The following is a 72,089-nucleotide window of genomic DNA, read 5'->3' as shown; positions in this document are numbered from 1 at the left end:
CAGCATTAACACAAATGTTTGTTGTGTAGGGATAAATATTCTAGATCAGAGAGATTAGGTCCATCTGCTGTGTAATAGAAAATAAAACATGAGTATTCCATAATGTTCAAAATATTCTAATATTTCTATATTTTCTTTTAGTGATGGCATCACATTTGATAGCAGCTTCCACATGTTGCTTAGTGGTACTGTATATAAACATACATGTGTCTCAGTTTGTGTGTAGCATGTGCTGTGACCTTCACAATATAGGAGGAGGGGATCTTCTGCTCCAGGGCCAGTACTGTCACCGAAATGTCTGTCAGTCTCAATCATTTTAGGCTTGGTGACAGTGGACAGAGAATTGTACTGGAAAGGGATGCACTGGAGAAAAAAATTATCTGTCACAAGAAATCTGTTTCAAGTCTGCACTTTGGTGCCCGCACTGGTTTATCTCTACCACCTGATACCCATTATCCTACAGCCAGAGCTAGCCACATACAGAGTAGCCGCAAATCTCATGGCTTACATTGCAATACACAGATTTCAGTGAAGCTGATTGTGGAGGACTTTTGGAACACTAGTGGCTCTACAGTATTTAGTAAAAATTGCTCCAAACAGTAGAAAAATATTGGAGCTATTCATCATCTGTACAGTATATCACTGTATTCATATAAAAAGCCATGCTGGGACAGACCAAGTTAAAAGGACATTTTTATAAATAACATTCCTGTGAAGCCCCCATTATTACCTACAGGAATCTGATAGTAGAAATATCTCCACACTTTTCTCTATACTAAAATAACATTATTTTAGGCTTTATCCAGCTAAAATCCTATGAGATCAAGGGGCCTATTCATGATGAAATAAATGTGTGTGGTGATAATTATGGATTTAACTATCATGCCTCCTTTACTTAATTATCACTTTTGAAAAGCTGCTCTTTCTGCAGAGACAGCTTTTCGGAAGTGTGAGATACTTCTGTTTCTCCGGAGTTCCCTCCCCGCCAGGGCCGTCGCTTCCACTAGGCATGCTTATGCAGCTTCCTAGGGATGCTGGCCACTAGAGGGCACTTCTCAGTCCGCCTACAGAGGGTGCAGGAGCTGCGATTGCTATGGGACCCAGCGATCGCACCCCTTGCTCCCTCCATTTGCCGGGCGCCCGCTGAGATTGTGTTACCAGCGGGCGCCCGGCTCCTCTCTTCCTCCCACCACCCACCCCCGGCGCCAGTGGCAGTCGGAAGACGGAACTCACTCCTGAGCTCCGGGTTTCGGGTCCCGCAGAGCACTATGGGAGTGACGTAATGACGTCACTCCCATAGTTCTGAAGAGTGGGCGCCGGGGACGGACGGCTGCAGGCTCTGGAGCGGGGTTTAAGGTAAGTATTTTTTATTTTATTTTATTTTTTGTGCAAGTGTGTGTGTGGGGGGGTGGGGGCTTACTACAGGGGGTACTACTAGGGGCATCATATGGGGGCACTACAGGGCTGCACTACAGGGGCATCATATGGGGGCACTATTTGGAGCACTACTACAGGGGCCCTTAGTACTGGGGGCACTTCAAGGGGCATCATATGGGGGCATTATAGGGAGCACTACTACCGGGGCCCTTACTACTGGGGGCACGTCAAGGGGCATTACTACTGGGGCATTACAATTAGGGGCACTACAAGGGCCTGCAGGGAGCATTATTACTGAGGGCACTGTAAGGGCATTACTACTGGGGGCACTGCAGGGAACATTACTACTGGGGGCATTACAACTAGGGGCACTACAGGGGCCCTTACTACTGGGGGCACTGCAGGGGGGATCATCCCTTTAATTTGGGTCATGTGAATATTACTAGGGCGCTGTGTATGTGTATGTGTCTGTGAGCTGGGTGGAGGGTTTGGGGGAAAACAGGGGCGGCATTGTGAACCTAGTGCCTAGGGCGCCCTAAACCTTGTACCGGCCCTGCTTCTCGCATCCTCTGCCCAGTGTGCCCACTTCCTTCCTGCATCCTCTGCCCAGTGTGCTTGCTCCCTCCCTGCATCCTCTGCTGATTGTGCTCGCTCCCTCCCTGCATCCTCTGCCCAGTGTGCTCGCTCCCTCCTCGCATCCTCTGCCCAGTGTGCTGGCTCCCTCCCTGTATCCTCTGCCCAGTGTGCTCACTCCCTCCCTGTATGCTCTGCCCAGTGTGCTCGCTCCCTCCCTGCATCCTTTGCCCAGTGTGCTCGCTCCCTCCTCGCATCCTCTGCCCACTGTGCTGGCTCCCTCCCTGTATCCTCTGCCCAGTGTGCTCACTCCCTCCCTGTATGCTCTGCCCAGTGTGCTCGCTCCCTCCCTGCACCCTCTGCCCAGTGTGCTGACTTCCTCCCTGCATCCTCTGCCCAGTGTGCCCACTCCCTCCTCGCATCCTCTGCCCAGTGTGCTCGCTCCCTTCCTGCATCCTCTGCCCAGTTTGCTCGCTCCCTCCCTGCATCCTCTGCCCAGTGTGCTCGCTCCCTCCCTGTATCCTCTGCCCAATGTGCTCGCTCCCTCCTCGCATCCTCTGCCCAGTGTGCTGGCTTCCTTCCTGCAACCTCTGCCCAGTGTGCCCACTCCCTCCTCGCATCCTCTGCCCAGTGTGCTCGCTCCCTTCCTGCATCCTCTACCCAGTGTGCTCGCTCCTTCCCTGCATCCTCTGCCCAGTGTGCTCGCTCCTCCCTGCATCCTCTGCCCAGTGTGCTTGCTCCCTCCTCTCATCCTCTGCCCAGTGTGCTCGATCCCTCCCTGTATCCACTGTCCAGTGTACTCGCTCCTTCCCTGTATGCTCTGCCCAGTGTGCTTGCTTCCTCCTTGCACCCTCTGCCCAGTGTGCTGACTTCCTCCCTGCATCCTCTGCCCAGTGTGCCCACTCCCTCCTCGCATCCTCTGCCCAGTGTGCTCGCTCCCTTCCTGCATCCTCTGCCCAGTTTGCTCGCTCCCTCCCTGCATCCTCTGCCCAGTGTGCTCGCTCCCTCTCTGTATCCTCTGCCCAGTGTGCTCGCTCCCTTCTCTCATCCTCTGCCCAGTGTGCTCGATCCCTCCCTGTATCCACTGTCCAGTGTGCTCGCTCCCTCCCTGTATGCTCTGCCCAGTGTGCTTTCTTCCTCCTTGCACCCTCTGCCCAGTGTGCTGACTTCCTCCCTGCATCCTCTGCCCAGTGTGCCCACTCCTCCTCGCATCCTCTGCCCAGTGTGCTCACTCCCTTCCTGCATCCTCTGCCTAGTTTGCTCGTTCCCTCCCTGCATCCTCTGTCCAGTGTGCTCGCTCCCTCCCTGTATCCTCTGCCCAATGTGCTCGCTCCCTCCTCGCATCCTCTGCCCAGTGTGCTGGCTTCCTTCCTGCAACCTCTGCCCAGTGTGCCCACTCCCTCCTCGCATCCTCTGCCCAGTGTGCTCACTCCTCCCTGCATCCTCTGCCCAGTGTCCTTGCTCCCTCCTCTCATCCTCTGCCCAGTGTGCTCGATCCCTCCCTGTATCCACTGTCCAGTGTGCTCGCTCCCTCCCTCCCTGTATGCTCTGCCCAGTGTGCTTGCTTCCTCCTTGCATCCTCTGCCCAGTGTGCTCGCTCCCTCCCTGCATCCTGTGCCCAGTGTGCTCGCTCCCTTCCTTCATCCTTTGCCCAGTGTACTCGCTCCCTCCAGGGCCAGATTAAGACCCACATGGGCCTGGAGCTGAACATGTTCAAGGGCCTATACTGAGAAGGGGAAGAGTTGTGCTCGGTGCTGTGTGGGTGTAGTCAGAGCAACCCTGGTTTATACACCCCCTAAACTATGAACCCAATGTCTCCGTAACTACATAGAAATAGAAAAATTGCATAATTCATTTTTTTTGGAGGGGGGGGGGGGGGGACTAGAAAAGTTATTTAAATGCTTAAAATGTATGTCCAGTTAAGCAGCTGGTAATCATGCTGTCGTGTTGATGGGCCTATTTTTGGGTGAAGGCCTGGAGCTGTAGCTCCATCCGCCCCATTGTTAATCTGGCCCTGGCTCCCTCCCTGCATCCTCTGCCTAGTGTGCTCGCTCCCTCCTCGTATCCTCTGCTCAGTGTGCTGGCTTCCTCCCTGCATCCTCTGTCCAGTGTGCCCGCTCCTTCCTCGCATCCTCTGTCCAGTGTGCTCACCATCCTCTGCCCAGTGTGTTCGCTCCCTCCATGCATCCTCTGGGGATGTGTCAGTGTCAGGGACTGCATTGCAAGACGCAGTTCCACTGGCACCAATGGCCATGTACTATCATACAATCTGAGCAACCATAGGGATGCTCTAATGTCCAATGGCGCGGCCGATGTCCGATTGATGGTGCGACTATTCTTGCACAGGATTATAGAGGGTGTCTCAGCAGGAAGCCTATCGGTTGCAGCATTAACATAAATTTGCAGTAGCGGCTGCAACAAAAGTTGCAACATTAGCGCACAACTCTGAACCAGGCCCAGAGTAAAGAAGATGCATCCTTTTTGCATTTAGTGTGGAGTCATTTTGAAAATGATACCCGCTTCCATATTGGGGTAGCAGAACAAATTTATAATCATGGGGTGCTTTTATTTATTTTTTTCAATTAAAATTTTTATTAAGCATAAAAACTTAATTATAAATCATACATGCCTACCCTCCCGGTTTTTGCGGGAGGCTCCCGATTTTTCGGGTAACCCCCCGCACCCCAGGAAGGGTAGGCATTTCTCCCGCACTCTGCCCACTTCCTAGTGAAGTGGGCAGAATGGGGAGAATTTCTGTGGAGATCGCAGATCCCCATGTAGGGGGCGGGGCTTAATGATGCGATTATCCATAAAATGCGTAATTTAGCCCGCCCACTATTTAAATTTAAGCCGATTGCATCAATTTGTCATGGAGGGGGCGGGGCTTAATGGTGTGAACTGTCAGGCCCGGCACCCATCACAGCCCATCTGCTTGTCCTCCCCAGGTTTCTCCTGGGGAGGACAAGCAAAAGGTAGGCAACTATGATTATAATCCAACAACAATCATCTGGAAATCAACATGCAATTGTATTAGCTCAAGCTTCTACTTTATATCAAGCATCTTGCATGGAACTCTGGGCCTGATTCAGACCCGCTCGTGAGTGGACAGCGCTCGCAAGTGGGTCGATGTTCCCCCACTGCGCATGCGCCGCCTCCGGCGTGCGCATGCGCGAGCCCTAGCGAGCGACGGCAGCTTTGTCGCTCTGGGGCTCACTACAAGACGGGGCGGCTGTCGATGTTGATTGACAACTCGCCCCATTTTGTAGGCGGGGAGGGGGGTGGCTGCACAAATGCAGGCATTCACTTAGGAACGCCTGCCATTTGTGGGCGGCCCTCTATTAGAGCAGGAAGTCCACTCGGGCTTGCGGGAGCCGGGACCCTCCCGCAGGGTCTCGACGCAAGCCCGATGGTCGCGATAATCGCGACCATCGCCAGGCCGCTCGCACTAGCTGTGGGTGGTCACCCACAGCTTTGCGAGCGGCCTGGAGGCCGAAACAAAAAAAATGCCCTGATTCAGAGCGAGCGCTCTCAAACAGCGAGCACCTCTGAATCAGGTCCTCTGCTTTTAGCAGGTACCACCAGATTTCTAATAATGTCCTGGTTCCATTCATCCTTTACCAGAACTTCATCCTTAAACATGTAGCAGCCTTGCATAGAGGTTTGCAAATAACTCTGTAAAGTCTTGCCTGACTCAGGGTCCAAAGATGTTCCCTGTCACTGTCTATGGGCCTGATTCAGAGTTGGTAGTAGAGTAATAAAAACGAAGTAACTGTGCATCTTGGTAAAATGATGCTGCATCTACACTGCAGGTGGGGCAGATTTAAAATGTGCAGAGGTTTCGATTTGGGAGGGGTGTGTCCAAACTGACATCTAAGGGCCTGATTCAGCAAGGATCGCAACTGATAATACGCACGCAATCGGCAGATTGTTGCGTTCTGCGTATACATAGCAGTGCGCAAACCGGCCACTGTGATTGGGACTGCGATCGCAGTGACTACGCAGACCCATTGCAGAGTGATTGACAGGAAGTTCCGTTTGTGGACGGTGACAGGGGGTGGTCGTCAAAACGCAGGCGGGCCAGTGCGTTTGAATGCCATTACATGGGCGTGCAGGAATTATCCACTTTGATGCCTTATGCAGCTTGAGTACTCATAGCGTGCGACAAGGTTAGCAATTCCTGAGTAAGGTCAGAGCTTGTTCAAGTGTGCGTGAGGCTACAATTGTACTCAATGTTACTGACGGTTTCGCAGTCTTGCTAAGGATTACGGATGTGTGTAAGGTAAAGTGGGCGTCCTTATGTTGTGCATAGCAATCGCAATGAATTAGCATACTATCGCAGTGAAACTGCATGCGTAATCGCTATTGCAAATCGCAGTTGCTATCCGTATCAGGCCCTAAAGTGCAGTGTAAAAATAAAGCTGTCCAGCATTTGTGCGCTACATGCAAAAGCAACCAGTATTTACCAGACATGCAAAAATAAAAGTTATGTATTTGCATCCCTTGCTTTACAACATGGTTTGTCCAGGTACAGCGTTATCTTAGTCTATTCCCAAATCTGAATCAGGACCAATGTGTGGTCATATGAACCCATATGCACAACAAATATCTTTGATAATTGAGGAGTATTTTAATTTAAATTCCTCCAACATCTTTTGTTAATATTGTGTTGATGTCAGACCAGAAGTCAGCAGTAAATTCCCTCCTTGAGTAACACCATACTTAAAATAAAGTGATGATCTAGGAACGCAGGACAGGAGTGCTACAAATCGCGTAATCATGACCTGCCTCCTTTAAAGTAATGCACGATTTGCAGCACTGCCTCACAGAGAAAGGAGCAGCGATTATGGGATTCATAGCAAAGTAGGCAGGAAGTGGAAGTTTTGCCTGATCTCCCAGGACACAGGAGAACTAATCCAAATTCGAGTGTCTCCAAGACATTCTGGGACAGCAAGTAACGATTAGTAACACCCATGACAGGAAATTTTACCCCACATAACTGAACTATGCTTGCCATGTGTTTTGGCCGTAGGCCCCTAACCTTTTCTTCCACTAGTTTAGCTGTCTTAAAATGAGTGTTTTCGTCACTTTTTCAGTGTTGAAGGTCCGCTCAAGCAGTGCCCGATAGGAATCAGTACTGAAAACCTTTAAAAAGTCTTCCCAAAGGCTAGAAGTGCGTGAAGTTGCATGAACTCATATTGTCCTTACAACTGTTCCATTATTGAGGGGTGTGTAAGGAATACTATGCATGACTAGTTTCCCATTTATGTGACAAAAGTGGACATACAAGGATGTGATGTTAAGGATGTGAAGATGTAATGTATGATCGCTCTGATAGGTTTCTTACCAGTTTATAATACAACTATTTTGACACAATAAATTATCACCTTAGATAAATGATCAATATCCCACCTTCAGTATAATAAATAGGCATTTATGTGATATGCCACACAAAGGCAGCTGCAAACCTTACGTGTCTAACTGTGCTGAGGAAATTAGGTAATGTAGCCACCATGAATTTCAGGGAAAGGAAAATCAGTCTCCAAATAATTTATGAATCTTTTGTCAAAAGTGCAACCTCTTGATTAATGAGCGCAGCAGCTTGTTAATTTTAGCATGATGCCCTGAATCAGGGGCATAACGAGACCTAAGGGGACCCCATAGCAAAATTTTCACGAGCCCTCCTAAGGCCCCCTAGATAATAACCATCACAACACCAGCAAATCATTACCATTCGATGGCAGCAAACATCGGAATGTCGCCATTGAATAGTAAAAACACTACCATCACAAGAAAACCATTGATGGTCAGCAATGCAACCCCTACACCTACGATAGTTTAGCCAGTGCCCTGAATAATACCTCTGGTGTCAACTAAAACAGATGTGAAAAGAAGCTCATATAGACGGAATGGGTAAGAAATTACGATTCCCGTCAGCGGCAGGCCGACATCAGCAGAGTTCCGAGCAGCTGAAGCCCGACAGCGCTGGAAATCCCGATCGTGTATAGGTGAGTATCTACTAACCTAACAACCCTAACCCTCCTTAGGGGTGCCTAACCCTAACTTCCCCCCCAAGTGCCTAACCGTAATCCCCCCTCTAAGTGCCTAACTCTAACCACCTCCTTCCCCGCTGCCTAAACCTAAGTCCCCCGGGGGGGTGCCTAACCCTAACCCTCCCTCCCCCTAGCCTAACCCTAACCCTCCCGGGGGGTTGCCTAACCCTAAGTCCCCCCCCCCGGGAGCCCTAAACCTAACCCTGCCCCCCCCCCCCCCGCGGCTGTCCGCTCACGGCGCCCGTTATCACTACGATCGGGATGCCGGGCGCCAGTCTCCCGGCGTCTGGGAAATGCGGGCGTCTACATCTAGACGCCCGGCATTTCACCCTTGCCGGGATATGACAGTCGGGAAGCCGGCTGCCGGTATTTAGGCAGTCGGCTTCCCGTTTGCTTCCCATATAGACACGTTTAGGCTTAGGTAAAATTGTACTAGAGCATTAATAATGGGGGGGAGGAGCAGATATCTTCCCTGTCAATGTCCCATGTGTATTTTTTATATATGCCTCTGCTCATGAAGATGCTTGGCATTCTTATAATGTGGTACTCAAACTAGTTAGACATGAAGGTTCTAAAGTGCAAAGAATCACACATATGCCCCCATTTATCATCGAAGCATAACCCCTTTAGCGCTCGTTAAAGGGGTTATGCCAGATTTCTGTATTTCACAAACAGCGGTAATCTAAGATTACCGCTGTTTGTCAAGCATCGCTCTCGCCATCTTTTAGATGGCGAGAGCAAGGCGGGCCCCATTTCCGGCAAAGCCTTCCGTGCACTACCGGGTCCCCGTGTCACGCACATGTGCAGATGGATGATGATGTTATGGCTGGAATAATGCATTCAGTGGAATAAAATATGTCACAGTTTGACATATATCAGCAATATGCTAAAACGATATAAAAGCATGTGTTAACAGTTATTGGATCTCATTCTTAGCAATGCACATTATTTTCCCAAAATTAGAGAAATTGATGGTGTTAAAAGGAGAAGTGAAGTAGATCAATCTATATGGCAATTTTGGTATATATAGATCCTAACTAATTAGAAACATAATCTATCCACCAAAGTTATGAGAATAGTCCATCAAATGAAAACCATTGCTTAGAAGGTATACAATCGGGAAGCTGGCAGCCGGCTTCCCGACTGCTTTATCCCAGCGTGGGATAAATGACCGGCTAGACGCCTGTCATTTCCCCGATGCCGGGAGATCAGCGCCCGGCACCCCGATCGAAGAGATGCCGGGCGCCGCGAGCGGACAGCCGCGGGGAGAGGGTTAGGTTTAGGGCACCCGGGGGAACTTAGGGTTAGACACCCCTCCAGGAGGGTTAGGGTTAGGCACCCCCGGGGGGACTTAGGTTAGGCACCCCCCGGGGGACTTAGGTTTAGGCAGCGGGGAAGGGGGAGGTTAGGGTTAGGCACAGGGGGGGAGGTTAGGGTTAGGCACCCCTAAGGAGGGTTAGGGTTATGGAGGTTAGGTTAGATTAGTTGATACTTACCTTACCACGATCAGGATTTCCAGCGCTGTCGGGCTTCCGCTGCCGGGCTCTGCTGTTTTGCCGGGCTGCCGCTACCGGGATTCGAACTCCCGGCCATGCAGCAGCCGGGATATCATACCGATTCCGCTTAGAATGCTAGTCTCACCACACCTTAAGATAATTGTTAGGATTTGCGGTTCCGGTCCCGTCCCGGATTCTGTCTGTTCCGGTCCCGTCCCGGATTCTGCCTGTTCCGGCCCTGTCCCGGATTCTGCCTGTTCTGGTTCCGATTTCTCAGTCATCCAGACCTCAGGAGAGGACTTCAATATGCCAACCTCAGAAGTACCAACTCTAATCGGGGAGATTGATGTACCGACCTCAAGTGAGGAGTCTAATGTTCCAACTCCTGAAGCAATTCCCAATGTTCCAGTCATCCAGACCCCAGGAGGGGACTTCGATGTTTCAACCTCAAGTGAGGTGTCCTATGTACCTACTCCTGGAGGGGTTCCCGATGTTTCAGTCACCCAGACCCCAGGAGGGGAGTCCGATGTATCGACTTCAGAAAAGGTGCCTGATTTACCACTCTCAGAAGAGGTCTCCATAGTACTGCTCCCAGAAGAGGAGTTTGTTGTACCAACCTCAGAGAAGAGTTGTGAAGTACCAACACAAGCAGGGGAATCCGATGTATCGACCTCAGAAAAGGTGCCTGATGTACCGCCCTCAGAAAAGGTCTCCATAGTACCGCTCCCAGGAGAGTAGTTTGATGTACCAACCTCAGAGGAGTGGTGTTAAGTAGCGACACCAAGAGGGAAGTCTGATGTTCCATTACCAAGAGGAGAGCCCAATTAATCTATTCAAGCTGGGGATCCTCAATCGGTGAAGCTGGACCAGGACCCTGATTGCCTTATCTTAAATGGGGAATTGGAACAATTCCGAGACCTAATGCTTCAATTCCAGGTGCTTCCTCCAGATCTTTCACAATCTGAAAAAATACTGTTCTTGCTCTTGTCATTTAAAGGAGAAGCTAAGAGATGGGCTGAACCCTATATTAGATCAAATGACTCCATTCTCCATGATCTTGATTTATTTATCTGTGCTGTCCTTAGGAAGTTTGGGGGTCCAGACATTGTGATTGCTAAACCTTCTGGAAGTTCTACCTGTACCTCCAAAAGACTACCCAAATCAAGATCTGCTAAATCAGCCAGCAAATTTTGACCTCCTCAAGATTATAGTATCTCCTTGTCTCTACAGGACACTCAACCTACATAACTCCACTCTGGATGTTTGCTAACTTATCCAGGGATAGGATCTCCAATGAATTTGGAAATGAGGAAGTCATTAGCTTCTCTATCTGTGAAGCAAGCCATTTCTAATAAAAAGTGTATGGCTCAGCCTGTAGATGATGGCTCTAGTTCTGACTACGTTCCAGTAGCAGACGAAAGATTCTTAGAGGAACTTCCTGTGGACGATAGTAACATCTTTATGCTCCCCATTGTTAAGCCTAAACAAGTTGGGAAGAAAAAGAGACTTCGTAAAAGACATTAATCATTCTCTGTTACACCAAGATTCATGCTCCCCTTAATGACATTGTGGTGTCCGGGGTCCACCCTCAAGGGGGGGGGGGTACTGTTAGGATTTGCTGTTAGCAAATCATCTTGGTGGCAGTTCCCAGTCATAGTTGTTACTGGGATACTGCATCATGTCCTGTCCTTGTTCTGGCTTTTTGCAGGAAGCTGGAAATCCTGTCTTGTCTGTGTCAATTCATAGCCTGTCATTCAGGTCTGTCTGTGTTTGTGTTGTTTCATGTGTTCACTAATTAACTAGCTCTCTCCTTGCAGAGCAGGTACACACATGTCTTTTAATTATGAATCACTCTCCAGGAATGGTCTCTGATTGGATTCTGCATCTCATAAGTATACACCCAGCCCTGATCTCATTGCCGGTTATACTGTGTCACTACCAGTGTATGTTTGCTGTGTTCAGTTCCTAGTGCTTGCCGGTCTACTGAGTACTTTGGTTATTGTATCTGGATCCTGTCTCCATTCAGCCCTGCAGTATTATACCACAGTCCCGTCTGGCTGCATTCATCTAGTTACCTGCAGTGTTTCCACCTCACTGCCTCCATTATGTGTTACTGCAACATCTGAATCCACCTATCCTCTGTTTAGGACCCTGCCTAGACCATCTTAGCTGCTTGTGTCAACCGGGCGACACGGGCCGCATTACAGAGTGTCTGTGAGTTCCCTCGGCCTGGCTGCAGAGTCAGGTAGTTCCTGTTCTCCTGTTCACTGAACTCCCACACAGCTTCCTAGCAGCATCCAGCAGCCCCCGTGCTGCTGTCTGCTCAGCTATTGTCTAAACAGCTTCCTAGCCGCTCCAAGTAGATTCCATGCTACCACCAATCTCCAAACGGCCTCCTAGCCGCATCCAGCAGCTTCCGTGCTGCCAACGATCACCATACGGCTTCCTAGCTGCTCCAAGTAGCTTCCATGCTACCACCAATCTCCAAATGGCTTGCATCAAGCAGCTTCCGTGCTGCCAATGTTCACCATACGACTTCCTAGCTGCACCAAGTAGGTCCCGTGCTACCACCATTCCTCATTTGGCTTCTTATCCGCTCCAAGCAGTTCCATCATCGCAACATTGGCACCATCGCTGCAACATCGGCACACTTGCTGCACTATCAGCTCTCAAAGCCATTATCAAACCATAGACTGTTTATCTACGGCAATTGCCGCACCATCTGCACCATTGCCACACCATTGGCATAATTGCTACACCATCGGCATCATTGCCGCACCTTCGGCACCATTGCTGCACCATCGGCACAGCTGCCACACCATCGGCTCCCAAGCTATTGTCCAAAAAACCAAACTGTACTCTCACAACATCCGTACCATCGATATCCTTATCATCACCTACTGTGTCAGTCCTAACTGTACATTCTTTACCTATTGAATTCCCCTGTATCTCCATGTGAGCCGCTACTACCTCAAGTATAAGTCCAGGCGGCCGCCTAAGTACCGATGAATGTATCCTAGTTCTAAGGGAACATCGGGCGGTTGTTATTGGCGGAAGATGTCACTAGCTGGGTTCTTGTGGTGTCACATGGAGTAGGCATCAGAATTCATATCAATAATACGCAACCAATGCAACTCCAAAATCTAAATTTGCCACTATCACATGTATATATCCAGAGAACTTGAGCTAACTGGCACCTAGGCTAGGATTGAGTGGACACTAAAAAAAGGTAAAATTAGCTATTGCACTTATTGGTTATTAAGCAAATCAATGGCTGCAACAGTGATGCGCGGTGAGGTCAATGGCTGGCAAGGCAGACATGTATAAAAAAGGAGAGTTATGGTAAAACTTACCTTCATTAACTCTCTTTCTTTGAAGTCCTTAGGGTCTACAGGGAGAGATTGGAGTGTAGGTGGGACTTGGAGGACCAGACGCCAACAGCAAAGCTTTTCAATTCCAGGATGCTCCGGTCTTTCCCCCATACCCCTTCCACAGCCTGAGGGCACTTCAGTTTTGTTAACAAGCCCAAGGCAGGAGCAGGACAGGAGAGAAGGAAGACTGATACACTGAGGAATCACACTCTCACACAGATAAGGAAACAAGTGACCAAGAGAAGAAGCCAGGTGCGTCAGGACGGGTGAACTGTGGACCCTATGGACTTCGAAGAAAGTGAGTTAACAGCTAAGTTCAGCTGAGGCACCACACCGGGCTGCCCACGAGGGACCTACAGAGCAAGAAGAATGAGCAAAGGCTATAGTCGCACAGGAAGGCCCATCTGTATGTAAGCCTGTAAGGATACTGAATTTGAACCTCTATACGCTCCTGCCTATACCTTCTAAAATTGACGCTATTTGGGTACGCAGTCATACAGTAAAATAAAGACTTCAGACCTTGAACATGTGTTTCCAAAGCACAAAGTATTATTCAAGTAAAGTACAGATAGTTACACGCTGTGATCTATGTACAATTTAGCGCAAAGAAATTACACAGACCCAAGATACAGCTATACATACGCACGCGCTCTGGGACCAGATTCTGGCATCAACAAGAAACTTCCATCAACAGCATCAGCATGAAGACTGAAGACTGCGGTCAGAACACACATTTATACCCTTACAGAAATAGCCTATACAATAGAGAGGTTCGTTGCGATCCCATTGGTTCCCCATCACGGTGCTTCTGTTACAGGACATTTAACAGGTTGATTCAAATGGACACAGACCAGCCTCCGACAGCTGGTTATCTCCGTTTTCCCGCCTCATGCAAATCTAGGCTGTTGGTTTTACAAAGTACATTTTGGTGCTTTAACTTTCTACGGTCCAGAAGTTGAGAATGCATGTTGCGATCTTCACACCGATGATACCGGAAAGCTGTTGAGAAAGTGCAGATCAGTATAACACCAAACACGGCTTACTTATCATGTATTAAACCTTAGATACCAAATAGCCTTTTTTTCACAGTATTTGTAATAAATGAATAAAACTTGAATCTTACACTTTAAAGCTATGGAACCTTTTATGTGAGTGTGCATTGTATAAGTATTAGGGGTTTGGGAAAAGACACTAGTTAACTTGGGGCAGATGCGTATGCACAAAGCTAATAAACAGCGTTCGCATTCGGGGTATTATGCATTCGCTAATGTGCGACATGTTAACAGCGCAACTGTGTGTATTAATGTGTGTATGGGGTATGGTAAAGTATGCGATCACCTGATGCTAATAATAGTATCGCCATATGTACTTAAGTGTGAGTTAGCTAAAATGGCGCTGGGCGGCCATTCACAAACTGGCGTCGTTTCGATCTAATTTTAAGCTGATCTTGTCTCAGCCAATTATCCAGCTTCGACACCTGTGAGATAGTCATGTGAATCCATCTGGCCAGAGTCTGTTTGTTAGCTGGCCATCCCTTCTTGTGGAATCCATATAGGACAAAGAGGGAGTCTGATTTCCTGATGGAAGTAGTATGGTCCACGTAGATCTTTAGAGCGTGGACCACATCCAAAGAGGCCTCACCTGCCGAGAGGTCTGGTGAATTAAAGGCCAGAACCACAATTTCCTCATTCAGGTGGAAGCGAGAAACCACCTTGGGAATGAAGCCTGGGCGTGTTAGAAAAACAGCCCTGTCCTGATGAAATATAAAAAAGGGGAGCGACAAGAAAGCGTCCCTAAATACGATACCCTACGAGCAGATTCTATAGCCAGAAAAAACAGAGCCTTCGCAGTGAGACATTTGACATCCACCGATTCCTTGGGTTCGAATGGAGGTTCCTGAAGTGCTTTGAACACCACTAACAAATCCCATGGAGCCACAGGAGGGACAAAGGGTTGTATCCCTAGAACACCTTGCATGAAGGTGTGAATATCCAATATAAGTGTAATTCTGCACTGAAACCAGATAGACAAATCAGAAACCTGCACTTTGAGAGATGCTAGGCGGAGGCCTAGATCCAGTCCAGCCTGAACAAAGTCAAGAATTCAAGAAACTCTAAAGACTTGAGGGTCATAATTTCTTGGAGCACACCATTGGAAATACGTATGCCATATTCTGTGGTAAATCCTGGCTGAGGCCAGTTTATGTGCTCTGAGCATGGTCTGGACCACAGAACCAGAGAAACCCTTATGCTGTTAGGATGGATGTCTCAAGAGCCAAGCCGTTAAAGACAGAAGGGCTAGGTCCAGATGTAGACATGGACTCTGATACAACATTTCTATTCATAGAGGAAGTTGAAGAGGAACATCTATGGAAAGCCTTAGAAGATCCGAGTACCAATGACGTTTGAGCCAAGCCGGAGCTATCAACAGGACTGTGCCCCCCTCCTGTCTGAAAATCTGAAGTACTTGAGAAAGCAGGGATATTGGAGGAAAGAGATATGCCAAATGGAAGTTCCATTCTACGACAAGGCATCTATTAAGGCCGCATCGGGGTCCTTTGTTCTGGCTTCATAAATTGGAAGTTTGGTGTTCTGTCTTGAGATCCACTTCTGGAAGAACTCATATGTCTACCAGAAGCTGAAAGACTTCTGGATTTAGAGACCATTCTCCTGCATGGACGTCGTGATGGCTGAGGAAATCCGCTTCCCAATTGAGAATCCCCGGGATGAACACTGTGGAGATTGCTGGGAGATTGCGTTCAGCCCATGTGAAAATGCAGGACACTTCTGTCATTGCTGACTGACTTCGAGTGCCCCGTTGGTGATTGAGGTAGACCACAGCCGTGCTCTTGTCGGACTGTACTTGTACTGGCCTGGTTTTCAGAATATTCTGAGCCAGAGTGAGAGCTCTGTAGATGGCTCAAAGTTCCAGGATGCTGATTGGCAACACTGCCTTGTCTGGAGACCATCGGAAGTAGTGCTGGCTGGTTCCTGCACACCACCCTCGGAGGCTTGCGTCCATGGTGAGGAGAGCCCAGTCCAGGATCCAAAAGGGTTGACCCTGGTTCAAATGTGAAGTCTGTAGCCAGCAGGCTAGGGACAGGTGAACCTCTGGGGGGAGGCTCATTGGGATTCGAGCAGATGGGGTAGCCTGGAGAGAATCAGTTGTTGTAGGGGCCTGGAGTGAAACTGGGCGAACTCCACCATGTTGAAGGTGGACACCATTGATCCCTATGCCTGCATTGCAGAGTGAATTGACACTCTGCGATTGTGAAGCAGTCTGCGTAGTCTGTGCTGCAGTCCTGAAATCTTGTCCGCCGTTAGGAAGATTCTCTGAACTCGAGAGTCCAGGAGGGCTCCCAAATGTACCATCCTTTGAGAGGCTGTTAGGGAATACTTTTTCCAGTTGATCAGCCAGCCATGCATTTGTTGAAAGGGAATGGTTACCTGCAGATGGCGGTGAAGAGTCTCTGGGGAGCTGGCCAACAGCAAGAGATCATCCAAGTATGGGAGCAGTCTGATCCCTTGATGGCAAAGAGAGGCCGCCATAACTGCCATGATGTTTGTAAAGACCAGAGGGGCTGTTGAGAGGCCAAACAGCAGAAACTGAAACTGGTAATGTTGCTGCAGTGTAGCAAACCGAAGATATTGTTGCTGAGAAGGCGCTATAGGTACATGTAGGTAAGCATCCTGAATGTCTAGGGATACCATAAAATCTCCAGGCTCCATAGCTAGGATAATAGAATGGAGGGTTTCCATACAAAACCTGGGCACCTTGATACACTTGTTCAGAGATTTGAGGTTGAGGATAGGCCGATGAGACCCATTGGGTTTCTGAACTAAGAAAATGGTAGAATAATAGCCCTTGGCCCATTGTGAGGAGGGGACCCAAATTATTACTCCTGAATTCAGTAAAGACTGAATGGCTTTTTGGAGCAGCAGGGCCTTGGTTGGGTCCAATGGAGGTCCTATGCAAAACTACTGCTAGGGGGGTCACCTCAGGAATGAGAGAGCGTATCCATGGGTGACCACTTCCCTCATTAATGCATCTGACGTGGTTTGATGCCAAACCTGGGTGAATTGAAGAAGTCGGCCTGCCTCCCTGGGAGCCCCCAGGGAGGGGCCTGCACTGTCAGGCTACATGCTTGTCCTCAGACTTGGCAGGTGGACATCTAGTAGCCCAGGCTTCTTTGGCCCTAGGCATGGAGACCTTGGCTGATGTCTGTTGCCGTGGAAAGGACTGACCCTTGACTTTGCCTTGAGGGCGAAAGGACCAAAATGATGACAACCATGGCTTTGTATTATATGCAGATGTCAGGAACATCGTCTTGTTAGTCACCAAAGTAGTCATAATTTTATCCAATTCTAGACCAAATCTCTGGGGGGGTGGAGGGTGAGGGAGGAGCAGCCCAAAGATCACCAAGACCGCAGTGGAATGGCGACCTGGACTGGAGGAGGGGCTGCAGGGAGAGTGCCTTCTCCCCTTGCTGACATTAACCACAGGGTCCCCTGGCCTGCACCAGTATGTTAATGCCCCGGTGGTCTAGTGGAGTTATTGGTGTACTAGTGTCCACATCAGCACCTTCGGTCTATCTCCTGAGACCAGAGTCAAGACTACACAACATTGCAGGTCCCCACAAACGGGGTTCTGCCTTACCTGTCCCCTGAATTCCGGGCTGCAGTCTGGGGTCTGAGGAGTCTGCTAGCTAGTCCCCCTTGTGCCCTGTAGGGAGTACCTAGCACAGGCTTGGAGTCACGGCGCCACAGAGGGGTGATGGGGCAGCTTGCCCATTATAGTAAAAAATAGAGAATAAATTAAATCATAAAATAAAAGCTTGGGCTGCTAAATGCAGCCCGATATAATGGTGGTCCAGCTCCTGCCTCAAGGCTGTGGGCGGGGCATAGGGGGAAGGACCAGAGCATCCTGGGACTGAAAAGCTTTGCTGTTGGTGTCCGGTCCTCCAGGTCCTACCTACACCCCAGTGTCTCCCTGTATAGCCCTATGGACCCTGAAGAAACACAGTTTTTATATCAAACCTTTGGAGCATGACAGGGAGTATGATAGGGGAGGGAGTATGACAGGGGAGGCTCCGCCTACCCTGCCTACCCTGACTGCACATCCCTGGTGAGCAATTGTCATGGGAGACATAACCATAATGTGATTGTTATTCAATGAGAATGCTGCCTGCTAATGTCGGCTACTAGCTGGCCATCCTGATCCCTAGTGGAAACAAGGCAAAACTAGGTATGGGAATAGTAATACTGACCTCTAAGGCTGTGGCAATATGCTGATGGGGGCTGAAATGCTGACAACTGAATGCTTTATCATATGCTGTTCTTTGGGGTTATGCATGATGAAAAATTAGGGGTTGTAGTAAACATTGTTCAATGAGACTTTCATATTCTGGAAAAATGGAACATGTATTATACTCTATACAATGGGGCTGATTTATACGCAGGACAATTATATATATTTTATTATGTTTGTAATTTTTAAAGCAGCTCTTCCAGGATTAGCACAGCGGATGCATTATGAACATTAGTAACTTTTCCACCAGGCAAATCGGGTTGGGTATGAAATCCCGGCTGTCGGGATGCCGCTGGTCAGAATACAGACAGTGGCATTCCGACACCCATAGACAACAGCGGTAAGTATTTATCTAACCCCTACCCTAACTCCTCGGTGCCTAACTCTAACCTCCCCTCTAGTACCTAAACCTAACCTCCCTCTCTCCCCGCTACCCTAAACCTAACACCCCCTTCCCAGTGCCTAAACCTAACCTGCCCCCCTAGTGCCTAAACCTAACCTCCCCCCTCCCCGCACCCTAATCCTAACACTACCTCCCCAGTGCCTACCCCTAACCCTCCTCCTAATGCCTAACCCCCCTACTTAACCCTAACCTCCCCCTAACACCCCCATACTTACCTTCGGGATGCCGGCTGTCCGGATACTGGTGCCGGATCCCGACCTGATGGGATTTCGGCGTCGGTCTTCTGATCGTCTGCATCCCACACGCCAGGATGCCGACTACATCTTGGCAAATCATTACTCGCTGTGCTTTCCAGCACTTTCATAGCAAAATCCACACTTTTTTACAGACATATACTTTATAAAAAATGTCACTAGGGGTGCAAAGTTATCTTAAAACTTCTCTAGTTGGGGCATGGCGTAGGTCGCATTCAGCCAGCTCTCCTGTGGAAAATCCTGCTTTCCATCCTGTACCTTTGGAAGTTCCTCCCCGGGTGTGCCTGCTTCGGTGCTGTGATCCTCTCCTGTGTTCCTGGAGTCCAGCCCCAGGTCATTTGTGACATATCTCCTTGTTGAATGAAGATATATAATAACGTGTATAACCACTGTGTGGCGCTATGTCTGACAAATCCCAAAAAATAAAACACAAAATATTTGGCTACTTTCCTTTTCTGTCCTTCCCTTAAGCAGTGTGTCAGGAAGGTTCCCAATATGCGGAGAAAAGGAAATATATGCAATAGTGTGATATTGATAACAACAAATAGATTTATTAGTCAAAACACACAAAATTGAAGATTTATATTAAGAAAGGAGGGGAGCCCATAGGCCCTGCGTACCAGATCCCAGATGATAAATAGCGTTGTGGGTGCACTGCCGACAGTCCGGACCAAGTCAAAACAGTGACTAACAAACATATACTGGTACTTTGGGTCTCAGGTCCTTCTCCTTAATGTCTCCGCTCTGCTGTCCTTAACGCGTTTCAAGCCCACCTGGCTCTTCTTCAGAAGGATGCAGAGTCTGTGTCCATGTCGCTCTTATATACCCCTTTCACAGGAAGTCCTTTCCAACTCCGGAAATGACGAAACCGGAAGTGACGCATCCCGCAACTTCCGGTTTCGCGGCTCCAATCCTGAGGTAAAAAAACTTGAAGTTTCACTTAGATAGTCCTCCCAGTACTTCCTTCCTCTGTTCCCCTCTATAGGATGCCTCCAATGTTGTTCCTAGTTATACCATCTCCTCAGCGTCATTCATCAAGATAATGTATGTAAACATCCGTTTTTTTCTCCTCAACAACCGGAAGTTGTCATTCTGGTTGTCATGGTAACTGAAGTGACTGCTTAAGGAGTCCCTGGAAACAATCCCCTCCGTTCATATGGTCCATATAAATAAATAAAAAACAGAGGTTGTAAAATACATTTTAAAGGGAAATGTGGGCACAGTTGAAGGTGTAAAATTCATACATAGATAATAATATATATATAATAAAAATATGATAAAAATATATAATAAAAAATATTACACATAAAAATATATGAAAAATACATATATGATTTATAATGGATAATAAAATGCATAGTGAAAAATGTGAAGTAAACATTAAAAATACATATGTAAAAAAGGAGGAGAAAGACTATTGGATGAACCACTTAAGTTCGAAATCTTTATTCAATCCATCAGGAACTAGTGTTTTCAATTTAAAAATCCATCTCATCTCGCTCTTTTCCAGGTTAGTTTCGACATCTCTATCTTTCCATGTCGATTTAATATGTTGTATCCCCATAAAATTCACAATGTTCCTCGGTGAGCAATTATGGAACTTCTTAAAATGCTCTGAAAGGGCGTGCATTTCCATACCTTTCTTGATATTACGCACATGTTCCCCCATCCGAGTTTTCAAGGCCCTGGATGTTCGTCCCACATAATATAATTCACATACACATTCCACCAAATAAATAACATTGGTGGTATGACACGTGATAAAATCCATAATTTTAAAAGTTTGGCCTTTCACGGTGAACTCTGTGATTTTCGAACAGGATATGGGGACATTGATGCACATACTACAACTACCACAGCGGTGAAACCCCTTTATACGTACTGGATTATTGGTTGAGAAATCAAATGCACTTCGTACCAATTTACTCTTTAAATTGTCCGCTCTTCTATAAATAAAAAACGGTTTTTCTGGAAGTTTATCTTTTAAAACATGCCAATGACGTTTAAAAACTTGTTCAATTTCTTAATAATGGCTTCCATATTCAGTGATAAAGGACCATTCACTTGTCTTATTTTGGTGTGTATCATTTTTGGGTTTTAAAAAAAGGTTTCTGTCCATATTTTTCACAACCTGTTTCGTCTGTTCAAGTTGTCCTTTTTCATAGCCTCTTGCCAAGAAATTCCTTTCCATTTCGTCCATTTGTTCATCGCAAACCTTCAGATCACTGCAATTTCTTTTGACCCGAATTAACTGGCTTTTCGGTACACCCTTCAGCCATCTGTCAAGATGTTCACTATCCCGATCGATGAAACTGATGTTTCCTTGTCTGACTGTGCAGCTGTGTCCTCTGCCTCTTAGCTCCGTGATGTTCACACCTCCTCCTCTGGCTCCCACGGCTGTGTGCTGAAGTGCTCTTACCTGCACTTCCTCATCGGGTTACCAGCTATATTCCTGGGCGTGAGTTCCGCTGCCTGCCCTCTCTTCAACTCCTGCCGGTGAGCTCCGGTGGATGGGGTGAGCGGGGTGCTAGCCGCTGCCATCTTGCTGCTGGGATCCTGTTACAGTCTCCCTGCTGTGCTGGATTTCCTGGGTTGTGGAGTTCGGGCTTATTACCTCCTGTGGTGATCCTTTCAGTGCTGGTATTTTCTCCTAATGCAGACGACTATCTTGATGAGGTGACGTGCGGTGTATTCCGGCTCCCTGTCCTCTTCGGCTCCTGAGATGTGCTGCCTGCATTGTCCTTCAACACGCATAGCTTCCCATTTCTGTGAGCTCTTCGTCTCTGGCTATCCATTTTCTATCATGACTCCTTTTCAACAGATCCTTCTGGCAATTGGTGCCTCTACCCAGAGACTTGTGGACAGAATTGGAGAGTTACAGATGGATTCTTGTCCTCCTTGTCACGTGGAGGTGCCTCTGACCCCTGACTCCGAAGTCTTTGATTCTCTTGTTCAAGTCCAGTTTTCTGTTCCAGTGGTCCTGGTACAATCCAAGATCGACTACCATTTTGTTTCCGGCCACCAAGATTCTGCTCTAACGTGCCTAAACATCCTTTTCCCGGTCTTAGTATTTAAGGTGAATCTTCAGGATATCTTTTGCATATGTTTTCTACCTTTTTGTGTATACTCTCAGGCGGGATGTGGCGGGACGATTTCTTTCGTTTTTTTCCATGCAGGAGGCTGAGGCCTGGCCCGACTGAATATCTGGAGCCTATATATTTGTCTCCCTCTCTTGTTGATTTATATGCAATTTAATTTGTTTTCTAAACTGATGTGATTTTATATATTCTGTTTCATTTAAACAATGTGTTGGTTTATTTATATATCGTGGACTTAGGGCCTGATTCAGCAAGGATCACAGTTGCAAAGATGCATGCAATCGGTTGAATACTTCACATTGCGCATTCGTATGCATCACAGCGCGCGCGAACTAGCAATTGCGATGGGAAATGCATTTGCAGAGGCTACGCAGACCCTGAGCACAGTGACTGACAGGAAGTGCAGTTTGTGGGTGGTGACGGGGGGGTGGTCGGGCAAACGCAGGCATGCCAGTGCCTTGGGACGGCACTGCAGGGGCATGCATAAATTATCCAATGCAATTCCATACACAGCCTGAGGCCTCATAGCGTGACCAGAAGTGAGCAAATCCTGAGTGAGGTCTGACCTGCCTTAACTGTGCATCTGGGTTCGATGTTACTCGATATAACCCATTTTTTAGCTATGTTGCCCAAGTATACGGATGTGTGTAAGGGGAAGTGGGCGTCCATATGCTAAGCTGTGATCACAATGCGCTTGCAAACTTTTGCATTTCACTGCTAATATCAGCAACTGCTATATTTATATGATATTTTGTCTCTTATTTATGTTTTTATTTATTTTTATTTGCTTTTTATACTGCTGTTTTTTGTATATTCTTTTTTATCATGCCTCCTGCCCTAAACTATCACTTCCAAAAAACTGCTGTTTTTACGAAGCAGTTTTTCGGAAGTGAAAAACTTTTCTCCTGTGACTGGTCAGTTTTCACTGCCTGTCTTCAAGCTGTGCATGCGCAACTTACAGGCTGCGAAGACTGAGTTGCAACAGAAGACACCTCCTTCCCCCCTGCCTGTCTGCCCGCCCGTCCACCAACGTCACCGGTCTCTGTCTGTCCCGTTCCCCCATCTTTGCTGCAGCCACTGCTGCTGAAGAGTGAGCCCCCCCACCTACCTCAGACCTGCAGCCCTGGTCCCCCGTGCGGCTGTGTGGTGTCCGACACCTCCCTTCATCTTCTGCAATGCTCCTGCATCCACCGCTGCAGACTTGACCCGCCCCCTTCTCTCCCAGTCAGACCTGCAGCTCCGTGCAGGTCCATCGCTGCCGCTGCTGTGCCCTCTCCTGGCCCCGGCTCACAGAAGGACTGCTCTGCGAGCCGGGAGGGAGTTTATTGAGGTAAGAGGACACAGTAGGAAGGAATCTTTTTAGATCCCTCTGCTGTATCAGATGCTGTACACCATCTCAGAGTGGCGTACAGCATTACTGTCAAGTTCCGAAAAAATGCCTTTTCGGAACTTGATGTATTTTATAGTTTCCACATCTAAAGTATGGGGACAGTAAAAATTATCGGGAGACAATTGTAAGCAGGAGATATCTCCTGAGTTACATGTTTGATGAATAACACTGATACTTAATTTCCACAAAAATAGGTGAAAATCTTAATTTTCACCTACTTTTGTTGAAATTAAGTCATGATGAATAGACCCCATACTGAATAATGACGATGACCAATGAATGGACAGCTTTGAAAGTATATTGAAAAAGCACATTTGTTTAGTGCTTTAGCAGGTAACAGACAGCTTGAAGAGGTTACTCACCCCTTTTCAGTCAATAGTCATTTTCCCCTCGAGAAACTGTTAATAGTTTATAACAATACCACAGCATCAGTATGGTATATTCCCACAGCCTGTACAGTTGGAAGATCCACTTTTGCATGGTGAATTCTTCCTGCCAATAAACTAGCATTGGAGTACCTATTTTCTTGGTCTACAGTATATGAACATATTGCGCTGGTACCTTTGCGGCATATACTGTATTGCACACATTGGGCCTGATTCAGAGTGGCACGCAAAACAGACATATCTGCGGCTGCATTGTGTGCTCAGAAATAAATGTGAATATCTACCAGTATTTACAGTTCGGCACTTCTATGCAACTGCACCTTCCCCATCCACCTGCTTGTGAAGTAGCCTTCATCACTATTAGTGTGGATTTGAATTAGTCCTTTCTATGGTGCAAAAGATCCACCTGAAATCAGACAGATCTTTGTATATACACAACTCTGAGTAGCCGTAATTCCGTCTACATGCCCACAATACACTTATCCTACGTGCGAATGTCCAGCTGCCACCAAGTTAGTGTTATGCCACGTACGTGATTCTTTAGGGTATAGTCCCATTACAGGCTGGAATTTCTTGGCTAGATGTGGCAGTGAAGCAGCTTTGAGAGCTGGAACTACTTGGCTAGCTGTGGCTGGTGGGCCGTAGGATATGAAGTGGCCTTTGGGCCGAGTAACAGACTTGAGGGCTGGTATATCTTGTCTAGCTGTGGCCGGTGGGCCGTAGAATATGAAGCAGCCATTGGGCCATGCAGCAGCCTTGAGAGCTGGTATATCTTGGCTAGCTGTGGCCGGTGGGCCGTAGGATATGGTGCAACCACCTTTGGGCCGTGCAGCAAGCCTTGAGGGCTGAATAAGCTTGGCAAGATGTGGCAGATGAAGATCTGTACATTAATAAAGCCACTGGCGTTGGTACACCGGATGGCATACTGAACACGCTGGAGTGTGGTCTGTGCCGCCAGGTTGACACAAGCAGCTGATGCTGTAGTGCGGCCTGTGCTGCTGGGTTTACACAAGCAGCGCACGCTGGGCTGCGTACTCTGGACACAGAGTACTGTATGTGCCGACTGGATGACACGAACGGCAGAGGTCAGGTATGCGAACCGTACCACCAAGATGACACTAACGGCAGGTAGATGATAAGCGAACCGTGCTGCCTGGATGACACAAACGGCAGACTAACACAATACAATAGACAGGAGAACTGGAGCTTGACTGGTTTACAGGAGACTAAGCCAGAACTGGAAACATGAATACTCTATCACCAGCACAGAGTGAAGGGCTGGCTGTAATTTAACAGATACAGGGTCCAATCAGAGCAAGCCCTGCAAGCCTCCCAATGATAGACTAGTGTGCACCTGTGCACACAGATAGAACAATTAAATAGTGTGCAGCTGATACTGCACACAGACAGATAGTAATTAATGAATACATGAGATCAGCACACAGACTGACAAGAAAAAATGCAGTCTCCCAGTAGCAACTAAGACTGGGAACTGCAATCAAGATGATCTGCTAACCGTAAATCCTAACAGTTAGCCCCACTCAGAACTAATTAGATTTTTGGATGAGATGGCTATGACTTTGAAAAGACCCTATATGTTCAAAGCAGGGGCGTTTCTATAATGGGTGCAGGATGTGAGGTGCACACGGGCCCTGGGTCCAGGTGGGGGCCTGCACCACACACCCTGCACCCATATTTTCTAAAACTTACCTTTCCGAGGTACCGCTTCGGGTGTCTCAGCGCTGCTCAAAACACCGGAAAATGGCCGCCGTGGCAATTTTTCCGGCGTTTTGCACATGCGCAGTGAGGAAATCTGCGCATACACAGTAGACTCTGGGCACACTCTAGTGCCCAGAGTCTACTGATGCTGCGGTGGACAGCCTGTCATGTCAGCAGGCTGCCGGCCACCGGGGAGAGAGGAGGGGGCCCTGGATGGGGAATGCACATGGGCCCCCTCCTCTCTTAAGACACCCCTGGCTCAAAGTCACACATACTGGCTCCAACGTATGCATAGTTGATAACAATTGAGAGATCCGTCTACAGAGCAGACTTTTGTACAACTCCTATTCAGGTCTATAATTAGAAAGTCCAACTTCATTAAAAACATCCCAATCCAGGATTTAAAAAATACAGTGCAGTTGGCCATCTATATTTAAGAACCATAGCCTTTAAAAAATAGGGTTTAACACTGGCCTCCTGTAAGTTTGTTTGTTTGTTTGTTTGTTTGAAAGATACATTTTAAACACATATGAAAAATAAATCTCAAATCGGTTTCTGGTTACCCTATTTTACAGGAGCTAAGAAAGAACAAAATGCAATATTTGAACTGTCAGAGATGTTTATGCTCAGCAGCTAGTCTCACTGCACATTTTCATTCTTGCTATGAAGCAGTGCGATACTTTACCGATCGTCAGGGGTCCTAGTAAAGCAAGCTTATAGAAATGATTTTTATAGACTGTGAAATAAGAGGGTCTCACAGTGCCCCTATACTATCTCTCACCTTGGGAAATGTGCTACCGTTATCCAACTGATTTGTCATCAACAGGTCACATCACTCAAGTTTCAGAATAAAGATATTTTGGAATATGTTATTAACTTTTACTGCATACAGCTATGTTAAATTAAAAAGATAAGTATATGTGGTAGAAATCCTTAGACTTCATGTAAACTTTGGTCTCTTTCTATGGTACTTCATATCTTTCTCACTTTCCCATGCACTAGGCAGTCTTTAGAACCATCTAGGACTAAAGTTTGTGAACATCATCTCTCCCAGTAGAATTGCTTGCTTTAGCATCATTTTCTGAGAAATACTTTACTTCACTATATAAGTAAAATCCCCCATATCTCCAATAAGATAATAAACAAATGTCAATTACAGTATTTTTACTGCTGAGAAAGTAGCATAGTATTACGTTATGTCCCTCTCACTTTTCAATAACAACATAAACATCCAGATGAGGGTAAGCAAACATTATAGCATCAGGTATACATCTGGAGCATGTAATAACAATGCATACTTGCCAACTCTCCCTCATTGTCAGGGAGACTCCCTGAAATAGTAGTAATCTCCCTGTCTCCCTGAAGAGTCTAGCAATCTCCCACATTTCATCCTTACCCCCATTATGAAGCTGTTATATAAAAAAATAGAGATATATACATTCCAATGGGATCATTAGTGTCATTTCCTTGCATTGGTTAGTATAAGGCACAATGATCCCTATGAATTTCTGCAAAGTATTAGTGTGTTTTGATCAACAAACAGATCTTACTAACTGCTGTTGGGCTGGTTTAGGACACGCCTCTCAGATTTATCAGTACACGCCCACTGTAACACGCGCTCATAGGTGCTGCTTTCACAGTCTCCCTGAAATGCTTTTTCAAAAGTAGGCAAGTATGTAACAATGGTATCAAAAACAGTATCGCTAAAATAAGAAAACGAATACATACAATATAGAAATATATTGCACATAACTGGTTAAAAATAGCTACCCAGAAAACAGAGAAAAAGGAAAGGAAAAAAAAGGGGGGGGGGGCCTGCTGGTACAGCGCCCTGAGAAAATATGGAAAAATAGTATATGGTACTAATGTAGATTTAAGAGAGTGCTCATAGGCACACATTAGAAAAAACGGTCAAAACAGAAGGGCTGAGAGTCCACCAGTCGAGTACGACCTATGTGAGGAATTTTGAAAGCGGTACCACGGGACCCAAATCTGTAGGAATCTAAAGGTTCTATTAAGATATGCAGTAATCTTCTCCATACTTGCCAGGTACCAAATTTTATTAATAACTAGACGAAGAGGAGGGCCCTCCAAGCGCTTCCAATGTAATGCAATTAGGCACCTGGCAGCATTCAATATCTGAACCACCAGCTTACTGGTGATTGTATCTAGTGTAGTAATTGGTAGACACAAGAGAAAAGTATAGGGGCATTGACCACTTTACTTATCAAATTCGCAATAATATCCAAGTGCTGTATAATGTTATTTTGGGACATGACCACCATATGTAAATATAAAAGTCCCTTTAGCGCCATAACCTCTCCAACACTGAGGAGGGACAGAAGGAAACATTTTATGCCATCTAGTGAGAACTAAGGGCCTAATTCTAACGTGCACTGCTGAACGCAGATTACCGGTGTTCCGGAATCTGCGCAGGTGCCAGACCCGTTATGCACATGTGCAGAACGGGTCTGCGAGCCCGCACGTAAACTGGCAGCAGACTGTCACTGATTGACAGTCTGATGCCGTTTGGGGGTGGCGATGGCCTCAGTTTCCTGAAACGGAGGCGTGTCGCCACCATTGAGGGGGATGGAAGTGGCCACCATATCCGTCGGCTGACGGAGATTTCCTGGCCTCTTTCTCGCAGCTGCGACGGCCGGCTGCATGACTCCATGGGTCCCCTTAGCCGGCCGATGGCCCGCAGAGTATCCGATGCTGCGTTGGACAACGCAACTTGGATGCGTAATGCAGCAGGAGGCATGATGTCTCCTGATGCATTACTATATCAGCACGGATGGAATGGCTAAGCTGCTTGCGAGCATCTTAGCTATTCCGTCTGAAACTGAATCAGGGCCTAAGTACCATCTGTAAAAAATCTTATAGGCATTTGCTTAACCAAAGTTGAAATAGATGTTTTTGAGATAGACATATGAATATCAGACCACGTTTGCTCATCAGGTGGTAAAACGTGTTTTCTTAACTTTGTTGAAACTAGGGGTGAGCGGGTTCGGATTTCTGAAATCCGAACCCCCCCGAGCCCCCCCGATCCGAGTCCGATCCGAGTCCGGCTCGACTTTTCCCGCCTGACTCGGATCTGAAATTGAGGCAAAACGTCATCATCCCGCCTTCCGAGTCTCGCGGGTTTTGGATCCTATATAAGGTACCCGCGTCGGCGCCATTTTCTCACTCGGCTGTGGACAGTGAAGAGGGAGGGTGGGAGTTAGGGCTGGCTGGGCTGTGTAGTGTAGTGTAGTGTAGTGCTGCTGTTGTCCACTACTTCAAAGTCCATAGGGGCTGGCTGTGTTGTGCTGTGCTGCTGTTGTTAATAGGGGCTGTGTCCACTACTTCAAAGTCCATAGGGGCTGGCTGGACTGTGTTGTGCAGTCAGTTCTCCATAGGGGCTGTGTCCACTCCAAAGTCCTGTGCAGTGTCCCAGTCCTAAAGGGGTGCTGTAGTGTTGTCCAGGGGGTGCTCTGTCCATCAGGGGTGCTCCCCCCAAGTGCTAAAAAAATAATATATTTTCTGTGTTTGTGAATTGTGTGCGCAGTAGCCGCACGTGCATCAACAAAGTAGTGCCAAGCGTGCGCCTGTGTCATAAGTAAAGGGCCGGCTGGCTTGACCGTTAAAGGGTGCTGTAACCCCCAAAGTACACTCCAGTCCAAACCAAAAAAAAAAATATTTTCTGTGTTTGTGAATTGTGTGCTCAGTAGCCGCACGTGCATCAATAAAGTAGTGCCAAGCGTGCGCCTGTGTCATAAGTAAAGGGCCGGCTGGCTTGACCGTTAAAGGGTGCTGTAACCCCCAAAGTACACTCCAGTCCAAACCAAAAAAATATATATTTTCTGTGTTTGTGAATTGTGTGCGCAGTAGCCGCACGTGCATCAACAAAGTAGTGCCAAGCGTGCGCCTGTGTCATAAGTAAAGGGCCGGCTGGCTTGACCATTAAAGGGTGCTGTAACCCCCAAAGTACACTCCAGTCCAATCCAAAAAAAAAATTATTTTCTGTGTTTGTGAATTGTGTGCGCAGTAGCCGCACGTGCATCAACAAAGTAGTGCCAAGCGTGCGCCTGTGTCATAAGTAAAGGGCCGGCTGGCTTGACCGTTAAAGGGTGCTGTAACCCCCAAAGTACACTCCAGTCCAAACCAAAAAAAAAAAAAATTTCTGTGTTTGTGAATTGTGTGCACGTGCATCAACAAAGTAGTGCCAAGCGTGCGCCTGTGTCATAAGTAAAGGGCCGGCTGGCTTGACCATTTAAAGGGTGCTGTAACCCCCTAAGTACACTCCAGTCCAAACCAAAAAAAAATTATTTTCTGTATTTGTGAATTGTGTGCGCAGTAGCCGCACGTGCATCAACAAAGTAGTGCCAAGCGTGCACCTGTGTCATAAGTAAAGGGCCAGCTGGCTTGACCGTTAAAGGGTGCTGTAACCCCCAAAGTACACTCCAGTCCAAACCAAAAAAAAAATTATTTTCTGTGTTTGTGAATTGTGTGCGCAGTAGCCGCACGTGCATCAACAAAGTAGTGCCAAGCGTGCGCCTGTGTCATAAGTAAAGGGCCGGCTGGCTTGACCGTTAAAGGGTGCTGTAACCCCCAAAGTACACTCCAGTCCAAACCAAAAAAATATATATTTTCTGTGTTTGTGACTTGTGTGCACTGTGGCTGCACGTGCATCAACAAAGGAGCAGCACGAAGCGTGCGCCTGTGTCCCATAAGTAAAGAGCAGGCTGGCTCATTTCTTAAAGGGTGGTGTAACCCACAAAGTGCACTACTCTCCAGCAAAAATAAAAAAATATTTTCTGTGTTTGTGTGCGCTTTAGCCGCACGTATATATCAATATAACATAAATGGAGGACCAAACTTTCTCCGATAAAAATAAAATAGGGAAAGATCAAGAACCACTTCCTCCTAGTGCTGTTGCTGCTGCGAGTTGTTCATCATCCCAGAGAGGAAGTAGGAACATCACTACTTTTACTAAACAATTGACCCTCCAGCAGTCCCTAGCGATGAGGATGAAGTACAACAGCAGTCATCCTGAAGCAAAACGTATAACTGAGGCCTTGACTGCTATGTTGGTGTTAGACGTGCGTCCGGTATCCGCCATTAGTGCAGTGGGATTTAGACAATTGATGGAGGTAGTGTGTCCCCGGTTCCAAATCCCGTCTAGATTCCACCTGCATCCTCAAAGCAGCAGCGACAAGCGTGCGTCTGTCTGTTAAAGGGTGGTGACACCCTCAAAGTGTGCTACACAAACAATAAAAATATTGTTCTTTTTTTTCGGTCTTTGTGAAATGTGTGGGCTGTAGCCGCACCTGCATCCTTAAAGCAGCAGCGACAAGCGTGCGTCTGTCTGTTAAAGGGTGGTGACACCCTCAAAGTGTGCTACACAAACAATAAAAATATTGTTCTTTTTTTTTCTGTCTTTGTGAAATGTGTGGGCTGTAGCCGCACCTGCATCCTTAAAGCAGCAGCGACAAGCGTGCGTCTGTCTGTTAAAGGGTGGTAACACCCTCAAAGTGTGCTACACAAACAATAAAAATATTGTTCTTTTTTTTCTGTCTTTGTGAATTGTGTGGGCTGTAGCCGCACTTGCATCCTCAAAGCAGCAGCGACAAGCGTGCGTCTGTCTGTTAAAGGGTGGTGACACCCTCAAAGTGTGCTACACAAACAATAAAAATATTGTTCTTTTTTTTCTGTCTTTGTGAAATGTGTGGGCTGTAGCCGCACCTGCATCCTTAAAGCAGCAGCGACAAGTGTGCGTCTGTCTGTTAAAGGGTGGTGACACCCTCAAACAATAAAAATATTGTTCTTTTTTTTCGGTCTTTGTGAAATGTGTGGGCTGTAGCCGCACCTGCATTCTTAAAGCAGCAGCGAGAAGCATGCGTCTGTCTGTTAAAGGGTGGTGACACCCTCAAAGTGTGCTACACAAACAATAAAAATATTGTTCTTTTTTTTTCTGTCTTTGTGAAATGTGTGGGCTGTAGCCGCACCTGCATCCTTAAAGCAGCAGCGACAAGCGTGCGTCTGTCTGTTAAAGGGTGGTGTAACCCTCAAAGTGCGCTCCACAAACAATAAAATATTCTTCTTTTTTTTCTGTCTTTGTGAATTGTGTGGGCTGTAGCCGCACTTGCATCCTCAAAGCAGCAGCGACAAGTGTGCGTCTGTCTGTTAAAGGATTACATCGGTGACAGCATCCAAGTAGGCATGTCAGACAGTCTGTACCTGTACTGGCAGGAAAAAGAAGCAATTTGGAGGTCCCTGTTCAAACTGGCTCTATTTTACCTGAGTTGCACCCCTCCAGTGTGTACTCCGAAAGAGTGTTTAGTGCAGCCGGGAACCTTGTCAGCGAAAGGCGTAGGAGGTTGCTTCCACAAAATGTGGAGAAGATGATGTTCATAAAATGAATTATCAACTCTTCCAGGGAGACCAGCCTCCAGAACGTACAGAGGGACCTGTGGTTGTGGATTCCAGCGGGGACGAATTAATACTCTGTGAGGATGAGGATGTACACACTGAAGAGGGTGAGGAATCGGTGGATGAGGAGGATGAGGATGACATCTTGCCTCCGTAGAGCCAGTTTGTGCAGGGACAGATTAATTGCCAGCTTGTTTTGTGGGGGCCCAAACGAACCAATCATTTCAGCCACAGTTGTGTGGCAGACCCTGGCGCTGAAATGATTGGTTTGTTAAAGTGTGCATGTCCTGTTTATACAACATAAGGGTGGGTGGGAGGGCCCAAGGACAATTCCATCTTGCACCTCTTTTTTTTCTTTGCATTATGTACAGTTTGGGGCCTAGTTTTTCAAACTGCCATCCTGTCTGCCACTGCAGTTTCACGCCTAGATGGGTCACGTGTTTGTGCCGCCCACTCGTGTCGCTTAGCATAGTCATCCAGCTACCACGGTGCAACCTTTTGGACATAAAAACACTATTGTGAGGTGTGAGGTGTTCAGAATAGACTGGAAATGAGTGGAAATTAAGGTTATTGAGGTTAATAATAGCATAGGAGCAGAAAAACCTACAAATTCTGTGATTTTAGCTGTTTTTATGCTTTTTTTCAAAAAAATACAGATCCAAAACACAAAACCCAGAACCCAAAACACGGAAGGGTGGTTTTGGCAAAACCAATCCAGATCCAAAACACGAAGAAAGATCCAGATCCAAAACCAAAACACGAAAAGTGGCCGGTGCACACCCCTAGTTGAAACAGCATTGATGCACTTCTTTAACCCTCATTGCTGCAGAGAATCTGATACATTTATCAAATGGGTATATTTCCTACTGTTTACAATGCATACTATATACTGGGTCATAGGCAAACGCAGGGGGGGTTTCCGTCTGCCTGGAAACCCCCCTCCCCAGCCCAGAACATGACCACAATAGAAATAGTAATATAATAGATTGTTACTAGTGCTGCATGTTCTTCTCAGCATCACAAATGAAATAAATAGCACCACCTGTGGATCTTTTAACATGTATCAGCCAGTAATAAATAACCTGTGTACCAACTAGAAGATCTGGAAAACATGCACTGTTAGAGATGCACTGCTATAGAGCCCAATATGTACATATATGTCCAGGGCAGAGCTAGGTTCTTCTGCTGCTCCTAGACTCCCGGACTTGCTCCAATAGTCTGGAATAGTGCCCACATCTAATATAAATATGTTAAGCTCAGGCAAGATGGCCCTACTGACGCATCTAATTGGCTTACTGTGATCTCTGGTCCTGTATGTCCTGGAATTAATACACACAATACCCTTTGTATGACGCTTATTAAAGCTGGTTAAGTACTAATTCTGCCGTCTTAATTGACAGGCCACACTCGCTCTAAAATGAAGCATTTGGAAACCCCCCTCTGGAAATCCTGCGTTTGCCACTGTACTGGGTAACTATTTAAACACTATTTTCTTTGGGAATATGGAGTCTATAACCAACAATGTTTGAATGATCCTTCTGTTAATATTATTATTTTTGTGCTAAATGCCAACATTCTATCATCAGAATCCCATTGCTTTTATAACATGAAAAAAAAATCTAAACAGTAGAAAACTAGGATCTTCTCAGACGCTAAGGGGCGAATGAAATTGTTTTTGGGTGCCCATATTTCGTCAGGAGCTAGGCAATTGTTTGTGCTGCTGGGCGCGACTGCTGGGGTTCCCATTACTTATTGCCGATTTCTGCTCGCAGCCTACTGAGATGCGAGCAGAAATTCGACCAAAGTAGGGCTTTTGGGTGCCTTAACCTTATCATGCCCACATTTTCACCAAAAAACAGGCGAAAACGGCCACAGGCGAAAAAAAAATAAAAGTTTTCTCCATCCCAGACAGGAGAAAAAAAGCAAAATCCCTATTTTTGGCTAAAAATGTGGGGATATTTGGACTCTCCCCCCTAATGATAAATTACCGGAAAAAAAATCATAAGTTGTGTACTTTGGCGTAAAACGACCGCGCAAATTTTGGGCGAAAAAAAAAAATCTTTTAAAAAAGATAGAAAGCTATTTTTTGTCCAGAAAATTACTGTTTCACGTAAATTGGGGGTACGTTAAAATGGGTGCAAGTATATTTTCGTGTCGTAAAAACGCAATTTTAAAAACTGTAAAAAAATGCCTGCTGCGACCACGTGCAATGTTTAAAACACTTGACACATCCATACCGCCCCCTGAAAAATTAGACCCAATACATTAAAACCATTTTCAACAATTTTCTTTTCGGCCAAAATGTGCGCGGTCGTTTTTCGGCAAAGTACGCAACTTTCGATTTTTATTTCCGGTAATTTTCATTAGGGGGGGTGTCCAAAGGATTCTGAAAGAAATCCCCACATTTTTTGCCAAATATAAGGATTTTGCATTTTTTTTCTCCTGGTCTGGGATGGAGAAAACTTTTCTCCGTTTTTTTTTCGCCTGTTCCCGTTTTTGCCTTTTTTTTTTACGAAAATTCCACAGTTTTATTGTCGAAAAACAGCCGTTTTCGACAATGGCGAAAAAAACATCCGTTTTCACTGCTAGTTGAATACGGTCCATAGACTGGCATAAGTGACCCAGCTGGGGAAGGAGGTGGAGGCCTGTATTACCATTTTTACTCAGAGGATGACAGGGGTCAAACCAGGTGCGTATCTTTAATGTGTGCAGGGTGTGTGGTGCAGGGAGGGCCCGCACCGCACACCCTGCACATATATTATGTGAAACTTACCTCTCCGAGGTCCTGCGTCAGGTCTCCCAGTGCTGCTCAAACGCCGGAAAATGGTCGCTGCCATTTTGCCAGTGTTTTGCGCATGCGCTGTGAGGAAAGCACCGGTAGAATGGCACTGCACCATTTCCCCGGCGATCTGCGCATGCGCAATAGACTCTGCAGTGGTTGGGCCCCCTCCTTTCTAAGGACGCTCCTGGGTCAAACTATACATTGTCAGATGCCATATAACTTGGATGGCCAGGTAAAGTGGCTCCAATATTTTTATACCTTCTCTCGAAGCTCCCAATACTCAGTGCCATGATTCTTAGCTAATCGCATTATCATCCCCTGCATGCTTCATTATAGATTTCTATAGAAAAACATTCACTGGTGTAGTTTGTTTTACTATATGTTTTTATTTATATACATTTAAATGGGTGACTGCAGACATCAGGCAGCACTGGGTGTGGGTGACAGTTCTGGGAGCTGAAACAAGAGTTAGTTTTTTAGGCTACGATGGGTTTTGGTGACAGCGCTAGGAGCTGGTGACAGCAGTGAGTTTTGCAAGTAGCGCTGGGTGTTGGTAAGAGCGCTAGAAGCTGGAGACAGCAATGAGTGCTGCGACAGCGCTAGGTGTTGGTGACAGCGCTGGGAGCTTAAGACAGCAGTGAGTTCTGCAATCTGTGCTGGGTGTTGGTGACAGCGCTGGGAGCTGGAACAGCGATAAGTTTTGCAGGCAGTGCTGGTAGCTGGAGACAGCAGTGAAATCTGCAGGCAGAGCTGGGTGTTGGTGACAGTGCTGGGAGCTAGAGACAGATGAGTTTTGCATGCAGCGCTGGGTGTTGGTAACAGCGCAGGGAGCTGGAGACAGAGATGAGTTTTGCATGCAGCACTGGGTGTTGGTAACAGCGCAGGGAGCTGGAGACAGAGATGAGTTTTGCAGGCAGTGCTGGGTGTTGGTGACAGCGCTAGGACCTGGGGACAGCAGTGAGTTTTGCAGGCTGACTGTTGATTGTAAGATTTTGGAGCTCACCCCCAACACTCTATGCAACAGGCCGATGACCCGATTGCGCCTGCTAAACACATTTATCACCGATGTTCTGACTCTGATTATGCGGCGTCACCCAAAGCGTGCAGTCTCTTCCTGGCGTCATTCATTGATGTTTTCCTTTAGCTCCCGCAGTTCTTTCAATTCTGCTTCTACTGTATCTTCATTGGGAGCAGATTATATGGTTATCTCCTGCTTGTCATAGGATACAGTCCGGCGCTGAAATCCTGATGCCTCCCACAATACCGATGCCGGTATCCCGACTGCCAGGATGCCAAAGGTAAGTAGCGGGGTGGAGGGGAGGGTTAGGGGTTAGTGTTAGGCACTAGGGGGAGGGTTAGGGTTAGGCACAGGGGGGGGTTAGGTTTAGGGTGCGGGGAGGTAGAGGTTAGGTTCAGGCACTAGAGGGGAGGTTAGGGTTAGGCACCAAACAGGGAGGGTTAGGGTAGGGAGAGGCGGAGGGTTAGCATACCGAACAACTAGTGTCGGTATGCTAACCTTGTCAGAATGCCGGTGTCAGGATTCTGACTGCCGGCATCCCATACCCAACCCCTTGTCATGGGTCTCTGAAACCAGGCTGCCGTTGTCGCTGTTCCTATTGTCTTCCCCTAGGTCACCTACAAGTTCACCTAAGCCAGTGGTATCACTTTGTGGCCTTTCATTGTGTGTCCATACTAAAGCATACTCCATCTGCATTTTACTCCAGCTTTTATAAGGGTTCCAACGATTGTAAATCAGCGATTTGTAATGTATCATTCTCTTTGGTCACCATTAGAAATTCATCTTCATCTGCTGGATCTGTCAGCTCTCTTATATTGGTAATCTATAGTTCATTGTTCTTCCACACATTGGATCATAAATTCCTCTATGCTTCCATTCCATTATTAGCAGGTTGTTGTTCCTCTAGCTCTACATCCTGCAATTCAATTTGCTGTTCTTCTTCCACACTCTGCGATATTGCTATCAGAGCCATCCATTTCATCATAAACTTGCACTGCCTCTAGATCAGGGGTGGCAAACTTGCGACTCTTTTGAGTTTCCGATGTGGCTCCCGTCTCGGCAGACCCCCACTAGTACTGAGAATGCTGGTCTCTGAAGCGATCAGAGACTACAGAAACCACTGTTCACTTCAGAGGCCAGCGTTCCCAGTATTGCAGTGTGCGGGTGACGTCATGACATCAACCGCAATGTGAGGAGCCCGCGTGCCTGCTGGATCCAGTTAGATCCAGCAGGCAGCGGAAGCGACGGCGGGACTCAGGAGCCTTGATGGCATGGAGCGGTACCAGCATGAAGAAAGGTAAGTTTCTTACATAGGAGTGTGGGCGAGGAGGAGTACTTGGGGCACTACCTTAGGGGGTACGACTACAGGGAGCCACAACTACTGGGGGCATTGCTTAATGGGCACAACTACAGGGGGCATTGCAGAAGGGGCACAACTACTGGGGGTATTGCTTAATGGTAGGGATGTGCAGGCTCGGATAGGTTCGAGTTTGCACGTGGAGTTCGGATTTTTCCCTCCAAAAAAACGGAACTCAGAAAGAGGCAAAACGTCATCTTACATGGACGAACATCATCATTCCTGGACTTTTGTCCAGGAATGATGATGATCGTCCATGTAAGATGACGTTTTGCCTCTTTCTGAGTTCCGTTTTTTTGGAGGGAAAAATCCGAACTCCACGTGCAAACTCGAACCTATCCGAGCCTGCACAACCCTACTTAATGGGCACAACTACAGGGGGCACTGCATATGGGGCACAACTACAGGGGGCACAGCATTATGGGCACTGGCTTTTATGTGGTTATGTATTTTATTTGGATGTGTATTTTAAATGTATTTTATGTGGATCTGGCTTGTTTCTGTGTACTTTATGTGAATGTGGCTATTTCAATGTTTTCTATATTGCTCTGGCTTTTTCTTTCACTTCAACAGTGAAAAATTATATAGGGAACTTTACATAAATTGTGTATTTTCAATGTGCTGGGCTTGCCTCCAGCGTGACTAAAAACGGAGGTGTGACACAAGGTCATGCTCCTGCGAATGTCATACCAAAGAGGTGCGCACAAAAATGGGGCGTGGCCTTGTATCAGCTAAGCCACACCCCATTTTTGCGCACGCGTTTTCGGTGCGCACATGCACAGTGCGCACATGCAACTTGACTACAGATATTTTTTGGCTCTTTGCCTCTGACTGGTTGGCCACCCCTGTTCTAGATCTTCAGCATGGAATTCAGGATGTTCAACCCCCGCCTGGGCCTGGGGTGCCCTGGAGGAGGGGACCACTTTATTGGGGGGTTCCCAGCTCCCTACGTCATTTGTCCCCCGTATTTTGGCAACCAGGGCTGGTTCTGACTAGCCCAGTGCTGGTTGTGCTTACATACGGGGGACCCCTACGTCATTTATCCCCGTATGTTGCCCAACCAGCACTGGGTCCCTAAAAGCCCGGACCCGGTTTCTCTGTGGGAGGGGGGGATGCATACGTGGCTTTTTTTTGTCACAGATGCACGGATGGTTCTCACTGAACCATCCCTGCATCTGTGCTTATTTTATTGCAGACAGATGCATGCATCACGGATCTCCCTGTGCGTGCATCAGTCTTTTTTTCTTAACAAAAGAAGCCGCTCGGACTCACGATGCATCGCATGCTGAAAAAACGGCACAATCAGCATAAGAACACGACGGATAAGATGGACTGCACATCTGATCACACGATACGTTTTGACGGCTATGGGAGCGCACATCGCAACATATCCTACCTAAAAAAACACACAATTTCCACATGATCGTACGGCGCTTCGAAAATCGGGCAATCAGCCCGGGATTTGCATAGGTGTATGGCCAGCATAACAGTGGGTTCAGTTCTATAATAAATGCCAATATGACATAATGCTGACAACCTGTCCCTGTTTGTATTTGTCTTTGTTGAAGTTTATATTGTTATAAAAAGACAAAAAGTTTTATCTTTATGAATTGAAAGTAGAATTTTATTAATAAAAAAACACTGGTCCCACTGAATCTCATGTATAGATCAATAACCTCTGCTTTATGAAAATTATGGAACTTGCAAAAGTACGTGCAACAGGCTGATCAAAAAATCTGCTACATAATACTGTAAATCAAATAGCAAGTAAATCAAATAGCAAGTTGCCTGCATAAGACATGATCTGCTGAATCATGTCTTGTGCAGGCATATCCTAACACAGTGGTTCCCAAGATTTCCTAAATCAGCATTTTTTCACAGCACTCCTATACCAAACATTTCTCATTGACAAATTCAGAAAAAAACATACCAGCTTGCTGCTTACCTGTCATCCTTATGTTCAGTTATGTGGTGGTAGACAGGTTTGTGCTTCTGTTTGTCAACACATTTTATGACTGGCACCCACTATCACTGGTCTTGCCTATCACATTGACCATAAATCATTTGATTTGGTCCTGGACCACCAACCCTTGGTACCAGGGCCGTAACTAGGGTAGTGCGACCAGTGTCATGGCACAGGGCACCGCAGGGCAGGGGGTGCTGTTTGGACCTGTCAATTTTCCTGTTTATTATAATTCTCACTTGTAGCTTCCTCTTCTTTTATCCCCAGCGACTCCTGGCTTCCCCTATCTCTTCCCTGACCCTTCCCCATGAGGCCATGGCCCTTTTTCAGGGGGTTCGGCATAATTTACCGCCGGCTGCATGGCCAGAGGTTCAAATCCCGGCAGCGGCTGCCCTACAGAGGAGGAAATCCCGATCGTCCTAAAGGGAAGTATAAACTAACCTAATGCTACCCCCTAACCCTCCTTTAGGGTGCCTAACCCTAATCCCCCCTCTAAGTGCCTAAACCTAACCCCCCCTTCCCCGCCCCCTAAACCTAAGTCCCCCAGGTGGGTGCCTAACCCTAACCTCCCCCGGGGGTGCCTAACCCTAACCCCCCCTTCCCCTAGCCTGACCCTAACCTCCCGGGGGGGGTGCCTAACCCTGTCCCCCCGAGAGCCCTAAACCTAATCCCCACCCCCGCGGCTGTCTGCATCCCTTCGATCGGTCGGTAAAATGACAGGCGTCTAGATTTAGACGCCTGTCATTTAACCCTCGCCGGGATTAAGCAGTTGGGAAGCCTGAGGTTGGCATTACGTCCGCCGGCTTCCCGAACGTATACCTTTTCGGGTACTTATTCCCTATTTAAAAAATGGGAGGGCGCCAATGCTCTCTCTGGCACAGAGCACCAAAAAGTCTAGTTATGGCTCTGCGTGGCACCCCTGCAAAAGCCCCACGACACCCAGCTTGTATACCATGGCCCTAACATAAACCTCACCTAACATGTTCTACATATATGTCTCCCTGAGATCACAATACATAAGCATACATGCCTACTCTCCAGTGTCAGTCATATAAATATCCAGGAGAGAGCAATTTTGAAAACTGAAGTTTAGGCTATAACATCCTGGATAATTGACTATCAGCTTCATGTTACAAAAGTATTACACTTCCTGTTAGAAAAAAAATGCTTTGTGTCTTCAAATTAACAAACAGCTAAATTGACATTTTGTTAGAGCACAAAGTATATATGAAATTCACTGTGTGGCAAAAGTAATCATCTAAAGTAGTATGGTGTTTATATTGAATCAACATTCAATTTAGCATGCTAATACAGCATATGTAGATAATGGACATGCATGGCTTGTTAAAAAAAGACCTACTTAATGATACATGTGTGCTACAGCAAAAAATTAAAATGTTTAATATGCACAGTAGTAAACTCAATACAATGCACATTAAATCCTTCCTTTACATCCTATCTCTCTCTATACACTGAAGTGCCAAAAATTAATAGGATACCAGTACGTAAAGGTAATGGTAAATTGTACCACTGTTTTTATGACATCTTGGAAATGCCCAGACTTGCATCAGGTGTAATCTGTAATCGGACATCTAGTGAGTCAGTTTGAACACCGGCAAGGCTGCTCATGGCATGGCGATGTGACTTATCAGAGTTCGAATGGGGCATAATAGTGGGTGCCCGACAGATTGGACATTCAACATTCCTCGATCTACGATGTCACGTGTGTACTGAGAATATCTCATGGAAGGCATTACCACTCACCGTGGACAGCGCAGTGGCAGACCACGGGTGCTTAGTGATTGTGACCAGTGGCATCTGGCCAGAATTATCCGTGGTAACAGACAAGCGACGCTGACTCAAATGACATCCAAATTCAATACAGGTGGTACCAGGTGCATATCAAGCAGGTCACTGCAGTGTTATTTAGCTTACATGGGATATGGGAGCAGAAGACCAAACCAGAGTCCACCTGTTAACACTACGACACTGGACACAGCGCCTCACCTGGGCTTGTGATGTTGCCAATTGGACCCTGGAGGACTGGCAACATGTGGTGTGGTCTGATGAGTTACGGTTCCAGTTGTTTTGGGCTGATGGTAGGGTTTGCGTGTGGCACAGACCCCATGAGGCCATTTACCATAGATGTCAACAAGGCACAGTACAGCCTGGTGGTGATCCACCTGGACACGTCAGTTATCGGTAATCTACAAATATTTAGAACTAGTATCTAGGAGCTAATCGAGAAATGTGCAAAAAGATATATTACTAATAGCAGCAGCCACCAGGTTAGTGGTGTAAACTCACTAAAACCAATCTACGAAAGGCCTCTAACCTAAACAAAACCAAACAGTGTTTGCGCTTATCAAACCTTATAATGGCAGGAATTGACTCAAAACACCATAGATATATTGATAATATTTGATATAGTCAGACAAATGTTAAAACATTTACACATATAGATATATTAAAAGCAATAGCAAGCAGTATAATAATTACTGATATCAATTGTGTATAGTCAGACTTGCTAAATTGTGTCGACACAGGTATTAGAAAACCAATGTGTACTATAACATTATAAATCCCGGAGTAAGGTTAGTTCCGTTTGCAATGTGATGCTCCTTAACGTATTCACTTAATTGGTGATAGCAACTCAATATATTAAAGGACTTGCAACAAATTGTTTCAATTGTATCAGAAGCTTTTACAACATCCTACTCACGTGTATATACAGTGACTTTGATACAATTTGTTGCAAGTCCTTTAATATATTGAGTTGGTATCACCAATTAAGTGAATATAAATGATCCCAATATCTGAGGTGGAAATATTGTTTGTGGATATTATGTTACAAGATAAATATGTAAGAAATTAGGAGGATAAAAGAGTATATGTGGAACCACTGCTACACCCACGGTACAATTCCTGTAGATGAACTACACAGACAAAGCATATAAACTACGTTGTTTGCATTGTTACCATATTATTCTCACCGTATGCACTACTAGGCACTGCACGCAGCATCTTTTTCTCTTTTCCCTACTACATTTCCCGGCGTCCCCTGGGCGGGCGTCTGCTAGCAGTGACGTCACTCATCAGCGCCAGAGAACTGAATCTTCTCCGGCCTTTCCGTGATAATTTGCTGTGTAACGTGCCAGGGCCGGAGCCAGCAACAGAGCAGCAGTGACCGGGGAGACAGACATACAGCCGCCGTACAGCTATGGAGTATCTTATCGGCATCCAGGGCCCGGACTACGTGCTGGTGGCGGCGGACACTGTGTGCGCGAACAGCATCATTAAGATGAAGCACGGTGAGCGGCTACGGCGACAGTACTCCCTACTCTCCGGGCTATGACATGTCCACTGGCCCGGTCACTGCTGTGTCCATGCAGCGTCCTCCAGTCAGTGTAGCCGGGTACAGGGCTGCTAGACATACAGGAGATACCTGTAGGGGGGCATGGTCAGTGCACAATGGGGGATATAGCAGCAGCAGTAGCTGACATCAGGTTCTGAAACTCCATTATAGCTGAATGGAAGTGGAAGAAGATTGTGAATTATACTGCACTAATGTTAATCAGATGATATATAATTCTGGTAATATATTGATGCACTGAATTATGTTTTAGGTCTTCTATACAGTCACCTTTATTGTAGCATAGTACTTTTGTGTAAGGATATATGTTACTAGTGTATATATGTCTAAGGCTCTGAAAGTGTCAAATATTAGCACTGAAGATATGACATTTTTTACTTTGGACACCCAATATCCTGTTCTGTGGTATATGGGTGGAAATGGTTTGATGCGACTTGTTCATAAAGCAATAGCTGGCTAAGAAAATTACATATATATTTTTGAGCTTCAAACTATAGTAAATTTGCACTCTCCTCCATGATGTTGTGTTATGTTTAGGACTGATGCATTTAAAGGATCACCAAATCTAAGGCTGGGTACACACTGGAGCGATGGGCATTCGTTCAGACATTGGAACAAATGCCTGTAAACAGTTATTGTACTTCCACACTGGATAACTTTAATGAACGATGGAATGTTCACCGTTATGTCATTCATTAACAATGCACAGGCGCTAGCGTATGTTGCTAGGTTTGAGATGCATAAATATATTTTTAATTTTTAATAGTAAAATGTTTCAAGGACTTGACAAATAGAAGGTACTTGAGATAAAGGTGTGATTATAGTTTGAGAGACCGTATTTTCCCACACACTCTGCTTCCTGTCTAGTATTCTCACTGAAGGGTCAAATTTTCCCAGCACCCTTGCAGGGCTGATAATGTATAATATTTGTATGCACTCCCGTTACACAGCAATTGTCAATATACTGTAAAATAGCTAAAATTTTGACAACGTTTTAAAACATTTACAATACTAATATCTTTTTCTTTATGTAATGGTGCATACACACGGTCAGATTTCCCTGGTCGATGATATCGATCATATCGTTATCGTTCAAAACGACCAGTTTCTGGCCCCTTCAAACGATGGTCGATGCCTGTGCACGGATGGTCGATATCGACCATCGTCCGTGCATGCAGGCCAACCTGGTCGATGTTGGCCTGGTTACTATAGGGACCTGCGATCGTTAATTGTGGGTCCTTATAGTCGTTGAGGGTTTGGTGCATGTGCTAGATGTTTGATATCGAACACGCAGGATGATCAGACAACTATCGTTATCTGATCGACCAGAAGTCTGACCGTGTGTATGCACCATAACAGTTTGTGGTTTAGCTGTAGTGGCAATTTAGTCACATGCATATATTATGGTATACGTTCAGGAAGCTGGCGGACACAATGCCGACCGCCGGCTTCCAGACTACTTAATTCCGGCGAGGGTTAAATGACAGGCATCTAAATCTAGACGCCTGCCATGCGGCCGGCGGTAAATCATACTGAATGCATATAGTACCATGAAACTACAGTATGGAGCATGTCTAAAGACACCTAATCAAATCTGTGTCTGGTGCCACAACCCATAACTGTAGCTACAGACATTTATATTAGTCTGTCTAAACATGAATTTGTAGCTATAAGTAGAGTAAATACAGAAATAAAATCCTCAGAATTGATTTTGAGGAAAATAAATTACAAACTGTGTCCATGCATCCCTCAGGACTGATGAAAGGTGATGTCAAAACAAGATAAAATAGGGAATAATTGAAATAAGCACAATGTGTTTGTGGAATTTACTAAATTGAGATCTGAAGAGAGAAAGCCACATAGGCAGATTTTGGATGTTTTTTTTTATTTTTTATTTTTTTTAGAAAGCTCAAGTCACTATATAAATCTGTTACATCATGGTTGGTGTGAGCTGCTTAGAAGTGAAAGTAAAAGAATCTGCAACAGTTCTGACTTCCTGAACATCCGTCATGTGCAAAACCCCCTAAGCTTCTTATTGGCGTTCTTGTTTCCTATACTTTTTTTTTAGTTTTTTTCATTCGATCTCTCCAAGGGAGACTAAAGTAAAACCTGTGCAGTCTGCAGTAGCACTTTAGGGGCGGGATCATTTGTTTCCACCTGTGTAATGTCTAATCACTGTGCCTGTGTGTCCAGGTCTTTGTATGTATATGTTAAATTACAGTGTCTGTTGCCATTAAAAGTAACACTATTACTGGGAACCTGCCTGTCGTGTGTCCTGCTTTGTTACCCTGTTACAGTATGCATGTATATATGGGTTGGGTAGGGGATGCCGGCGGTCAGAATCCCGACGCCAGTATCCCGACAGGGTTAGGACCGGCATCCTGACTGTCGGTTTTATAACTACATCTTGTGTGTATGTATATAATATATATATTCTCGCGCTTTGATATACACTCTAATATTTACGCACATGTGCATTCAACCACCCACGGCATGCATGTATCAGAGCGTCACCGCACACCCAAGAGTAGAACATCTATCTTATAAAATGGCCTCTGTTGTGACAAAATATTTCTACGTGGAGATTATGTAGGGTGAAACAGATACAGAATAGGAGATAAAATTGGTTCAGAATAGGCTTACCGTATATACTCGAATATAAGCCGAGGTATCTAATTTTACCACAAAAAACTGGGAAAACTTATTGACTCGAGTATAAGCCTAGGGTGGGAAATGCAGCATCTACTGGTAGTAATCCCTCCCCTGGTAGTGCCCCCAGTAGTAATATTCCCCCTCTGATAGTGCCCCCAGTAGTAATATTCCCCCTCTGGTAGTGCCCCCAGTAGTAATATTCCCCCTCTGGTAGTGCCCCCAGTAGTAATATTCCCCCTCTGGTAGTGCCCCCAGTAGTAATATTCCCCCTCTGGTAGTGCCCCCAGTAGTAATATTCCCCCTCTGGTAGTGCCCCCAGTAGTAATATTCCCCCTCTGGTAGTGCCCCCAGTAGTAATATTCCCCCTCTGGTAGTGCCCCCAGTAGTAATATTCCCCCCTCTGGTAGTGCCCCCAGTAGTAATATTCCCCCCTCTGGTAGTGCCCCCAGTAGTAATATTCCCCCCTCTGGTAGTGCCCCCAGTAGTAATATTCCCCCCTCTGGTAGTGCCCCCAGTAGTAATATTCCCCCCTCTGGTAGTGCCCCCAGTAGTAATATTCCCCCCTCTGGTAGTGCCCCCAGTAGTAATATTCCCCCCTCTGGTAGTGCCCCCAGTAGTAATATTCCCCCCTCTGGTAGTGCCCCCAGTAGTAATATTCCCCCCTCTGGTAGTGCCCCCAGTAGTAATATTCCCCCCTCTGGTAGTGCCCCCAGTAGTAATATTCCCCCCTCTGGTAGTGCCCCCAGTAGTAATATTCCCCCCTCTGGTAGTGCCCCCAGTAGTAATATTCCCCCCTCTGGTAGTGCCCCCAGTAGTAATATTCCCCCCTCTGGTAGTGCCCCCAGTAGTAATATTCCCCCCTCTGGTAGTGCCCCCAGTAGTAATATTCCCCCCTCTGGTAGTGCCCCCAGTAGTAATATTCCCCCCTCTGGTAGTGCCCCCAGTAGTAATATTCCCCCCTCTGGTAGTGCCCCCAGTAGTAATATTCCCCCCTCTGGTAGTGCCCCCAGTAGTAATATTCCCCCCTCTGGTAGTGCCCCCAGTAGTAATATTCCCCCCTCTGGTAGTGCCCCCAGTAGTAATATTCCCCCCTCTGGTAGTGCCCCCAGTAGTAATATTCCCCCCTCTGGTAGTGCCCCCAGTAGTAATATTCCCCCCTCTGGTAGTGCCCCCAGTAGTAATATTCCCCCCTCTGGTAGTGCCCCCAGTAGTAATATTCCCCCCTCTGGTAGTGCCCCCAGTAGTAATATTCCCCCCTCTGGTAGTGCCCCCAGTAGTAATATTCCCCCCTCTGGTAGTGCCCCCAGTAGTAATATTCCCCCCTCTGGTAGTGCCCCCAGTAGTAATATTCCCCCCTCTGGTAGTGCCCCCAGTAGTAATATTCCCCCCTCTGGTAGTGCCCCCAGTAGTAATATTCCCCCCTCTGGTAGTGCCCCCAGTAGTAATATTCCCCCCTCTGGTAGTGCCCCCAGTAGTAATATTCCCCCCTCTGGTAGTGCCCCCAGTAGTAATATTCCCCCCTCTGGTAGTGCCCCCAGTAGTAATATTCCCCCCTCTGGTAGTGCCCCCAGTAGTAATATTCCCCCCTCTGGTAGTGCCCCCAGTAGTAATATTCCCCCCTCTGGTAGTGCCCCCAGTAGTAATATTCCCCCCTCTGGTAGTGCCCCCAGTAGTAATATTCCCCCCTCTGGTAGTGCCCCCAGTAGTAATATTCCCCCCTCTGGTAGTGCCCCCAGTAGTAATATTCCCCCCTCTGGTAGTGCCCCCAGTAGTAATATTCCCCCCTCTGGTAGTGCCCCCAGTAGTAATATTCCCCCCTCTGGTAGTGCCCCCAGTAGTAATATTCCCCCCTCTGGTAGTGCCCCCAGTAGTAATATTCCCCCCTCTGGTAGTGCCCCCAGTAGTAATATTCCCCCCTCTGGTAGTGCCCCCAGTAGTAATATTCCCCCCTCTGGTAGTGCCCCCAGTAGCAGTATTCCCCCCCCCCCCTGGTAGTGCCCCCAGTAGTAATATTCCCCCCTCTGGTAGTGCCCCCAGTAGCAGTATTCCCCCCCCCCCCCCTGGTAGTGCCCCCAGTAGCAGTATTCCCCCCCCCCCCCTGGTAGTGCCCCCAGTAGCAGTATTCCCCCTCTGGTAGTGCCCCCAGTAGTAATATTCCCCCTCTGGTAGTGCCCCCAGTAGTAATATTCCCCCTCTGGTAGTGCCCCCAGTAGTAATATTCCCCCCCTGGTCATGACGACGTCTCTCCCATTACCCACTGCGGGAGCCAGAAGATGACAGACTCTCATCGGCTGCTGATTACAACAAACACACAGCTGCCGTTGCCGGTGGCTGTGTGTTTGGCGGTGTGTAGTGCTGACCGAACTCCGTCCGGTCAGCGCTACAGATGGGGTGCAGCTGTGTCACAGAGACAGTCTGCACTGCGGCCCTCATGGTACGCTACTCAGCTGCGTACCATGCGGGCATGACTCGAGTATAAGCCGAGGGGGGAGCTTTTTCAGCACAAAAAATGTGCTGAAAAACGCGGCTTATACTCGAGTATATACGGTATTTGAATTATTTTTAATTAATAAACATTTAACTGGATAACATTGTAAATAAATAAAACAGCTGACTTTTTTTATGTCATGAAAGTGTGTGTGTGGCAGTGATGTGCTGCTGTTCTCTGAGTAGTGTTTCTGTGGGTGGTGCTATGGTTTACACTTGTATAGTGACAGTTGGAAGTAGTTCAGGCGTGCTGTTACACTGGGATGTGTGTGGTCATTGGGAATTAATGCATTGTCATGTGTCCAAATATATATTTCCATATAATATTTATTTGGTGTGTTAAGTAAGTTAGCAATGTCAGTATAAGTGGTGACCAATATGCTATTTTTCCTTGACCTTACAAGTAAAGTGTTTGCACAGCCCAAACACAAGGTTATTCTGCAATTTCCTAGGTAATCCAGTAGTAAGATATTACTTACTAGTCACAAATGAACCTGCTATGCAGACTGATCTTACCGTAAATGCAGTGCACTATACACTCGCTAGAAACAAAACAATGATCTTACTATGGTCAGGATGGATGCATGTAATCCTTTTTATAATTCAGCTTTGTGGATCAGTAGTCCATGTTATAGAAGTACAAACATTTGTCCTTTGCTGTGTTAGTATTTTTTCCAGAGCTAGTAATGCTGTATTTAACACTACTGTTTTCTTTCTACAGATGTGGATAAAATGTTCAAGATGAGTGAGAAAATCCTCCTGTTGTGTGTGGGAGAAGCTGGGGACACAGTACAGTTCGCAGAATACATTCAGAAGAATGTACAGCTGTATAAAATGAGGAATGGTGCGTTGCTAAACTATTAGTGTTCATGTGCTGATTTTTCTGGTGCTGAGCTGATTTTCTGTACCCTACATAGATGCAGTATTCCACCACCGAATAAATCCTTATATTGTATGTCTACTAACGAGAGAGAACTATAGTTGCTTTAGACCATTGTTTTCCAAACTCTGTCCTCAAAGACCCCTTACAGTCCAAGTGTTAAGGCTACCCATGCTTGAGTAGTGTTCATTCTAGGTCCAGCACAGGGCAGGGCGCCGGATGGTAGACAGGGCACTCTCGCGCATGTCCGAAAAGGGGTCGTGGCCACAAGAAAATGGGTCGTGTCTTTAAGAGCGTACCCAGCACTTACGGACATGCTGGGCTGCCCCCAAGCTCTTCCCTCACTGTGAATATTCGCTGGAGCTGAGCACTACACCGCAATTCGCCCCCCCCCCCCCCCCATACTGGACACTGTAGCCCGCAGGTGGGGACGGCAATTTGCAGGTTGTTTTTACCAGGCGCCGCCATAAGGGCAGGGCACTTTCTGCCCCATTCAAATCGGGCAGGGCACGATCTAAAACATCCTAGCGAGAATTCTACTTGAGCACAGATTATGAAATGAACAGCGACTGAGAGAGTGATTAAATCGTCTGTGCTCAAGCTTGGTTTAGGGGGCTTTGAGGCCTGAGTTTGGGAAACATTGCTTTAGACATACAATGGCCAAATAGCTTGCATACTGGGATAGAACATGTTTCATATTTTTTTTTTAAAAGATATACATTTGGGTGGGGCGTGGCTTACTTTAGTATTGAGTAGGTAGCACGTTGCTAGTGATCCCACTCACTATCCTGCTAAATATCCTCCTGCAGTGGATAATCGTGGGCAGCAACTCTGAATCTTGTGGAACATAGTCTCCTTACCTCCTGTCTGTGCTTCCTTACATCCTTGCTGGCTCCAGTGGGTCCTCTTGTCCCTAGTGTGCCTACTTCTCTCTAGTAGTCCTTGGTGTGGCAGCCCCTGGCATTCTCCTCCTCTGCTCTCATGGGACTCCCTGCCAACTGCGGACAGCTGCTGAGATAGCTCTCCAGCTGTTGCTGCGGTACTCCAGGCTCCTCGGCTTGGGGACCGTTATCTGGTGCGATTTTTGGATTCTGCCTTCCTCTCCTATGAAGTCTGCTTACCCATTAGAGCTCCCTCCCTGTGTCTGGTGATCGGCCTCTGCCGCGTCAGTGATGTGCGGTCAGATGAGACAGGGCCTTTCCTGTCATACTTGGGTTTTTTCCAGAGTTTTGACTAAAATGTAAAGAAAATATTCTAAATATCATTTTTGTATTATTCTAATCATTTTTATTGTAAAAAAAATAATTGGAGTAAAAAGTGTATGGTAGGTGAGGCACTGCCTCACCTGTCCACCTTTTCCACACATTCCTGATCAAAAACACCAAATTTCGACCACTATATACTGCTGTACCTCTGTATAATGCCCTCATGAACCCTCGGGTTCATATATGTATCTGTAAATCTGGCTCTGATTCTAGCCAGTGCCTCCCCAGCCATTTACCGCACGGCACTAGGCCGCATCTTCTGCTGGCCCTTGTGGTGCTGTTCTCCTGCTCTGGTAGCTTTGATCCGCTGTCACTGTAGCTGCTGCCTGGCTGAACTCAGTGGTCAGTATGTGCAACCTTGTATTCAGCCTGCAGCTGCTGCCTGGTTTTGCCTCTGCTCTCCACATGGCTTTTGGACGTGGTGTCCTGCTCTACTTTTCATGGGGAATGATCATCGCATCTCTACATCTAATGGGCTAGACTGATTTCCTCTTATACCTTTTAATTCTGTTCCATTGTAGTATCCCTCTGAGCCTTTTAGCAAGATTTTATTTGCGCCACCTATTATCACATTGCAGCAGGTACTTAATGTTGTGGGCCCACATGAGCAACGAATTACTGATAAACTGGGGGAGATGCGAGATGACCTTTTGCGTGTTCATCATGATCTGCAGTGGGTGATGGCATGAGTGGAGCTGACGATGGCTCACATGTTGGCACTGGCAGATGTCTGCTCAATTTGGGGAGCTGGAATCCTGGATTTCTGCCACATAAAATATCTTCTTCGGCATGCAGGGAGGACTGTCGCAAAGACATGCGGTTTGCAGGAGTACTAACTATGTAGGCGGCCTGCAGCCCTAAACTACTCTTGGGAAAAGTATGGTTTGTATTTACTTCCCATATAGGTCACATTACATTTTTCATGTCTGTCATGTTTCTTGTATGTTATGTTATTTTAAAGTTTGGGGCGTAACTTTTAACATCTTCAATAAAAGTTACACTATATATATATATATATTTTTAATGTACTTTGAGTTTAGCTTATGCTAAATTAACCTGTTTGATTTGCAGAGGTTTTTCAATGGTTTCTTATGTCCCACAAAGTAATGTTTTAATCCTATAGCAGTTACATTGTTGATAGAATGTTCGTGAAATGCATGTGAAATTACCAGGTGATGACCATTTAAATTCACATTGTAACCTTTTGTGCATTTTGTTGTAGGCTATGAATTGTCTCCCACAGCAGCTGCAAACTTCACACGTAGGAATCTGGCTGACTACCTGAGAAGTAGGGTGAGTTACTAAGTATTGTACGACATGTCTAATGCTGGGCATACACTATACAATTTTCTGTCTGATATCTGTCCAATCTGGCTGGTTGGAATGAAAACCTGGTAATGTATGGGAGCAAATGACAGCCGATCATATGGTCTTAAACACTGGAAAATGTTTAAAAACAATTGTTCAAATTGGTTAAATTTGTGTGTTTCAACCAATTTGTCTGAACGACCATTTTTGTCTGTTTTCCAGTGTTTGTGAGCAAACGTTCGATTGTTATTTGCTCCCATACATTACCAGGTTTTCATTCCAACCAGCCAGATATCTGACAGATAATTGTACAGTGTATGCTTAGCATTAGTAAGTGTTTCTAAAAGATTGAGAGAGGTTGGTTACATAGCCTTTGCTGTAATGTATTCCTAGAATTAATTAGATTTGATTTTACTTTCTGGAATAAGTGTCATCTGTAATTTCAGATCTATTCCTTGGTGTATTTCCAATAGCTCTTAATGAATCGATCCTTCTATTCTTGCATGCAGTCATGGCTTTCTCACATAGGAAACTTATGTTATGAATCAATTTATTCCCTTTAATCCATATTATTAGATTTTTTTTTTTCCCTATATTGCTGATTTTGGTTTTAAAAATGTATTTGTTTGGACCATATTTTGCCTGTGTTTTTATGTTGTACTTCTAGTAAAATATTAAATCTAGGGGAATAACTGCAGCAGAAACTCTCATCTGTGTAGACAGGCTGCTGTTTGGTAAGAAAACAGCATGCTCCTTATATTCACCCACCCCATGTAACATCTAGCTACAGTGTAATGTTATCATGCTGATCACATGATTCCAAGAAGCAGATGGTGCAGGTAAAGCTGTGATTTTTAAGTATCCTGTCTCCCAAGTGCTGAAATTTAATTTGCTATACACACCGAAAGTTAATACCGCTAACTAGGGTAATTGAACACACATTTTTGCAAACAAATTTAGCAGGATGTGACATGATAACTCCTCTCCTTTATTCATTGAAGTGCCAGCCCTCCTCCTCACTCAATAGAGGTCCTGCTTTTTTTTTTCTCTCCTCTGTGCCCACACTGTCCCCACCTGTTCCAGATGGGCAACTCAGTGGGAGTACACTTGCAGAGGCAGATGTGTTTGCATGCCGGAGATGCAGCTCTGTGCCACTGCAGATGGTGATGCCTGGGAGGGAGTGGGGTGTGTACAACTATTGTTAAAGATCACATAGTGTTCAGGGTCCCTGCTGTTATGACTATGCAGCGCCTGACACTGCTGAGGGTAGCAGTTTGTAAAGAAATTGGCTTACCTTCTATTCCTGGTGACCTCTGTCTGTACTGCTTGATTTAGTCCTGTCTTTATGGGTGACTGTTATTTATTAGCAGCTACTTGTATAGAGCACATATATTCCACAGTGCTTTTACAAAGAATATTTCAGTCATTCATGTCAGTCCGAGCCCCAGAGGTTTCAATCTATTTTCCCTATTAAGTACCTGACGCACATACACAGTAGGGTGAACTTTTTGTATGAAGCCTATTAACCTACCAGTATGGGAGGGAATATACAAACTCCACACTGATGGGCCATGACCGGGAAATGAACTTATGACCTCCAGTGCTGTAAAGCAGTAATGCTAACCACTACGCAATCCCACTAAAAAGTTATAATAATAACTTCCGCCCATATTTTATGTATCTATCAGAATTTCTTTATTTTATAGCAGCATTTATTGCCATCTGGAACTTTCAGACTTCTCTTTTTCATATTTTCAAATTACTGTGCCCCTCTTTTTGCAGGTGCAATGGTTGTCCGCTATTAGAAATGGTCCATCTTGGTTTAAAGTCCTTGTTTTATTAAAAAAAAAAAAAAAAAGAGTCCATACTTTTGCAAAATGTATAGTTTTATCATTTTTGTTTTGTGCATATGTGTGTGTATAGGGCTAACCTTACAGCTGCCAATGTATAGATTTAAGGGTCATATGTATAATGGGTGCACATGGGCCCCAAGTCAAAGGAGACCCACACTCTGCACCCCAGGGCAAGGTTCTGAAGAAATGACTGGAAATATGGAGCATGTGCCAACATTTTTCCAGGGGGAGAGGACCCCGAGAAGCTTGAACACGAGCCCTCACCTCATTTATTAAATTACCCATGAATTAAACATTAACTGAAGTATCTCTTCATCCCTGCTGAACTCTTGCCTACTCTGTTATTGTTGTGTCTTGACATCAAGGGAAGCTGTTTAATTGAACTACTTAGTAGTAGCCTATGTTGTTTTTAGTATGTTTTATTTGATCTGGTTTAATTTTTCAATTTGTAGAAAACTAAGATTTTTGTCTTTTTTCTTTTTTTTCTTTACTCTCATGTCTCTCCTGATGGGGAATATTCCACTCTGTGATTGGTATTTAGTTTGGCTTAATTGAGACCCCAGCCATATGAAGACACCTGTAGTACAATTTTACATTTCCACTGAAAAACCTGTTCATTTTGCTACTATATAAAAAGTTGCTTGCTTTGTTTCTTGTATAAAGGATCTACCTGATATAAAAGTATAAAGTTGTATGGCTAAACCCGCTCTGTACTGGCACCTACTCGATCAGCAGTTGCGCTTGTATTTTCATTTAGCCATCCTCCCTACTACCTTCAGTGTAACATGGTGGATGTTTGTCTTCATGCAGTGCTGACATAGTTGCAGGATCAAAGGTGTAAATTTCCCAACCCTTGTGCGTCTCTCTCTGTGGGGGATCTGAACCTGAGACAGTGTTGTTGTCTCATTCCTGAAGAGAGAGCAGAGAAGCGCTAAACAGTGCCTACCTGCTGAGAGATGATGACTCGCCGGATTAGGAAGAGAGGCTACTGTTCAGGCTCTATGGCAGGGTCTCAAATGTATGAATCATTAAGCAAAATCAGCGTATGCTGGGAGTGGGTCACTCATCTGTGTAGTTTTGGTTTGTTATGTATAGAATTTTACACAGCATTTTTCTTTATTTCACTTGTCTAGTGCCGTACGCTTTTCAATAAACTGGACAAATTGATATATTTGTAATTAAATATTTTCTCTAAAGAGATGTTGGCATATGGATTATACTTTGCTGGACATTACAGGTGTAACATTTTAATGTAGGTATTTTAAAATGTTCTTTTGAGTTTAGATTTTATCTGTGAAAAGTGTTACATTTCTGAGCACACCGTCTATTTACTGAGTCTGACCATCTAAATCTGCAGATAAAGACTACTGAACAGACTCTGCAACCTGTATTAACTACACAGGAACACGATTTACCGTAGTTGACAGTGTTTTAGGGCTGGTGTAGAGAAGTGTTTGTGACCTAGGTTGGATAATACTGTGATTGTATTGTTCCTTTGCTTCCCTATTGTATATATCTCTCCCACTGTGTGCCACTGGTTCCTCATGCTTGCTGCCTGGTCTTATTCCCTAGCTCTGATACTGTTTGCCTTCCTCCAGATGTCTCCCAGCTGCCAGTCACCACCCCTGTACACTCGCCGTACAGTATATCTTGGTGTCTCTTGTCACCACTGCTCCCCTGGAGCTTAGAACCTGATGGAATTTCACGCTTTGCTTAATCAAAGATGTTTTCACTGTTTTTTGAGGCGATACATAGATATATGTGCACTAGATTGTTTGCTTATTGATTTTTCCCACACAAATCACCTAACAGTTTGGTGTTAGCGATATTCAATTGTATTTCGGCATCCATGCTTTAATTGTGCATGTCGTGTCCGAATAGTCAGGGTTTAGTCATGTAAAACAGATAAACCCATCTTAAGTCCTGCTTGGGGCGCCAATGGACATTTCGCACATTTCTGTTCGCCACCTCAGAAGGGTGCGAGCAGAAATGTCGGCGACCATATTTGAATTCCCCCCACTATGTTTGAAATAGTTTAGTGCCAATTTAATTTGCACGTGGACAGGAACCAAAGGTTCTTGCACAGACATACAATGAAAAGAGTATATACATAATGAAAATAAAGGAATTCTGCCATTTTAGAAATACGCACTCGTAGCTCCCAGCTATAACCAGATAATAGAAGCAATGCAAACTGCTCTTCAAATTTAAGGATGGAGATATAGATAATTATTGTGTTTTATGTTCTTTTATTCGAATTGTTAAATTTTTTTTTCTACTTAAGACTGTGTCTAGGCTTCAATTTCGTATATTTAGTATGGTCATAAAGGGTGGACTCTGACTTAACATTTTAGTACAGATTCCCATGGTGGCTGCATCTCTTTCTTTAAGGATAGAAATCAATCATGCTATTTGTCATTGTTAGGGTGCAGTTTAGCTGATAATTGGGTCATAGCAATGTCTGTTTTTACTCTGTATGTGCTATGGTATTTGGTTTTTAATGCTTCAGTAGGGATTTCATGCATGTATTTTCTAGTAATGAACTTCGGAAGCCTGGCATTAAATGGTCGCTTGGCTTCTGACATCAAATCAAGTGATAGTAGTAGCCAATGCATCAAAACCATCGATGATTATAATGTACACTCGCAGAAGCAGTCGAAGCTTTATGCATGCAGACCATACACTGAGCTGTGGACACCATTTCCAGTTGTACGCAGCTTAAAACTACCAGTCAGACATTGGGTGGGCATCGGAAAGCTGTACCCTATGGCTGTCAACCATCGAAAACCCAGAATTCGTTGGGAAAAGTACTTCCATCTGTTTGGACACATTGATGGTTGCAAACCATTGACTTCCAGTGTCTATAGCCATTATTTTCTCCCACTCATTTTATAATACCCGAAGCTGTTCCCCAGTTACTCTGCTTGGTTTATTTGCAAACATTTGATTACATTGTATGTGGGACTGTCATTCTGGCCCTTGTGTTTCTTCTCTATTGAAGCAACACTCCCAGGAAGGATGAAGAATTTACTCTACTTAATCTGTGCAGGGGTTATTCCACACCTAATCAACAGTGTTCGAAACTGACCGTTTCAGATTATAGGGCAGTTCTAACCCATCAAGTAGCACCATCAATCCAGAACAGCAGCACCAAGTGGTAATGATCTGTAGTAAGCTTTCTTAAAATATGTGAGATGCATAAAATGATCACAAGTTTTAAATCTTTGAGTATTAACAGACTATGTCATTGTACATAATATGCATCAAAGGGATTATTTAAGAGGTTAAATTAAAAATAATGAACAGACCTAGATAGTTTTAATTTTCATTATTTTACCAAATAGACCAAAATGAAGCTGCTTGTAGCAGATGAACCCAAAATATAACTTTGGGAATTTATTAACGTCAGTGTGAACAATTTTTGACATTTAAATTAAAGAAATTATAACTTTTTTTTTTTGAGAAAATCAAAATTTTGATTTGAAAATGCTTAATTTTTATTGAAACCTCCTGCTATGTATCATATGAAAGCCCAGAAGAAACCTTGCCCAACTGTCTAACTCAATTAGGTGAGCTGCAAATGCCGTTTTAAAAAAGTTACTATCCGATTTTGTTAAAAAATGTAATCTTTAAAGCCATATAACTTCAAAACTAGTCTACTTATCAGCCTAAGATTTGTGGGGTTTTCTTTACACCCATGGCAGAATTTAAGATAGATTTTTTTTTTTTTTTTTTTTAAATTGTGTTGATTTGATGTGGAATTACCTGCAGCCATTATTTCTAGTGCTTTGTTTTATAGCCCCAGATGAAAAACAGGGCTGCAGGTATCCAGCTCGTACTCCAATCCCCTCCACTGTGTCTGTCAGAGTAATGTGTTCTCTCTGAGACAAAACTTGTGCTAGACATTTTAAACTGTGTATAACGTATTAAGAAAACAAAGGTGTTTCCATTCCTCTGTCCATAGCTACTGTGAGAGTGATCTTTTAGATACATTTGAGCTGAAGCTACAAACTTAGCAGTGTCGCACTTTGAGAAGTCCTGTATTAGACCCCACTCTAGTTTTCCTTGAAAAGTTGCTACTAAAGATACTACATAGTCCCCGAGCGAATTGAAGCTGAAGTTGTTGGACTTTTATCAACGTCTAAAACATGGATTCAGTATCCAGGAAACTCATGATAGTTCTCGTTCAATGGGGTGTAAATTCCCTTGTATTGAAAGTTTATTCCATTTGTAAATGGTTTTGTCATATCATTAATATTATAGAGGGATGTTACATTTGCAAAGTTTTCGTGAAGCATAATTTGCAGAATACTGAAGATTGCTGATTCACGCAAAGTTAAGGGTTACATAAATACATGTGTTATATATGTAGGAGATCACAGCCCTTTTATATATTTACTTCCCATTATTAACCAGTTATACAGAGTCTACAAGTTATAGTGCATGAAGAATTGCCTCTAATAAGGCCTGTCTGATACGTGTGGTTATAAATAGACTGCCCCCTGAAAGTTGTATTTGTTTGTTCTGTAAATTCAAATTCGTTGTCCCTTTTGGCCTTTTCTATGTAGCGAAGTGACACCACATAGGCAGAGGTGGAGCAATTAGATGATTACAACTGATACTGGAACTCTGGTGACCCTTTTAATGTTATGAAGGGAGGGGGTACAGATGTCCTACACAGTACATGGCAGAACATACAAGAGTGAGATCCATGATGGTGAACGATGAGACCCTACATAATGACAATTGGTGTGTGTATTGATATGTAAGATTGGCATTCTGTATTTTTATTATGTAAATTCTAACTTAAGGGGTCAGCAACACATGAACTACATTTTCTGGTCTCGAATGGGTAAAAATCAGACAGCTCATTCCTTGTGCCCGAGCGTGTCAAGTGGAAGTCTGACATGGTAACTGGCACAGATGTATTGCTTTAATTAAAACTGCCTCACACCCTTTTATTTATGCCTGAGCTTCTCACACATGCAGAAAGCTGGCATCTCGAGAGTCGCACAAACCTTTAGCGAGACATCTCCTGCACCGCTCTTTAAACACTGAGAGATTCTTCCCCCTCATTCCTCCTCCTGTTAATTGTGACTGCGTCTCAGATCTGTAGGCATAAATAAATGTTAGAGCGGCTAATTAAATTAAAGTATCTAGAGAACAGTGGCTACAACTGCAACCTCTTCTGCCCGCTCCAACACCAAGTGTTAGCTTGATGTTCCTAAACTGTTATTCAACCTGTGGCTGTGCACTAGATGGTGACGTCTACTAGTGCTATGGGATCTTGTAACAAGAATATTTATATAGAATCCCACACATGTATCGTTATCAAACTGGTCAAATAAAATGATAGCTTGGCATACATGTGTTTGCTTATTGATTAATATTGATGTGTAAGATGGCTACTTTACAAAAGAGATTTATGGTGAAGGTTAATGTAATTCTTGCAAAACAATTGATGGCACTGAAAGAACTTGTGCTGTATAAAACCCTGTAGCTTATACTATATATTGTGCTATTATGGAAAATGCATTTATCTGCATTGTACCATAGTGAGCATTTTAGCTTTTATCTGTCATTTGCAAGTTAGATAATGAAAGCAAATCTCTGCTTGCACTGAAATGCATTGTTAGTAAACACCCTAATGGTATTTAATGTGTGGATCCTGTAAGCTTCATGCAGTTGCCATGTGAGCCTATTAATTTAGCAATGGTCTGAAACTTGACAGTTTGCACTATTGAATGTTTTTGCTCCCATGAGAAGTTTGTAAAAAGGACAATTATTTCTCGCTCAGTTTTTTTTTTTTTGTTAATTGGATAAGGGAAGACATTGGTGGTGATAACCCTCTTTTTCATGACATGCTGCTACAGGTGGCCTGTTTCCTCCCACGAGTTTAAGAATAATTTCTACGTACATTGCATATCTTGTTAAACATGTCTTGTTGTCCTCACAGACTCCCTATCATGTAAACTTATTGCTGGCTGGCTATGATGAGCATGATGGTCCTTCCCTGTATTATATGGATTACCTAGCAGCTCTGGCAAAGGCGCCTTTTGCAGCTCATGGCTATGGAGCCTTCCTCACGCTCAGCATATTGGATCGCTACTACAAGCCAGGTATGAACTACAGTATAAGCTATGAATCCTCTTTCAATAGTTTAGGTTACTTGGTTCTGATGTCATTGTTCATATTTTATTACTATAGGGCCTGATTCATTAAGGATCGCTATTGGGATCGCAGCTCCGTAATCGCACGCAAATATGCTGCAAAAATATGCTAATGAATGCAATCACAATCCCGTTGCACTGCCAGCATAGATACTCCCACTACCGCAATTTCACATCCGTAATATGTTTAAAACCTCCATAAACATCGGTAACATCGAATACCATCAACCCTTCACACAGAATTACAGCTGCCCTGATCTTACTTAGAAATTGCTAACCTCATTGCACACAGTGCGTACTCAAGCTGCGTATGCAATCGGACTGGCAAATTTACGCACACCCATGCAACAGCGTTCAAACTGGCAGGCACGCCTGCGTTTCTTCGACCACCTCGCCCAGTTACCACTCCCAAATGCTCCCTGCCTGTCCCTCTGCGATGGCTCTGCTTGATCGCAGTGGTGCCTTCACGCACTGCGATGCATGTGCAGTACACAAAAATCGTCCAACTGCGAGCGCTGTTGCAGTTGTGAATCTTAATGAATCAGGCCCATAGTGATCAATCCATTTTATACAATATGTACATTTTATTACCCAATAAATGGTAGGCTAATATCAGATTTATTATCCAGAATGTGTGTGGAGTATTATTAGTATACCATACATAAAATATATTTAACTTTGCTAAAAGCTTTCAGTCAGTACCTACACTACCTGGCTTTGTGTCCTGAATAAATTGTTTAGCAGTGCTCATGGCAGTAACTGTAGAGAGCACTAAATGATTTTCTGTGTGTATGACATTCTACCTAAACCGTTGTTATAATAATTTTCTTCTTACTGGATAGCATATTCCCTGGTGACAGATATATGCCGCCCCCTCCCCCTCTGGTATTTTCTGCCTTAGGTTGCATTCACAGGTATTTAGTGCTGCTGGGTTCTCCATGTAGTGAATGCAATTGAAATGAGAGATCACTAATCCCTATGCTTACTAGAGATGTGCGGTTCGTTTCTCCAGAAATTTCGTGAATCCGGGTAAATCTGAGTTGTGGTTCGTAATTTGGATTTTGCACCTGAAAAAAAAAAAAAAACACTTTTTCCTTAGTCCAGATCCAAAACACATGGTGATTTTGCAAAACCAAAGCACAAAAATGACTTGAAAACCAAAATATGGGGGTCAACACACATCTCTAATCCTTACACAGGGAGGTGTGGGGGGGGGGGGAACCCACAAGAGGAAACATTTGTGCGGTTTTTATTTTTTATTTTATTTTTTAATTTACCACCCCTATGTGCATGCATCCCCTTTTTTTTTTTTTTTTAAACCAGGGTTTTCAAACACTTGGCTATTGGATTTAGGTGGGTCATGCCATTAGTTGATTTTTTGCAGAGACGCCCAGAGCAATAAAGCACACACCGGGCTCCCGTCTTCATCCTTCCAGGTCAAGGTTTCCTTTTCTTTGCAGCATACTTGACAACATGTCGTTGTGTCACGAAAAGTAAAGAATTGCTCCTCAGCCAGTAAAAAAAAAAAAAAGCATCCAAAGGATATGGGAAGGAGGCTGTTGAAAATAGAACATTTGGCATGAACAAAAAATTTAGGAGCTGGAGGCCCAAAAAGACCATGCAAAATGATTACATTTAGGGAGGGGATGTAGTCAAAAGTCAAATATATCGGCATTTCATCACTGTCTACATTATGAATGTCAACATGGCCAACATCGACCTTCTGACCAGGTCTACATGATGAACGTCCACAATATGACTGTTGACATATACCCAACCCATTGGGAGGGGGAGTGTGTCAGAAAATGGTGCTAAATTATTTGTGTGTTCATTTTTATTTTCTTCTGTATCCAAATGAAATAGTTTTTTATACAGTCCCAGACTCCTTAGCCAAGAAACCTCAGCAGCTTTTTTTTTTTTTTTTGTTTTTGTTTTAACATATTTGTCAACAGTAAGGAGAGTTCATGAACTATTGGGAATGTTTTCCTTCCCCATAGGGTAGTTCCCTGGAAAAGATGGCATGTTCAGTCTTCAGCTAGAACGGTTATCTCTGTGGGATCACATACGGGCTGTCAAGAAGCATCTGGTGGCAAAGCCTAAAATTATGAACAAAGGGAATGTCTCGTTCTGATCCAAAATAGGTGACACATGATGGATGCATTACAGGCTGGAGAATCATCTCACAAAAACAGCACAAAAGACTCTCACGGGGAGAGGTTTCAAATCTTGGCACCAGATAGTGTAGAGAAAAAGTACCAACCAATCGGCTCCTAATTGTCATTTTTCAAACACTGCCTGTAAAGTTAGAATCTGATTAGTTGGTACTTTATATCTCTCCAAGCTTTGATACTGCTCCCCCTAGTACCAAGAAAAAGAAATTCCACATAAATGTACTTGAAATGAGAGCTATATGGACAGCAGCGTAACAATTTATGAGGAAGGCATCTCAGGATATTATCAGACAACAGAACAGTGATTAACATTCATAAATCAGGGAGGCACCAGAAGCAGAGCTGTAATGTTGGAAGCCATAAAACTAATGACATGGGTGGAAGGAAACGTACAGTTCACTTCAACATTCCATGTAGCAGACCATGAGAATGCAGTAGAAGCTTACCTAAGCCACAGGCAAGTGGTGTGAGGAGAATGGTCTCTACATTAGGAAGCCTGTCAATTGCTGATGGCTGGTTCTTTCTCAGATGGACATTAAGGCAACAAACCAGGATGCTTAAGTACCAAGAATCTTCTCTCTACACAAAGTTATAGAGATAGAAGGCATAGATGATTGACAATCCCATGAGGAGGGTGTTTCAACTCGCCCATGTCTCCGCCATGTTTCCCCTCATCTTTCACATGCTGAGGAGGACAAAAAAGAGAAAATAAAGTGAAGAAACTTGTGATCACAAGACTACCATTTTGACCAGGACACCCTTTATTCACATCGGCTTTTGGAGATGCTTCAAGTAAGCCATGAAATCTACCTCCTTGTCCAGACCTGTTGCTTTAGGGTCCAGTCTTTCACCTAAATATGCAACAACTAATACCCCTTTCAGATCGCGAATGGCGGGTCGCACTCAGAGTTTGTGCCTGAGTCCATCCTGGGTGTGACTCGCCTGAGACCCCTTTCAGACTGGCGGCCCGACCTGGCATTATTGCTGAGCTGGCGCTTGAAGATTATAAATTATTTATTGAGCGCAAATGCCTTTTAATTGTCTAGCACCAATAGTCTTAGAAATACAGAACAGTAGTTTGTGATTTCAGCACAGCCTTGGAAAGGTTATGCCGCTCCCGAGCAAACTATTTTGAGATGGACCAGAGAAGTAATTATATCCACTGTCCATGTATGAAGAGCCAGAAATAATAAGAGCTCACTCTGCTCGGGCGGTAGCAACTTCTTGGGTAAAGAAGGACAGTCGTCAGTGGCCATACATTACAAGGAAACCGGTTTGATGTCTAATCGTACCTTCTTTTTTTTTTTTTGATTCTTGGATTGGGGAGTTGTGTTCTCCACAGAGCTACTTAAATGTTTGATTATGTGGCATACATAGTTTCTTAGTGGTCTTCCCTATTATATTGTTGGGTACATCCTATTGTAAAAGCTGCCATGGAGTACTAAAGTACAACAGTGAATAATGGTTACCTGATAATCCATTCAAAGTAGTCCATGACAGCCCAGGATTACTACCTTTTGATGTTTATAAATTGGTAAGTTACTCAAAAACACAGAGAGAAGAGGAGCTCTTATTATATACCAAAGGTGCATTTTTTTATATATATATAAACAGTACCAGTCAAAAGTTTGGACACCCATTTTCATTCAATGGTTTTTGTTTATTTGAATTATTTTCAACATAGTAGATTAATATTGAAGACATCAAAACTATGAAAGCACATATATGGAATTATGTTGTAAACAAAAAAGTGTTAAATCAAAATGTTTTATATTTTAGACTCCTCAAAGTAGCCCCCTTTTGCTTTGACGACAGCTTTGCACACTCTGGGCATCTCTCAGTCAGCTTCATGAGGTAGTCTCCTGGAATGGTTTTGACTCTTGACAAGGCACACCTGTTAATCCAATCTGTGGAATTACTTGCCTTCTTAATGTGTTTGAGTCCATCAGTTGTGTTGTGCAGAGGTAGGGTTAGTACACAGTGGACACCACTATTTGACTACTATTGTAATCGATATTATGGCACCAACCACTCTACTCAGTAAAGAGAAATGACAGTCCATCATTACTTTAAGACATGAAGGTCAGTCGATGAGGTTACATTCAAAGTTCTTGAAATTTTCCCTAAGTGCAGTTGCAAAAAACCATCAAACGCCATGATGAAACTGGCTCTCATGAGGACCGCCCCAGGAAAGGAAGACCAAGAGTTATCTCTGCTGCAGAGGATAAGTTCATTAGTTACCAGCCTCAGAAACCGCTACTTAACAGCACCTCAGATTAGAGACCACATAAAGTCTTCACAGAGTTCAAGTAGCAGACAAATCTCAACATCAACTGTTCAGAGGAGACTGCATGAATGAGGCCTTCATGGTCTTATTACTGCGAAGAAGCCACTACTGAGGATGAACAACAAGAAGAGAATTGTTTGCGCCAAGAAACACAAGGAATGAACATTAGACCAGTGGAAATCTGTATTTGGTCTGAGTCCAAATTTGCGATTTTTGGTTCCAACTGTAGTGTCTTTGTGACCCCAAACACACCTCCAGGCTATGTAAGGGCTACTTTGACCAAGAAGGAAAGTAATGGAGTGCTGCGTCAGATGACCTGGCCTCCACAATCACCCGACCTAAACCAAATTGAGCTGGTTTGGGATGAGTTGGACCGCAGAGTGAACTAAAATCAGCCAGCAAGTTCTCAGCACCTCTGGCAACTCCTTCAAGACTGTTGGAAAACCATTCCAGGAGACTACCTCATGAAGCTGATTGAGAGAATGCCAAGTGCGCAAAGCTGTCATCCAAGCAAAAGGGGGCTACTTTGAGGAATCTAAAATATAAAACATATTTTAATTTGTTTAACACTTTTTTTGTTTACAACATAATTCCATGTGTTCTTTCATAGTTTTTATGTCTTCAGTATTAATCTACTATGTTGAAAATAATTTAAACAAAAACCATTGAATGCGAAGGTGTGTCCAACTTTTGACTGGTACTGTATATCTACCTGTACCTTAACTTAGAAAGGAGTTAACTAATTGTAATGGCTACCATGGAGTACTTTGTGTAAAATCAATTCTCAGGTAACCATAACACCCTGGAGCTGCAATGTCTTCCCTTTTACAGTAATTGTTAATCAGTCCCGCACATTTGCTTCCTAAGAGAACTGCTTCTGTTGGTAAGCTTTCTTGCATTAACACTTATTCGGATCATAGTACAACATTTGTTTTGTGATAAGGGCTGCACTTTGGCTCGGCTATTCCAAAATCCAATCATATTTTTAAAAACAGGTTTTAGTATTTAGGATCATTTGGCTAACTGCGAGTTCCATCTTCTATTGAGTTCATGGACAGTAGAACTGTAGAACTCTCCTGTAGAATTAGCTGGTACAATCCAAAATTTATAGTTCAGGCGGTGATGGTAAGCTGTCCTTGCTCCATGGCAGCAAAACAGCCCTAACCATTATACTGGCACCACCATGTTTCATTGGCGAATGAGGTTCTTATGTTGGAATGCAGTGTTTGGTTTTCCCAAATATAATGTTTGTCACTTAAAACAGAAAATAAATAAAGTCTCTCTTTACCACAACATTACAGTGCTGAATCCTCTGCCAGGTTTAAAAAGTTGGATTTATTTTATATCCACTTCCACATTGTAAAAAATTTCTCTTGGTGTTATAAATAAAGAGATTAAAAAAAAAAAAAATCTTGATGGGATCTGATTCAAGTCAAAGTGATAAGACTGCAGTTGTTTGAATTTCTGCAGCATCACTGATTTTGCTTTTATGTATGAACGTACTAACCCACACAGTGCATTTTTGCAAAGCAAGACTGCCAAACTGTCAGTCACTCTATCTGCTCTATCATGCTGGGTACACACCCTAGCTTAGATATATATGTGCGGCCACCCGGTGGGCTGACCAATCCAACGAATTGGTAAGTGGCATGCACAGACGATATTGTGCATACACACTTACCAATACGCTGCCCGACATGTCTGGCCACAGGAACTGGTAGCGACGTCACTAACGGTGATTCCTGGGCCAGCATATGGGTTGGTCGGCCCCCATCCAGCCAGAAGTACAGATATATCTGCATCGTCTGTGCTGCAGGGTAGATATGATTATGTCTGTCAACGACAACGTTCACAGACCTATCTTCTGTACAGAGGCACTATGCGATAGCCTATGTAATTTGTAAGCTAATTTAACAACATATCGCATAGACGCACCACCCTCCTAATACGACAACCTGCTGCAGAGGAATGAAAGAGACCATGGTGGAGACATTTTGGGGGAGATGTATCAAACTTTCTGAAGAGGACAAGTGAAAAAACTGCCCATATTGACCAATTCTGTTCGATCTATCATTCCTAGAATGTACTAAATGATCATTAGAAGCTGGCTGGTTGCTAAGGGCAGCTTCCCCACTTGTCCTTTTTAAAAGTATAAACACTAGGGATAGTAGATGTCTAGCTGTAGGACTGTTGCTATATGATCCAATAAATGTGTTTTTTTAAGTAGCAGTGTTGTTGAACAGCACCTTATTGGTAGATGTGAGTGGTTCGGTTTTGTAAAAATAAAAAAATAACAGAAGAACTTTGAAGTTCCAAGTCGAACTGAGTCCCAGCTCAGCTCACATTATGGGTTCCGAGTAAAGCAGAGTCACGACTCTGGTCTCTCGCCAAGTTCGGAGCTCTGATCTAAAGACCGGATCTTCCATATTTTACATTGTATTTATGTCCCCCTCTCATAATTTAAGGTGCTGCGAGGTGGTCAAAATTGACTGGAAATGAATGTTATTGATGTTAATACTATAGAAAAAAAAACAGGTCCAAGTTGCATGATTTTAGCTGCTTTTATACATTTTTAAAGAAAACTGAAACCGAACCAAAAACCTTGAGGGTGGTTTTGCCAAAACCAAAACACGGGGTTCTGTGCACATTTCTACTTATTGGATAGGTACTGCATGCTTCTTCTTGGGAAATATTCCTTTATAAGGGAGGTTTCTGATTGATAAATTCATCCATTTCTAATGGTTAATTACTATTTGGTGTTTCTTTGGGAGAAACAAAGAAAGAACCTGGTATATTATAAACTGACTTTAAGATCATTAGCCTTAAAATAGTCTTGGATATTTTTATTTTTTCTGTTTGATGGGTTGTTTTGCAATGCAGCCCTCCAAACCTGTTATACCAGTGCTGAGAAGTTAGTGTGATAACACCTGCACCTTGCTGGGGCACAGAGTGCAGAATACCCCCTGGTGGGACATTAGTATCACACACACCCTTTTCCCCAGTCCCTTAGGTCCCTTTCTGTGTGATAGAGACAATCAATCATTGCTTGTCCTCTGCACCCTATCATTGCTGGAAGTAGCAGCTAATCCCTTGTGTATCAATACCAAGTCTGATTTTCCAGGCTTCTCTGAGGTATACTGTCTCATTACTTCTACGCTAGCAGAGTTTGGTTGATTATTTTTCTTCTAACTTGAATGCAACCATGGCGGGGCTGGGATTAAATTGTCAGCGATATGACTTCATGATTGGCTGTGCAGATAGATCGCATAGCACATATTTTACCCTGAAGTCAAGGACTAGGGACGCGCTCTGTGGCCAGTCACCATCGACTTGTGAATGCTATGTGATGCAGACAATAGATTTCCTGCCATATCTCCCCCTCCAATAGATGGCGGTTAAGTCAGCAGGTGTCTCTTCAACGTTACCCATACAGAGAAATTGGCTCCGGCTCCGCATCACCAGCGCACATGCAGCAGAAGAGGCATCAACTTCTAGCCACTGCCAGCGTATGGCTACCTTGTACCTCAGGATCATGCAAGGGCTGAACATGTAAAACTGATATACATACATACTGTATTGGTGGTGTGGGGGCATTTGGAGTGTGCTCTCTATCATGTTAAAGCTAAACTTATACCCCTTTCAGATATAAGATCCAGGAAATTGCCGGGTCTATCAACCCGTAAATTTCCGGGGTCGCAGTCCCCGACCCTGGTACAGAGTCGATAAGCGTTCACGGGTGAAAGGAGTATAAATCTTTGTTTAAACTTTGCCCTTGCATACAATCCTGAATAATACGTACTATATTGATTACTTTAAAGTAGGGGTGAGCGGGTTCAGTTTTACTCTGATCTTTAAACTGCATTTTATTGGCTATCGCCTATCATGTGTTTTGGATAGCCAATATAATAAATCCGAATTTGCGGTAAAGTGGCAATAAGAACCGAGTAAAACCGAGCCTGCACATCCCTACTTTAAAGATAATAACTTTAGTGGTATTTTACACTATTGGTTAATCATTTTAATACACCCCTATTTTTCCAGTTTTTATTGATATTTAGGCAATTCAAGTCCAGTGAATAACCTGAAATGGTAATGTTGTTAAAAAAAAAAAAAAAAAAAAGTACCAGAGATATTGGTGCAAGCAATATTGAATTGTAATCAAATAAATCGAATCCACCCTATCTAGGATTTCAGATCTGTTGTGCAAACCATCTGAGGCTCTCCTACTTGCAGTTTTGTTCTGCCTAATGTAGGTTTTGTACGTTTACTAGTGAATTGAATACTATACTGTACATAGCTAGTTACACTGAAATATTAGCTGACTGCTTAGGAATAAACTAGTACCATGTTCTGTAGCTGAATATCAGTCTGCAGTTTCACAGTAACATTTAGGGCCGTATTCAATTAGCAGTGAAAACTGCAGTTTTTCGCCCCCAAAAAAAGGCAAATTGTTTGCCAAAAATCAGACGAAAACGGCAAACAGTCAAAAATGAAGACAAAAAACTGGAGAAAAGTTTTTTTCCCAGACCAGACCAGGAGAAAAAAAAATGCAAAATCCCTATTTTTGGCTAAAAATGTGGGGATATCTTTCAGAACCCTTTGGACACCCCATTCCTAATGATATATTACCTGGAAAAAAAATCGTAAGTTGCGTACTTTGGTGGAAAACTACAGAGCAAATTTTGGGCGGAAAAAAATACGTTGAAAATGATAGCTACTTTTTTCCAGGAAATTGCTGTTCCACGTAGATCAGAGGTACGTTAAAATGGGGGCAAGTATTTTTTGTGTCGTAAAAATGCTATTTTATAAACCGCCTGCTGCGACTGCGTGCAATGTTTAAAACACTTGATGCATCCATACCGTCCCCCCCAAAAATCAGACCCAACAGGTTAAAACTATATTCCACCGATTTTGTGGATTTTTCAGCCAAAATTTGCACCGTCTTTTTCGCCACAGTACGCAATTTACGGGAAAAAAAATTCAGTAATTTATCATTGGGGGGGAGTCCAAAGGCTTCTGAAAGAAATCCCCACATTTTTAGAAAGAAATAGGGATTTTGCTAGATTTTTTTTTCTCTCTCCTGGTCTGGGATGGAGATAATCTTTTCTCCAGTTCATTTTCGCCTCTTTGCCATTTCCGGCTGTTTTTTGCTAAATTTTCACCCTTTTTTTGGTGAAAAACAACAGTTTTTGTCGCTAATTGAATATGGCCCTTAGCAAAATGTATTCCTGAAGAGCGGGCTGCTAGATCTCCATATTGCTTTACTTGTGCAGGCTTTTTCCCTTATGGGACGACCTTCTCAAAGTGCAGCTTGTGCCAGATTTTTCTGCCTAATCAGAATGTGGTGCTGTTTTACTCTGCAAGTTTTTCTTACCACTTTTTGAATTACTTTTCCATAAAACTAACAAAGAGCCTTAAATCAATACCGCACAGCATGAACTGATGGTAAAATGTACTCTCCCGCCTCAAAGGGGAGCCATCATAGCCTGAGGTGGCACATGGAGCTTATTCGGTAGTTCCTTAAAGGCCAAACTCTTATCCCAGATTCATGAGACTGGAATTCAGTCATGCCTTCCTCACAAACATAACTAATCGATTACCATTCTCGTTATCGCAAAGTCTTGTCACATATGAAACTTTTCTTCTTTTTTTTTTTTTTCCCCCTTGAAAGCTATAGAAAGTGAGAGGGGCAAGCTTATTGATCTTAAAGGTTCATTAAGTACACTTCATTAGGGTGAGAAGTGTGTTCTTATATTCTATTGTCAGGGTTCTGCAGTTAAGCCTATGTTCTAATGTCACCTCCATGTAGCTTGGGCCTTTTTATTTTAAACATCTTAGGGAATTTCCAGGAGTCCTTAAGTTTAAAGGTTCATACACACGTAATGATTTTTTGAACGATTTATCTATAACGATGTTATCGTTCAATCGTTGAAAAAATCATTCAGTTCCTGAGTTATAACGATGAACGATTATTCATGCGCGTTCCCATTTGTAGTTCATTCTGACTGACCAACTGAACGATTTTCCTTAAGGGAAGTTACAAAAATCGTTTGTAGTTCAAAAAAATCGTTCATTACACTTTAAAAAAAATCTGACAGAAAATCGTTGGTAACAAAATCGTTACGTGTGTATGCACCTTTAAGCTGGCCACACACATAGCGATCTGCACACAATCAGCCGATGTGTATGATTTCCCTTGAAACACTCTCCGGCAGCTCAGCACACGATCTGCACACGCTTTGGTGTCCAATCTTCATACGATCTCTCCTGCATCCAGACTTTCACAGTGCATCGGGTCCTAGATTGTCAGATCTGCCCTACTGCACCTTTCTGTTATGCTTCTCATTGTGCACCCTGTTTTTAACTTATTAGACAATGGAATAACCTGAACCAGATTAAACCTTAGATATGTCCACAAGAGATGAGCGTGCTGGTCATGTGGCAATCTGTGCCTTTTCTCCGATGGTGGAAGGGAGGTGCAGGGGGCAAGTGCGGGAAGGTGATGATGCACTCCATGGCAATATGGCTTTGTCTCCAGCAGATGTTGGGACTATGATGACTATTTGCGGTGAATTGCATCACTATGGCCCTACTCAACTCACTAATGAAGTGGCCGGAATCTGTGAGGATGGTCTCCTCTTTTGGTAAAGGAGAAACCTGTCATGACCTAGTCTTATAGTCTACATATAATAGAGGATCATTGTATTACATAAATCTCCTAAAAATGCTGTTACCTTTATTTAATGTATGCATGTTCACATTCACAGCACTCTGTAAGTAGTAGTATTTTGTTTTTTGACAGGTTTTTGTTTTTCATTTGCTTTTTTCTTTAAATCCTACTAACTTGAGGACCACAATATCCTTATACATCCATCATTCTTTTCTTTTCCATGTTCTGATGTATTTTTTCTTTCAGATCTCACACGGGAAGAGGCAGTAGAACTCCTAAAGAAATGTATAGCAGAGGTAAGAGGTTAATAGGACTATAAAAAGTCAACTTTTTAGACTTCTTTTGTTTTGGGGTTTTTGCATATCTAAATATGGGTTAGATGCCCTAAATAGTAGAGAGCATCTAACATGTTCCTTTTCCTGCAGGTTTTCTATATGCAGGAGGGTAGGCATATGCAGATTTTTCTTTGCTCAGCTCCCACAGCTTCGTCCTAAAACACAGCCTCATTGGGTTTGTACAGAGTAGTGCAAGTAGCTTTTTCTTGCAACTCCGTTCAATCAACTGAAGCTGGCCAGATGCAGTAACGGTAGAAGGCAGACACAGGCTGCATATGCCCTTTAATCTGTATAAAGTGAGATACATGAATACTAATTGTTTGCATCTAAAATAGGGATTATAGATCCAGAAATGTTGATTTAGATTTTAACTTCCTATCCTAATCTCTTCTAGACTTTCTATGTGAAAACTGACTATATTCTTTATAGATACCATTCTCAGTTATTGGCAAATGGACCCTCCAACATTCCCAGAGCAGAAAGTTTTAAATTATAACCTCCAAACAAAATGTCCATTCACTTCTGTTGCAGATGACTTTCAGTCCTTGATCCCCTGTGTAATGCGGTTCTTCTGCAAAAGTTAACTCTCGGCTATGGGAGACTTCAGTGTAGGAATTACAATTTCCTTTTACAAGTGCTTTAAAAAAAACAATCTGCAAACATGTAGTAGCTGATGGTGATACTATTCAGCAGCTACTGTAGATACTGTATATGAGCACGTGTTCTTACTTCCTGGGGATACAACTTCTAAAGCTAGTCACAATATTTGTATGTTTTACCTGCAAAATTCAATACGGACAGCAGCTAATTTTAGCACTTTAACGCAGTTTTCCGCATCCCTCGCATTCATTTAATTTATGCCGACACCTTTTAGAAGGAGCAGATTGCACTCGCACACCTCTTTGTTTTCTGTCTTCCAGCTCCAGAAGCGGTTCATCCTGAGTCTGCCTTCATTCACTGTGCGGGTCATTGATAAGGAAGGAATCCATGACATGGAGAGCATTCCTGCATCAAGCGTATAATACTCCCTTACCTGACTGTCCCTATATTTTTTTAAATTTTGATTTCTTCTACTTTTGAAAACTAGTTTCAATAAATGTTCCCGTGACCATGAAATGAGGGAGAATTGAAATAAACATCTTGGCTTTTTTGTTTTCTTACAGCCCCCACATGACCTAAATATTAACTTTCTATTCATTTTAGAGTACTTGGGATTCTGCTTTATTAAAGTTAAAGCTTAATAATGATAGAATATTTTAATCTTTTTTTTCAAGATATTTTCGAGCAGAGACTAAGAAGGGTGCACAGACTGTGTAATGGTTAGCATTACTGCCTCACAGCACTGAGGACGTAGGTTCGATTCCCACCACAACTAACTGTGTGGAGTTTGTATTTCTCAGCGTGCTTGCCTGGGTTTCCTCTGGGTGCTTTGATTTCTTCCTGGAAAAGTACTGGCATCATTTTCATTAGATAAAGCAGAAAAAAGTGTGTTTTGTAAGCCCTCATTACCACTTATGACATCATATTTTCAATAACACTAAACTTTTTTCATTTAAAATTCCCTAGTAGAAACTCTGGGCTGCAAAATATTTTTAAACTGAAGTTTATAGTCTTAAATAAAAAAAACTTTAGGGGTTTATTTAAAGGAGAAAACATCAAAAAGGGGCTTTTTAAATCTCTGAA

General features: G+C 44.4%; 1 protein-coding gene across 1 annotated transcript; it reads left to right on the top strand.

The window, feature by feature from the left end:
• The first annotated feature begins 41,990 nt into the window (after positions 1–41,990).
• PSMB2 (proteasome 20S subunit beta 2) lies at positions 41,991–71,542 on the top strand. Its single transcript, XM_088460262.1, has 6 exons — positions 41,991–42,266; positions 48,189–48,311; positions 50,835–50,905; positions 58,730–58,892; positions 70,318–70,367; positions 71,327–71,542. The coding sequence occupies exons 1-6, from the start codon at positions 42,176–42,178 to the stop codon at positions 71,426–71,428; spliced, it is 600 nt and encodes a 199-aa protein (XP_088316388.1). The 5' UTR covers positions 41,991–42,175; the 3' UTR covers positions 71,429–71,542.
• Positions 71,543–72,089: the final 547 nt, after the last annotated feature.

Source organism: Taudactylus pleione, unplaced genomic scaffold (assembly GCF_031769625.1).
Source record: "Taudactylus pleione unplaced genomic scaffold, aTauple2 ptg000007l, whole genome shotgun sequence".
Lineage (NCBI taxonomy): Eukaryota > Metazoa > Chordata > Amphibia > Anura > Myobatrachidae > Taudactylus > Taudactylus pleione.
The sequence above is the reverse complement of the archived record's forward strand: the minus strand, read 5'-3'. Positions and strand labels throughout refer to the sequence as shown.

Bases quoted from the DNA above. Each gene is read 5' to 3' on its own strand.
- PSMB2 (XM_088460262.1), top strand. From the start codon at position 42,176: ATGGAGTATCTTATCGGCATCCAGGGCCCGGACTACGTGCTGGTGGCG. The intron at 42,267-48,188 runs GTGAGCGGCTAC...TTCTTTCTACAG, and splicing joins CATCATTAAGATGAAGCACG to ATGTGGATAAAATGTTCAAG. The intron at 58,893-70,317 runs GTATGAACTACA...TTTTTCTTTCAG, and splicing joins GGATCGCTACTACAAGCCAG to ATCTCACACGGGAAGAGGCA.